The 72,089-nt window shown below is 37.6% G+C and overlaps 3 protein-coding genes and 2 non-coding genes across 7 annotated transcripts; 4 read left to right on the forward strand and 1 right to left on the reverse strand.

Moving 5' to 3' along the window:
• Positions 1-13,399: 13,399 nt before the first annotated feature.
• On the reverse strand, positions 13,400-13,504 carry LOC141723056 (small nucleolar RNA R71). The gene has a single exon (XR_012576049.1). It is a non-coding gene; the product is annotated as a small nucleolar RNA R71 (small nucleolar RNA).
• Positions 13,505-22,246: 8,742 nt separating this feature from the next.
• On the forward strand, positions 22,247-22,618 carry LOC141720028 (uncharacterized). Its single transcript, XM_074522385.1, has one exon. The coding sequence runs from the start codon at positions 22,247-22,249 to the stop codon at positions 22,616-22,618; it is 372 nt and encodes a 123-aa protein (XP_074378486.1).
• A 6,840-nt stretch (positions 22,619-29,458) lies between these two features.
• On the forward strand, positions 29,459-29,538 carry TRNAL-UAG (transfer RNA leucine (anticodon UAG)). The gene has a single exon. It is a non-coding gene; the product is annotated as a tRNA-Leu (tRNA).
• LOC141721539 (pyridoxal reductase, chloroplastic) lies at positions 29,532-34,914 on the forward strand. 3 transcript variants are annotated; one of them, XM_074524485.1, is made up of 9 exons: positions 29,535-29,758; positions 29,849-30,086; positions 31,062-31,155; positions 31,361-31,484; positions 31,967-32,068; positions 32,581-32,732; positions 32,864-32,957; positions 34,314-34,495; positions 34,597-34,914. In XM_074524485.1, the coding sequence occupies exons 2-9, from the start codon at positions 29,864-29,866 to the stop codon at positions 34,598-34,600; spliced, it is 975 nt and encodes a 324-aa protein (XP_074380586.1). In that variant the 5' UTR covers positions 29,535-29,758; positions 29,849-29,863; the 3' UTR covers positions 34,601-34,914. The 3 variants fall into 3 exon arrangements, with proteins under 3 accessions (XP_074380585.1, XP_074380586.1, XP_074380584.1); XM_074524483.1 differs by having other exon boundaries at positions 29,852-30,086; XM_074524484.1 differs by lacking the exon at positions 34,597-34,914 and having other exon boundaries at positions 29,532-29,758; positions 29,852-30,086; positions 34,314-34,499.
• Positions 34,915-36,017: 1,103 nt separating this feature from the next.
• On the forward strand, positions 36,018-41,352 carry LOC141721538 (rab GTPase-activating protein 22-like). Its single transcript, XM_074524482.1, has 5 exons — positions 36,018-36,536; positions 38,542-38,677; positions 38,784-38,833; positions 39,454-39,507; positions 39,612-41,352. The coding sequence occupies exons 1-5, from the start codon at positions 36,394-36,396 to the stop codon at positions 40,846-40,848; spliced, it is 1,620 nt and encodes a 539-aa protein (XP_074380583.1). The 5' UTR covers positions 36,018-36,393; the 3' UTR covers positions 40,849-41,352.
• The last annotated feature ends 30,737 nt before the right edge of the window (positions 41,353-72,089 follow it).

Below are 72,089 nucleotides of genomic sequence, written 5' to 3' on the forward strand. Positions count from 1 at the left end.
CGCTGTCTATGAAGGTCGATTCTTTAGCCACCTATGGAGTCAATCAGATAGTTATGGTCTGTGAGCTTTGTGCAGGTTCTCATGCGACGGATCAGTGTTCTCTTGTTAATGAATCTGTTCAGTATGTGAATAATTATCAGCGACCACAGCAACCTGTGCCAGCTACTTATCATCCTAACAACAGAAATCATCCCAATTTCAGCTGGAGCAATAATCAGAATGCTATTCAACAACCATATCAGTAAGGAGTAAGTAAACAGTTTAATCCACCTGGATTCCAGCAACCACAACATTTTGCTCAAAGGCAATCATATCCTCAACAAGGAGGTGTTGCTCCACCTTCTAGTGCAGATTTCGAGGAACTCAAACTGTTGTGCAAAAGTCAGGCTGTTTCTATCAAGACCTTGGAAAATCAAATTGGTCAAATAGCCAATGCGTTGCTCAATCATCAACCTGGCACACTTCCCAGCGATACTGAAGTTCCAGGCAGGAAGGAAGCTAAGGAGCAAGTCAAAGCTATTACCTTAAGGTCTGGAAAAGTTGCTGATGCTGAAAAAGCGAAAGACGGAGAAGCTGAAGTTGTGGATAAATAAGAGAAGCAAAAGGAGAAAGCGGCGGAACCAAGGACGACTACTGTTGAACACACTCTGCCTGAGGGTAATACAGGGGAGAAACAACTCTATCCTCCACCACCTTTCCTTAAGAGATTGCAGCAACAAAAGCTGGATAAGCAGTTTGGTAAGTTTCTGGAGGTGTTCAAGAAACTTCACATCAATATACCTTTCGCTGAGGCTCTGGAGCAAATGTCTAGTTATGCGAAATTCATGAAGATTATTCTTTCAAGGAAGGTGAAACTGGATGACCTTGAGACCGTTGCTCTAACGGAAGAGTGCAGTGTTGTGCTGCAACAAAAATTACCTCCAAAGCTTAAAGATCCAGGTAGTTTCACCATTCCTTGCACCATTGGCAAGTTGTCTTTTGACAAATTCCTGTGCGATTTGGGAGCAAGCATCAATCTAATGCTATTGTCTATATTCAAAAAGTTGAATTTGCCTGATCCAAAGCCCACTTACATGTCTCTACAATTGGCTGATCGTTCTATTACATACCCACGAGGCATAGTGGAGGACGTGTTAGTAAAGGTGGATAAGCTCTTCTTCCATGCAGACTTTGTCATTCTGGATTTCGAGGAAGATAAGAAGATTCCCATAATCTTGGGAAGACCTTTCTTGGCTACAGGCCGTACCTTGATAGATGTGCAGAAAGGTGAACTTACTATGAGGGTGTAGGATCGGGATGTGACATTCAATGTATTCAAAGTGATGAAATTACCTACAGAAGACGAGGAGTGCTTAAAGGTGGATTTGATTGATTCTGCGGTAACTTCAGAACTTGATCATATACTAATGTCTGATGCCTTAGAGAAGGCCTTAGTAGGGGAGTTTGACAGTGACGATGGGGATGGCAATGAGCAACTATAATATCTAAATGCTTCTCCCTGGAGGTGAAAGCTAGACATGCCATTTTAATCTCTTGGTACTTCTGATCTCAAGAATGCTGAAGGAAAGCTCAAACCATCTATTGAGGAAGCACCTACTTTGGAGCTTAAACCATTGCCTGGACACTTGAGGTATGCTTTTTTAGGTGATGCATCTACTTTACCTATGATTATTGCATCTGACCTTTCAGGTAGTGAGGAGGACAAGCTCTTAAGGATCTTAAGAGAATTCAAATCGGTTATCAGATGGACTATAGCAGATATCAAAGGGATCAGCCCTTCATACTGCATGCATAAAATTTTGCTAGAGGAAGGTAGTAAGCCGACTGTTGAGCAACAGCGACGACTGAATCCTATCATGAAAGAAGTGGTGAAGAAAGAAATTCTGAAGTGGCTAGATGCAGGAATCATATATCCTATTTCTGACAGTTCTTGGGTGAGCCCCGTGCAATGTGTACCGAAGGAAGGAGGTATCACTGTGGTAGCAAATGAGAAGAACGAGCTCATCCCCACTCGAACAGTCACAGGATGGAGGGTATGCATGGATTACAGAAAGTTGAATAAAGCCACGAGAAATGATCACTTCCCTCTTTCATTTATTGATCAGATGCTTGACAGGTTGGCTGGTCATGAGTATTATTGTCTTCTGGATGGCTATTCGGGGTATAATCAGATTTGCATTGCACCAGAGGATAAAGAAAAGACTACCTTCACTTGTCCATTTGGCACGTTTGCTTTTCGCAGAGTATTGTTTGGCTTATATGGTGCACCTGCCACTTTTCAGAGATGTATGAGGCTATATTCTCTGATATGATTGGAAACAATGTCGAAGTGTTCATGGACGACTTCTCTGTCTTTGGACATTCGTATGATGAATGTTTGAATAATCTTCGTTCGGTGCTCAAAAGGTGTGTGGAAACTAATTTGGTGCTCAATTGGGAAAAATGTCACTTTATGGTGCGTGAAGGCATTATTCTTGAGCATAAGGTCTCTAACAAGGGTCTTGAGGTGGACAAAGCCAAGGTGGGAGTCATTGAAAATCTTCCACCACCTGTTTCTGTGAAAGGAATCCGTAGCTTTCTTGGCCATGCGGGTTTTTATCGGCATTTCATCAAGGACTTTTTGAAGATATCGAAGCCATTGTGCAACTTGCTCGAGAAGGATGTGCCTTTCAAATTTGATGATGAATGCTTGGCAGCATTTGAGACTCTCAAGAAGAATTTAATAACTGCACCAGTTATTACGATACCTGATTGGACAGAGCCTTTTGAGATGATGTGTGATGCGAGTGATTATGCGGTGGGAGCAGTTCTTGGGTAGCGCAAGAATAATCTTTTTCATGTGGTCTACTATGCTAGTAAGACTTTAAATGGAGCTCAAATGAACTACACCACTACTGAGAAGGAGCTCTTGGCTGTAGTCTTTGGTTTCGAAAAATTTCAATCTTATCTGCTTGGGACAAAGGTGACAGTATTCACTGATCATGCTGCCATTCGCTATCTAGTCTCAAAGAAGGATTTGAAGGCTAGACTTATTCGTTGGGTGCTCTTACTACAGGAATTTGAGTTAGAGATCAAGGATCGAAAAGGTATTGAGAATCAAGTAGCTGACCATCTCTCTAGATTGGAGAATCCCGAGTCTACTTCACATGATAAGACATTGATCAAAGAATCTTTTCCGGATGAGCAGTTGTTCGCAGTTGAGGAGGAAGAGCCATGGTTCGCAGATATTGTGAACTATCTTGCCAGCAATATAATGCCTCATAATATGAATACAGCTCAAAAGAAGAAGTTTCTGCATGAGGTAAAGTGGTACATATGGGATGAACCGTATTTATTTAGATAAGGGGCTGACCAGATCATCAGGAGATGTATCCCATTCTGTGAGACGGAGGGGATATTACGAGACTGCCATTCCACAGTTTATGGTGGACATTATGGTGGTGAAAAGACAGCAGCTCGTATTCTACAAGCAGGTTTTTTCTGGCCTACTTTGTTTAAGGATGCACATCAGTTCGTTTTAAGGTGTGATCGTTGCCAAAGAGTGGGGAATATTACGAGGAAGGATGAGATGCCATTAAATGTGATGCTTGAAGTCGAGGTCTTTGATGTTTGGGGAATCGAATTCATGGGACCATTTGTCTCATCCTGTAATAATCAGTACATCTTGCTGGCAGTCGATTATGTCTCGAAATGGGTAGAAGTCAAGACTCTACCGACGAATGATGCTAAGGTAGTGTTGAATTTTCTTCATAAGCAGATTTTCACAAGGTTTGGAACGCCACGAGTAATCATAAGTGATGAGGGGTGGCATTTCTGCAACCGTAAGTTCACTTCCATGATGCAGCGCTACAATATGAATCATCGTGTTGCTACTGCCTATCATCCGCAAACGAATGGTCAAGCGGAAGTGTCCAATAGAGAGATCAAGCGCATTCTAGAGAAGGTTGTTTGTCCGTCAAGGAAAGATTGGTCTTTAAAGCTCGATGAAGCTGTTTGGGCTTATAGAACAACATACAAGACTCCACTTGGAATGTCCCCGTTTCAACTTGTTTATGGTAAGGGATGTCATTTACCCGCAGAGCTTGAGCATAAGGTTTATTGGGCGTTGAAGAAGTTGAACCTTGATCTAGATGTAGCTGGGAAGAAGCGAATGCTTCAGTTAAATGAACTTGATGAATTTCGACTCCAAGCGTACGAGAATAACAAAATGTACAAGGAAAAAGTGAAAAGGTGGCACGACAGGAAGCTATATCCTAAGTCATTTATGCCGGGGCAGCAACTTCTTTTATTCAACTCAAGCTCCGACTTTTTCCTGGAAAGTTGAAATCAAGGTGGTCTGGACCTTTTATTGTCAAAAATGTGTTTCCACATGGAGCAGTGGAGATTTTTGAGAATGATATGGGCCAAGCATTCAAGGTTAATGGTCAGCGTTTGAAGCATTACTATGGGGACACGGCAAACCGGGAAGTGGTTGGTGCCGTTTTATTGTCAACTTGAGCAAGGTACACTACGTCAAGCTAATGACGTAAAAGAAGTGCTCCTTGGGAGGCAATCCAAGATTTTTTACTATAGGAACCCTTAGAAGTTAGTAACCTATCCAAACCCACACAAAAATCAGAAAAAATGGGGCAGGAAATTTTTTTTCCAGAGACCACCTGGGCGCCCGCTCAGCCTAGCTGGGCGGCCGCTCAGGATGCTGGGCGCCCGCTCAGCTCAGCTGGGCGGCCGCTCAGGACCCGTCTGCCAGAAAAAATTTTTCCTTATAAAAATACAAAAAAAATCAGAAAACCATAAAAATAAAAACACAAACCCACAATCCATGAATTATTTTCCCATTAACCCACGTTTTTTCCCTCAACCCCACTCCTAATCAAATTTTAACCCTAATTCCTACCCTATATATACATACAACTATTCCATACACTCTCCCATGTACTTTCAACCTTAAAACTCTTTCCCATATTCAAAAACACAAATCTTAAACACTTTTTCTCAGTTTCAATGCACCCAAGAGATCCAGGACTATTGATAGCAGCAGCACTGTTCCTACTGCTGATTCTTCGAGGGGTACTGCTGTGAGACCTCGTTTATTTGATAGGGCTGCTGAGGAGGAGTATACTAGGCTTCTGGGTAAGCCAATTTTGAAGGAGAGGGGATTCTTACCATCGGGGAGGGATGGTGAGTTGTTGCCAATGATTGCTGAAAAGGGTTGGATTTCTTTTTGTGAGTCGCCGGAGGTGGTTCCGATGAGCGTGGTTCGTGAGTTTTATGTGAACGCAAAGGCTGAAAAGAATGGGTTTTCGTTGTGCGTGGGCTAACAGTGGATTATCATCCTGAGGCGATTCGCCGTGTGATTGGGCAACGACAGCGGAAGCCCACAGAGGAGAATTGGAATGAGAAGCCCTCCGAGGAGTTTGATTTGGATTTGATTTGTGCTACTCTCTGTCAACCGGGTACGGTTTGGAAGTTCAAGACTGGGACTAATGAGTATCGTTCTTTTCCGGCGATTGCGATGAACAGGTATGCCCGTGCATGGAATGCCTTTATTTGTGCTAATATTTTGCCTACTTCACATGCACATGAGGGTACAGTTGAGCGAGAAAGGTTGTTATGGGGTATTTTGAATGAGGAGTATTATGTGGACCTTGGTGAGTTCATCTACCAAGGAATTCTGAAGTTTTTGAGGGGAGCGAAGCACATGAACATCCCTTTATGCATCTACTGTCACGAAGCTATGCCGAGCAGTGGGAGTTCATTGGCCGTCTCACGAGCAGGTGCAGATGCCGGCCACTCCTATTGATTCAGCGACTATGAATGCGATGCAGGAGTGGACGGGTGGAGAGCCCGAGGAGCATGGGTTGGGTTATCGTCTTCCAGGAGGATGTCCAACAGCTGGTGCTACCATGGCTAGGCCCAGTCAGGTTCGTGATGAGGCAGGTACTTCTAGAGCTCAGGAGGGTGCTGGCATGGCTGATGCCCAGTATATGAGGCTGTCGAGGATGATGGACGCTATGTACGAGACGCAGAGTAGGTTTGCTCAGGAGCTCACCCTTGCACTTGGGACTGCTTTCAGAGGCCTTGGAGCTGACATCCAGTGGACCGTTTTTGGTGAGGACTCTGCTTATCCGCCTCCTGATACTCCACCCTCTGAGGGAGATGATGATGATTTCTCCGAGTAGGTAAACCCTGTGTTCCTTTCTACTACCTTCACTAGGGACAATGAAGATTTTAAGTTTAGGGGTGGTAGTTAAGGAATATTTTTGTGTGTTTGTCATGTAGTTGCATATTCATGATAGTTTAGTTCATATAATTGCATATTTTTGTCATATAGTTTTTTTTTATAGTTTTATTTATCATGTCATTTAGCTCATGCATTTACCATGATCCCTTTTGCGTAGCTTTACCAATTGATTTATGATATTGATGCGAGTGTAGTGATAGCGTTAGAGTGATGTTGAGTCTTGTAGGATGACATGCATACTAGAAACACTTGTAATTTCACTAAGTCTTAGAGCATGCTGAAGGGCTAGATTGTTATCATGGTTTGATGGTTTTTGAGGTTAATCTATTGATTATGCTTAGAATTTATAATAGGTTCTTAATGATAAAAGGCATGAAAAGAAAACATTGGAGTAAAAATTGGAACTCATTGCTAATTGTGGCTAGGCATCAAATGGCTAGTAGCTGGCTCATATTTTTATGCGAGTAGTCTAGGGTTGAGCAAGATGGAGCGAAACGCACTTGCTCGGAATTTTGAAAAAAAAAGAAAAAAAAAGAAAAAAAAAGATAGAAAAAGAAAAAAAAGGAAAGAAAAAAAAGTGTTTATGCATAATTGATCACGAGTGGGCTCCGCTAACCTAACGCTCGCTAAATGGATGTCATTGTATAAGTCTTTTGTGGACCTCACTCATTGCATGGTCAAATAAGCATTTGTTGTTGTGTAAATAAAAGCATGATTCCGCAATAAGCTCCAGTAATCTTGAAGTGTTTAAGTCATTTTATGCCTAGAATTTATTCTTCATATAATCATGTGATTACCTTGAGGATAGTCGAATTATGATAATTGATCTAGTTTCGAAGAATATCTGTTAAGCATCTACACACACCACGTTTCTGGTGGTATGTTAGTTTGCATGATTTGATTGATCTTTATTCGCCTAATTGCATTTATTGAGATGTCATGAGTTGGTTGGTTTAGTTGTTGTGAGGGGGATCGCTGCATTTCATATAGATTGCATTCATGCATGTTTTTGTTTTGTTTTTGAGTCTGTGACGCTTGAGGACAAGCATCGATTTAAGTTTAGGGGTGTGATAAGTGGCATTTTATACCACTTAGAACATCTTATAATGGCTTGAATTGATGTCTTGAAATCAAGTATTTTATGTATTTGATGCGTTTTTCTAGTGTTTGTGCATTTCAGGGTATTACTGACATTTGTGAAGAGATTTCATCAAGAATAAGCCTTAGTATGTGTTTGGCATTGCGAGTGAGAAGATAGGAGCAGAATGCAGCAAAGAACGGGAGCAAAATATCAAATTTTCCATAAAGGTGTTGGGCGCTCGCTCAGCTTGGCTGGGCGGCCGCTCAGGGGCGCGAATTAAAAATCTAATTTTTAGAGTTCTTGTTCTGTTGGACTTCTGACTTCTTAGATGGCTGGATTTTGTGGGGCTTTTATATACATAGTTTTCAGAGACGTTTCACGTAGAGTTGAATCGTGGTATTAGTCGAGGAGCTAGGAGATAAGGAAGAAGACCGTTTTAGCACATCGCAACGAAGAGGAAGCATAGTTTCTTGTGATTCTTTATTTCGTTATAATAGTGGATGCTAGTTTTCTTAACTTTGAACCTATTTACTCTTGTGACGTACTCTGGTTTAATATAAGTAGTTTTATTAATTATTCTCATGTGTTATTATCATGTTTTCATATGAACCGATGGTGACGATGAGTTCAATCATGGGCTAATCATGATCATGGGGTTATAACGGATTTACTATGGAATTCTTTAGTTAGTTGTTTAATACCTTAGTGTGTGATGATTGCATGATATCTAGTATTGGTTGTGCTTATTCGTCTTATGTGCGTCGCGAATATATAAGATAGGTTGTTAATCTCTTGTGAAGCGACAGTGGATCTTGAGGTTTAGATCTTGCCATGCTAGCATAGGTTCATGTATGTGTGTGCATGATTAGTGGGTAACTCTAACCGTTTTACTTGCCCTGTGTAATCATAAGGAATAACTTGTGCTTTTAAATCGTTATGTTGTCAAATTCTCTAGACATATGGGGTCTCAACATAATTGATGCCTATTCAACTTCTATCTTAATTGTGGATGTTTGGTAGAATGGTAGTAGTACAACGAAAGTTGGCTTTTACCAGTTTCGTGTTGTTCGATTAATATCATCATCGTTACATGCTAAGGGTAATAACAATAACTATTGAAGGAAGTAGTAATGAAGTTATGATCTCATGTGTGTTTAGTATTGTTAATTCAAGTATCAATTATGTTTTTAATTCTCGTAGTTAATTATAGTTAATAATTAGTTAACCAAATCTACGTGTTATTGTCTTGACATTGAGAAGTAATCAGACATTGGTGAGTAAGTGTTAATTGAACATAATTAGTCTGAGTCTCTGTGGGAACGAACTAGAAATTATTCTATATTACTTGTGAATGCGTATACTTGCGTGAATTATTAGCGCTAGTTTTCCGCCCTAACAATGACAAACTCGCAAAATAAAATATTTATCTTGCAGGTATGTTATCACTCCAATGTACCTATATATTACATATGTCACAAATACTTATTTCATATGTTCATAAACATGTAGATGTTGTTGGAGTGATAATCAAAAGAGAAGATACCAAACAGATATATACCAGTGTCGGAAAGGAAAAATTACAAGTCAAGTTGAAAATCACTGATGGGAAGTATGAAACTTTCAATTAGGAGATTTTAAAGATTTTCTATTTCTTCTTTCATTGTCTAAACACTGTACAAAATGAACAGGAAGAAGCTTAATGTCACTTTCAGGGACAGTATGGCACATGACTTCCAAAATAACATCGATATTGTGAAATTTGAATACCCCTTAATTCTAATTGTTGTAAGTGGAAAAGTCAGTCAATGGAAATGTATATGAGGTACTTCATGTCTTACAATTTATACATCATTTTTATGAAAAGGTATCTCATATATTCCGGTATCATAACAGGTGAATATGATATTTGTAACTTTTCTCCAACAACTTTCTTCATCAACTATAATCATCACAGTGTGGCAGCGTTAAGAAAAATGTAAATCCTACATTCTCTAATAATCATACGAATAAACTCATATGTAAACTATTATTTATTTATTCAATAAAAATGTGCAGAATTCCAAACTTCAAAGAAGATATGGAACAAACAAAGTCGAGAAGACCATTACAGACTTTCACTGTCGAGGAAATTAAGAAATTGAATTCTGATTACTTAAATGTATTATTTCCTTTAATGTTCAAAAATCTTCTAAAAACTTGCAAATAAGCTTTGCACTTATGTTAATTTCCAATTGTCTTAGGAAAATGTGGTTTGTCAGTTGACAATCAAACATGTGCAAGAATACCAACATGGTTTTACTCTGTTTGCACTTCATGCTACAAGCAAATAAAGTTAGAAGAGGAACATCTTTACTATCCAAAGTGCAACAAAATTGTACCCGAACTGGATAAAAAGTATGTTTCTAACTTATTTCATTATTCATTGAAGATATTTAATGTTCTGCATGTTCCTTTAGGTTTGGAATCTGTGTAACGACATTTGACAATACTGGGTAAATAGGAATTGTTCTAATGGACAGACCCATTCGTACAATATTAAGAAAAAGGGTCTATCAACTAGTAGAAGAAGACGTATATTACATTCTACTAAAAGTATACTTATGGTAACATGTTCAAAATACCTAACATTTCAACAATTATAGTTCAAAGGACCCTTTCCACCTATCTTCAAAAAATTGGAAAAGGGAGAATATACAATTAAATTACTCATTGAGGAAGAAAATATTGAACAAATGGATCCTATGTATCTCGCCAATGATATATTCAAAGGTTTTTACTTCGATTCGGAAAATGATGAGCAAGATACAATCATGAAGTTCTGTGAACAATCAATTGGAGAGGTACTAACATCTCTGTTTAATTTTTTAAGACACAATATCTCAGATAAATACTTAATTTACTTATAATACTATATTCTCAGCCTTCTAGAACATCTTTTCATCTGGACAACATATCACAGATGAATAATGAAAGTGAGGCAATGGGGTCATAGAAGATCAGACATTGCAAATTCAATTATATTAACTCTGTGATTTTATGTGTTGTACTTGCAGACATTATTCTCATTTTCCTTGTGTTTATGTAATTCTCTAATGTCACTTTTGACAATTCTAAATTTAACTATCCCTCTAAAGAAAACGGAAAGATATCCCAAATTAAACATAACATAAATAATTAACCATCACACAAAACACAAATACTTTGACAGATTATATCAGTCAAACAGTTAAATGGCATCCTTAATGATTAGTTTCAAATGTCACTATATTAACTAAATAGACAGAAACTACCAGGAATATTAGTTCAAAGAAATAACATAAAGACAAGGAAAGTCATACTCTTTCAATCGATCACGATAACTGCCCGCAATATTTCCACACGAAAACGCGTATATGATGCATCAATCCAAGTGAAGCAACAACGGTCACCAACTTTCAGCTGCAGGTCATCACGGAACTTCATCCAACCACCCAGAATTGCAGTCTGATTGCCCTGCTTACGCTTTCGGATCTCTAACTCCCAATAACAATCACCTTTAAAAACTTTAATCTTCTCTTTCTTCCTCCAAAAGATCATAAGATTACTATAATCAACTAAAATGTCCTGCATTATAAAAAAAACCAACTATTTAAAAATAACTAAAAAATTGGATGAATGAGACTGCTTCACAAAAGACAAGGAATCGACCACTCCATAACAATACTTTAACATGTGAAAATTCTGCACTTCAATTGCAAATTTTTGAGGGATAACAAAGAGAAAATGATAACTGCCTTGCTTCATAACTTCACACATTTAGCAATACTCCGGCTCAGAGATAAAACAAATAATTTAATATTAAACATATGTATTAACTTACTTGGTGAAAGAATAGAATGAGGATCAAGAACTATCTCAACATTTCTGGCGTCATAAAAACTTAACCTAAAAGTCCTTCCAACATCGTAGGTGAAAAGCAGCATGTCAAATGACCTAAAATTTAATAATCCTAAACCACCGCATATATTACTGAAACCAGTGAGGTTACACTTCAGATTATCATAATAACCGGGGTATTGCACCTCATTGTTAAGCACGTATGTTGATAAGTGGATTTTATATCAACTTGGAATGCTTCATTACAAGCTTAAGTTGGTGTTTTGAACTCAAGTTATTGGTATTTTTGATGTGTTTTTGTGTTCTTGCATTTCAGGCATTAGTTGGATGAATAATTGAGCTTCTCAAGAAAATAGATTCGCATGGACTATTGGATCGCCAAATTCTGATAGAAGGAACTTAAGATACAGCAGAAATAAGAAATGAAGTCAAGGGACAGAAGCACGGCGCGCCCGCACAGAAGGCGGGGCGGCCGCGCCAGAGAAGCAACAAGTGCGCGCGCCCGCACGGAGGTTGGGGCGGTCGCGCGGTAGTTCTGGCCCAGAATCCTGATTCAAGTCTGATTTTGAGAGTTTGAAAGCCCAGGTCGTCCAGAAGCTATATAAACCTATAATAATTCATTTTAAATAACGAGGAGACCTGTGAGAGCAATACGAAGGCCTAGAAGAGCACAAGACGGCTACGGAGAAGAAGACTTTTATATTCTTCATTATAGTTGTATTTCAGATGCTTGTTTTCGATTTGTCTTTGAACCCTAGTACACTTCTATTGTTTATTATCATGTTTTCATTGGAACCCATGGTGACAATGAGTTCGATTATGAACTAATCGTTCTCATGGGGTTCTAATGGATTTATCTATGGATTTCAATACTTAATTATTTTATAATCCTTTGTGTGTGGTGATTTATGATTTCCTAGTTTGGTTGTGCTTATTCGTCTTTGATGTGTAGCTAACATCTAAGATTGTTTGTGAATCTATATTGAAGCGACAGTGAATATAGAGGTTTAGAACTTTCCATGCTAGCATAGGTTCATGTATATTTGTTATGCATGATTCATATTCACCCTATGTAAGCACGATAAATAACTTGGTCTTAAACCGTTATATTTTCAATCTTTATAGACATATAGGGACTAAGCATAATTGGTGCATATTCAACTTCTATCTTAATTGTGGATGTTTGATAGTAGGGTATACGTACAACGAAAGTTGGTGTATACTAATTTCGTATTATCTGATAAGTTGTCATCACTATCACATGCTAAGGTTAAAGACATAGACTTTGAATGAAGTATTTAATGAAGTTAGAATCCCATGTTTATTCTCATATAAGTAATTCAATCTTTATTCTCTTAGTTAATGTTATTTAGTATAATCTCTTAGATAATCAAAACTCAAATTGTTACTTGTCTTAGCATTGAGCGATAACCATACATTGTTGCATAAGTGCATAATCTAAAATTAACCTAATTCTATGTGGGAACGAACTTGAATTGAATCTTATACTACTTGTGATCGTGTACGCTTGTGTGTATTTTCGCGTTAGAATTACAGCGAACAAGTTTTTGGCGCAGCTGCCGGGGAGTTTGGTGTTAAATTTAGTTTATGTGCTTGACATCAGTGGTCGTTAAAGTTCACTGACTCGGATATTTTACTTACTTGTTTACTTTGTTGGTGTTTCAGGTACTCTAGAGAGCGTGTATGCGAACACGTTCTCAATCTCGTAAGGAAACACTGGAAGAAGTTGAAGTAGTCGAAGAAATTTTCGAAGAAGTTGAGAAAGTTGAAGAAGAAGCGATCATTACAATGGGAGATCAAGCAGCGAATCCGAAAGCCTTGATGGATTATTTTCAACCAAAGATCAATGACATTCAATATAGCATTATCAGACCAGCAATTACGGCTAATACCTTTGAAATCAAGTGTAGCACGATTCAGATGGTGCATAATTCAGTCCAGTTTGGGGCTTCTCCAACGGAAGATCCCAACATGTACATTAGAGATTTCATCGACAACTGTGACACTTTCAAGTTCAACAATGTTTCTGAAGATGCTATAAAGTTGAGGCTTTTCCCATTCTCTCCGAGGGACAAAGCTAAGTGCTGGTTACATTCTCTACCAGCAGGTTCTATCACTACTTGGGAGGATCTTGCTCAGAAGTTTCTTACTAAATACTTCTCTATGGTGAAGACAGCTCCAATCAGGAATGCTCTCACTCAATTTGCGTAGCAATCAGGAGAATCTTTGTGTGAGGCTTGGGAGCGCTACAAGGAGATGCTTAGGAAGTGTCCTCATCATGGAATGCCTGATTGGATGATCATCAATTGCTTTTACAATGGTTTGGGAGCACAATCAAGACCCATGCTCGATGCAACAATCCCGGGCAACCCACCGCCAAAAAAGGAGTCAGGTGGAGCCTTATGGGCTAAGAGCTACGATGAAGCTTATGAGCTAATTGAATTGATGGCTGCTAATGAATATCAGAACCCAACTCATAGGCTACCTCAAGGCAAGGTAGCAGGAATTCTGGAGGTGGATACAGCTACTGCTATAGCTGCTCAGCTAAAGGCGTTAACGATGAAAGTGGATTTTTTGGCTAATTATGGAGTTAATTAAATCACAAGTGTTTGTGAGCTTTGTGCAGGTGCGCACGAAACGGAGCAGTGTGCTATCTCTAGTGAATTAGCTCAGTTTGTGAGCAACTTTCAGAGGTCACAACAACCAGTTCATGCCACTTATCATCCTAACAACCGTAATCATCCTAACTTCAGTTGGAGCAACAATTAGAATGCGGTACAACAGCCGTATCGGCAGATTGGAGCAAAGCAATTTAACCATCCTGGTTTTCAATAACAGAATGCAACAAGACAACAACTCCAACTTCAACAACAATCGCATGGGAACGCCGGTCAATCTACTAATGAAAAATATGAATTGGAGGAGTTGAGGCTTATGTGCAAAAGCCAAGCGGTTTCTATAAAGACTCTGGAGAATCAAATAGGGCAAATTGCCAATGCTTTGTTGAACCGTCAACTAGGAACCCTACCTAGTGATACAGAAGCTAATCCAGGGAAGAGGGAAGTCAAGGAGAAGTTGAAGATAATCACATTGAGATCTGGAAAGGTCACGAGTCCCCAAATTCAGGAAGATGAAGATTCTATTCAGAGTGAAGGTGCATCTGCACCTTTTCCAATTCCAGAAAAGGAGATGGTAGCTGAAAAAGTAGTACAGAAGGATGCCGAGGTGGAACCAAAGAAGAAAGCTGTTGAAAGCAATCCTCTTGAAGGTAATACAGGGGATAAACAGGTCTACCCACCTCCACCATATCCTAAAAGACTTCAAAAGCAGAAGTTCGATAAGTAATTTGCCAAGTTTTTAGAGGTCTTCAAGAAGTTTCACATTAACATACCTTTTGCTGAAGCTCTTGAACAGATGCCGAGCTATGCTAAGTTCATGAAGGGTATTCTATCTCGGAAGCTAAAACTTGAGAAGTTGAAAATCGTTGCTCTAACGGAAGAGTGCAGTGTTGTGCTGTAACAGAAACTACCTCATAAGCTTAAAGATCCAGGAAGCTTCACGATACCTTGCACTATTGGCAATCTGTCGTTCAACAATTGTTTATGTGACTTGGGAGCTAGCATCAATTTGATGCCCTTGTCTATTTTCAAGAAACTTGGACTACCTGATCCAAAACCTGTGAACATGTCTTTGCAGTTGGCTAATCATTCCATCACTTATCCGCGAGGAGTAGTGGAGGATATATTGGTTAAGGTGGATAAACTCATCTTCCCTGCTGATTTTGTCATTCTACACTTTGAGGAGGATAAGAAGATTCCCATTATCTTGAGAAGACCATTCTTAGCTACGGGCTGAACTCTTATCGATGTGCAAAAGGGTGAACTAATCATGAGAGTTCAAGGTCAGGATATCACGTTCAATGTCTTCAACGCAATGAAATTCCCTACTAATGAAGAAGAGTGCTTTAAGGTGGAGTTGGTCGACTCCGTAGTGACTTCAGAGCTTGATCACTTGCTGCGGACTGACGCCTTAGAAAGAACCTTAACGGGGGATTCTGATAGTGAAGATGAAAAATGGGAAGAACAATTGCAATATTTGAATGCATTCCCATGGAAGAGGAAGTTGGATTTGCCGATCGAGTCTCTTAGATTGGAAGAGTTGAAAAATTCTCCCAAGCATCTCAAACCATCTATTGAAGAAGCTCCTACACTTGAGCTCAAACCACTGCCTGATCACTTGAGGTATGCATTTTTAGGTGATGCATCTACTTTGTCTGTTATTATTACATCTGACCTTTCAGGAAGTGATGAAGATAATCTCTTGAGAATTTTGAGAGAGTTTAAGTCAGCAATTGGATGGACTATAGCAGATATCAAGGGAATCATCCCTTCTTATTGCATGCATAAAATTCTGCTTGAGGAAGGAAGCAAGCCAACTGTTGAGCAACAAAGAAGGCTAAACCCTATCATGAAGGAGGTTGTGAAGAAAGAAATTCTTAAATGGCTAGATACAAGAATCATTTATCCTATATCTGACAGTTCGTGGGTGAGCCTGGTGCAATGTGTGCCTAAGAAAGGAGGCATGACCGTTGTGGCTAATGAGAAGAATGAGCTCATTCCTACTCGGACAGTTAAAGGATGGAGAGTTTGCATGGATTATCGAAAGCTGAATAAAGCCATAAGGAAAGATCACTTCCCACTTCCATTCATTGATCATATACTTGACAGGTTGGCTGGACACGAGTACTATTGTCTTTTGGATGGATATTCGGGATATAACCAGATTTGCATTGCTCCGGAAGATCAAGAGAAAACCACGTTTACTTGTCCATTTGGCACTTTTGCTTTTCGTCGAGTCTCTTTCGGACTTTGTGGTGCGCCTGCTACCTTTCAGAGATGCATGATGGCCATGTTCTCAGACATGATTGGCACTAATGTGGAGGTGTTCATGGATGATTTTTCCGTGTTCGATACTTCTTATGACGAATGTTTGCACAATCTTGGGTTGGTGCTGAAAAGATGTGTTGAGACCAATTTTGGTGCTCAACTGGGAAAAATGTCACTTCATGGTGCAACAGGGTATCATTCTTAGGCACAAGGTATCTGGCAAGGGTCTTGAGGTGGATCAGGCCAAGGTGGCGGTAATTGAAAATCTTCCCAAACCAATCTCAGTTAAAGGAGTCCGCAGTTTTATTAGTCACGCCGGTTTTTATCGGTGTTTCATCAAAGATTTCTCCAAAATCTCTAAGCCTTTGTGCAATTTGCTGGAAAAGGATGTTCCCTTCAAATTCGACGAAGAATGTCTAGCTGCTTTTTAAAGATTGAAAAAGAGTTTGACTACAGCACCTGTGATTACTGCACCTGATTGGAATGAGCCCTTCGAGATGATGTGTGATGCTAGTGACTATGCAGTTGGAGCAGTTCTTGGCCAGAGGAAGCAGAACATTTTCCATGTGGTTTACTATGCTAGTAATACCCTTAATGGTGCTCAGCTGAATTAGACTACCATAGAGAATGAGTTGTTGGCTATTTTTTATGGTTTCGCGAAGTTTCGATCTTATTTGCTTGGGATAAAGGTGACAGTTTACACTGATCACGCTGATATTTGATATCTAGTTTCAAAGAAAGATTCAAATCCTCGCTTGATTCGATGGATTCTTTTACTTCAAGAATTCGAGCTAGAAATCAAGGATCAGAAAGGTACAGAGAATCAAGTAGCAGATCATCTATCACGCTTGGAAGATCAAGGTAAAACTTTGCTGGACAAGACATTGATCAATAAATCTTTTCCTGATGTGCAACTTTTTGGGGTGCAAGAAGAAGAGCCATGGTTTGCAGATATTTTGAACTATCTGGAGAGTAATGTTATTCCCCCAGAACTCTAATATGCTCAAAGGAAGAAGTTTCTACACGAGGTGAAGTGGTATCGATGGGATGAACCTTTCTTGTTTAGATAGGGAGTTGACCAGATTATCAGACGATACATTCCGTATAGTGAGATTGAGGGAATCTTGCGAGACTGTCATTCTACTATGTATGGTGGACATTATGGTGGAGATAAGACAGAAGCTCGTATCCTTCAAGCAGGATTTTTCTGGCCTACTTTGTTTAAGGATGCTCATCAGTTCGTTTCGAGATATGATCATTGCCAACGAGTTGGTAATATATCCAAGAGAGACGAGATGCCTCTTAATATGATGCTCAAAGTTGAGATTTTCAATATTTGGGGAATCGACTTCATGGGGCCATTTGTCTCATCCTGTAACAATCAGTATATTCTGTTGGTGGTTGATTATGTGTCTGAATGGGTCAAGGTGAAAGCGTTACCAACAAATGAAGCTAAGGTTGTAACACCCCCAAATCCGGGGTCGGGGATCCGGGTTGTCACGAGTTCCATTTCCCTTAATAACACCCAATCTTAATACACAATCAACTACTCTGTACTGTGACCCCACAATAAACACACACACTACAAGTTATAGTCTCAAAGATGAATATCCAAAAATAATCACAAGTCGTTTTATTCCACAATTATATGTCAATACACCTTAAAAAGGTTTCTGAATAAATTTACATTTCTTTTCCATTATTACAATTCATAATATACATAAGTCTGGTACATTACTAGTTGAAAACTTAGCATATTGGTAATTTCTACCTCAGCTACAACGGCCTCAACGCTTCCAGAAAGCTGCGGAACGTTTCCTATCCGCTTGCGAATTGGGAGCTTGGTCCTGTTCATCTTATCTATCTGATGTTGTGTGATGAAAGAAGAAAGCAAGGGTGAGCAGCAAGCCCACCAAAATAATATGTATAATGATTAACAATATATGAGCCTACTCATAATACTCATGAAAGTCTTGGTCAAAAGAAATGAACCAAGTTTGATATCTTAATGCGATGAAGTCGCGAAATATTCAGTATATATACATATATACTTTTCAAAATATTGGAAGTCCTCTTCCATGCATAATATACACAAAGTCCCAGTGTATAACTGTATAAAAAAATATCGTTGCAAGGTGATCTCATATATCTAACCTTGTCTCAACGTTTTTCTGAAAATCTTTGTCATTCATAAGACAATTATTAATTAGATATAAGTTTAAAAGATGAAGTTACCAAATACTTCACTACACTTATATCATTTATAAAGCTACTTGAACTACCATTGTTCAAAGTATAATGAGCTTTCAACAGTTCATCACATAGATGAAACTACAAGACAAGATTTGAATAGATTAAATCTTTAAAATATTATTAAAGGAAATGAAGTTATGACATACTTCATTAAGTTCTGATATATATATATATATATATCCACATATACATCTTCCTTTATACATTTCCTGAAAACCTCTGTCATGTAAAGTATGAACAGAATTGCAATATCCAATAAGTTTGGAAAGGAAAAGAATTTTGGCATAAACCAGATATCTTGCTGATCAGGCAAAGATACCCATAAGTAACCTTTTCTACTAGTAGATGGACGAATTCCCCACTGGTCATCACCCTGGTCGTAATAGGACCTTATGCTGGACTGCCACTCAGCCACTTATACATTTGATGGACTCCCACTGAGCCACTTACACTATCATGGACGCCCACTGAGCCCATGTTGCTTATGCCGACTCAATAGATGGACTTACTTCCCGAACGTTGGGTAAGTAATCAATTCATTTACCAAAACTGCAACCGTGTTGCGAATATAAAATACACCACAGAGCCGGATCCCTCAGATTTTGAGCGAGTATTTAAATCCCCTTAAAAAGGAAGATCTTAAATATAAAAATGAGTTTTTGGATCCGCTCTAACTTTTAAAAATCATTTTGAAGACTCGAAAACACTTTATAGAGTGGTTGGAGTAAAGCTGATTTAATGAAGTAAATCAGTCCCCAGAATATTTAGAAAATGACTGAATATTATTATTTAAATAATATTCCCATAAAGAATAATATTTATAAAAATAATTGAAGTAGAAGTATTAAAACTTATACTTGAAACGAGTATTAAATAACCAAAGATATACTTATATGAAAGTACTATCTTTATTTGAATAATCGAAAATAAGTTTGATTATTGACACCTTATTCTTTAATAAAATAAAGAATATACCTCAGCAAATAATCGGAGTCATAGATCCTCAAATGAATATTCAAATAATATTCATTAAATAATATAAACTGAGTCATAAGCCCTCGAATGAATATTCAAATAATATTCAATAAATAATATAAAAGAGTCATAAGCCCTCGAATGAATATTCAAATAATATTCAGATAAATAAATAAAAGGAGTCATAAGTCCTCGAATGAATATTCAAAATAATATTCATTAATAAAATAAAAGGAGTCATAAGTCCTCAAATGAATATTCAAAATAATATTCATTTAATATAAAGGAGTCATACGCCTTCGAATAATATTCGAAATAATATTCAATAATAAAATAAAGTTAAAGTTATCGAATAAACCTTATTCGATTAATAGTTTTGAAAATTATGACTATATATATATATATAAGTATATATATATATATTTATATCCATATATACAAAATCTACTCGGGATCCTCGACTCCCGGTTTTAGAAAATATTTTCACCTTTGGGTCCCTGTACTAAGGGTATATGCAAATTACCGCTATCCTCTAGCATAGGTATTATCAACTGAATCAACAGATATATATGGAAAGAATGCGAAACAGACATGCATATATATATATATATATATACCATAGCAGCATGCTTCAATATATTGCAACATTTGCTAATTAACCAACATGCATCTATCGCAAGATAATGCAAATACATATATTCATCACAACAACAGTTATAACGGGTAGAAAACTTGTCTGAGCGACTGGGGGTTACGAATGGCTCGGGACGAGTCTGGTAACCTATAAGCAACAAGTAAGTTGGAATTAAACCAAAGTCACTTGTAAATCTATACTTTAACTAACTTAGACTCTAACGCTTATTTTGCGCTTACTGATTCACTTAAGTCACTCGAGTACCCTCGGCTCCACCATTTTTAATAATTTAACCTTTATGAGTTTTAAGGCGATTCCTTCGCGAGTATCTTACCAACTTCCAAACACACTTACCATAAATGTTTCATACTTCAATTAGTCCTTTTTGGTCTTTAACCTATGTTTCAAAGTAAGGCGAGGGGAAAAGTTTCGTTCGCGAAACGCCGTTACTTGAAACGGTCGTTTCTCCTAAACCGTGCATCGGAATCGAACGAACTACATATCAAAACGAAGCTCGTAACATGAGCTATCTAGTCATGGCAATAGTAATAATCTAGCAGGGGGTTCTCGGGTCCTAATGTTATGCACAAAAACAGTCTAAAGAAAATCGGACGTTACGACGGCTATGTTTACGCGATTTCCCAAATTAAAACCATTCAAAACCAACCCAATTCAACCTCAACTCCAACATACAAGAAACATCCATCCTTATCACATCATAACAACCCCAACCAATTCAATTTTAACCTTCATACTTATGCCTAAGCTTAACTTTAACCATACTTAAGTTCTTTTAATCAAAACAACAACATTTACCATTCCATTTCAATATCATTTCACTCGCAAACTCTAAATCACAAACATCAAGCTACAATATCACCCTACTAATCAAAATCATCTTATAATACATAGGAATCTAGGGTTTGGAGATGATATACCTTCCTTGGAAAGTGGAGAATCAAGAGAATGGCTTGGAATCACCCTTAAAGTCCTTATCCAAGCTTAATCTAAACAAAACTTCAAGAACACAAATTTTAGTTCTTGAAAAATACTATTCACCATCTTCTTTCATGATTTATAGAAAAAGATTGGCTTGGAATTAGAAGCTTAAACTTATAGGAAGTATGTAACTATCCATGGGGAAGCTTAGATAATTACCTTGCTAAATAGTAAGTGGTGAAGCTTGGATCTTCAATTTTTAAGAAAAGAAGCCGAGAGCATGAAGAAGAAGAGAGATTTTTGTGTTTTGTTTGGTGAAATGAAATGTTTTGGCTTGGTTGGTTGATTTTTGTGTTGTTTTTGGTTAATTACTTAATTAACCTTGATTTTGTGTGGTTATAATTCAACCACACTTCCTTCCCTTCTATGTCATGCTTGTGTCATCCTCATGATGTCATCCTCCCCTCCTTGTCCTCTTCTCATTGGTTGGGTGACATCACTCTCTCTAATCCCTTTGATTAACTTCCTAATTGTTTGCCTAATGACCGCTGATCTGTTATACGGTTCGCTTAACTTTCGTTTTCGTTTATCGCTTGAGGGATCATACCCGGGATCTTATTACTTAGGTTCCCTTAACCTTTCTCAATACATTATATTCCTTTTTATGATCCTCTATTATAATCCTTTAATTTAAATCCTTTTTATCCTGTTACCTTATACTCAATTCTCTCTGTATCTAGTGTATTTCTGGGAAAAACCAAAGTGTTCGGATTTGGATTCTGACGATCTTTACATACACTTATATCCCATATAAAGTACTAATAAAATCTCAGAATATCCATATCAGAACCCCTACATAGTGTGGCATGAAAAGTTTTCTCATTCAGCAAAAACACTATTCATAAGGGTTTCAAAATTTCCCAAAAATTGGGGTTATTACAAAGGTGGTGATTAACTTCCTACATAAGCAGATATTCACGCGTTTTGGCACTCCGAGAGTCATAATCAGTGACGAGGGATCGCATTTCTGCAATCGCAAGTTCACTGCATTGATGGAAAATTATCACGTGAATCATCGTATTGCTACAGCTTACCATCCTCAAACTAATGGGCAGGATGAAGTGTCTAATCGGGAGATTAAACGTATCTTGGAGAAGGTGGTGAGTCCAACAAGAAAAGATTGGTCTTTGAAGCTAGATAAAGCTGTTTGGGCATATAGAACTGCATTCAAAACTCCTCTTGGTATGTCTCCTTTCCAGTTGGTGTATGGGAAGGCGTGTCATTTGCCCGCAGAGTTAGAGCATAAAGCATATTAGGCTTTGAAGAAGTTAAACCTTGACATGGAAGCTGCTGGAGAAAAAAGAATGCTTCAATTAAATGAGCTCGAGGAGTTTCGACTAGAGGATTATGAGAATGACAAAGTGTACAAGGAGAAAGTCAAGAGATGGCATGATAGAACATTAGTGCGCAAGTCTTTTGTGCCCGGTCAGAAAGTTCTATTGTACAACTCTCGTCTCCGTCTTTTTCTGGGAAAACTCAAGTCGAGGTGGTCAGGGCCATTCACGGTCAAAACTATATTTCCACATAGGGCGGTAGAGATTTTTGAAATGCATCTGAATCAAGCGTTCAAGGTAAATGGGCAGAGATTGAAGCATTACTATGGAGACACGGTGAACCACAAGGTGGTGAGCGCCGTTCTTTCAACAACTTGAATCTGAGGTTTCACGTCAAGCTAGAGACGTAAACCAAGCGCTTCGTGGGAGGCAACCCATGTTTGTTGTATAGTTGGTTCGACAAGAAAATGGAAAAAAACAAAAAAAAATCAGTTTTGCAGAAGCTCGGCGCGCTCGCGCGGAGAAGCAGGGTGGCCGCGCAAAAATATGAGGAACACGGTGCGCCCGCGCGGAGAAGCGGGGCGGCCGCGCGGAGATGCGGGGCAGCCGTGCGAAGGTTCTGGAAAAAGAAAAAAAAACAGAAAAAACAGAAAATTCAAATCAAAAACACCCCAGCCGAATTTTACCCCTTTTTCTACCATAAGTCCTATTCCTAATCAATTCTAAACTCTACCATTCCCTCACATATCCTATATATATATACACACATCTCTTATATACATACATCTTCTTATTCTCTCCAAACCCTAGCTTCTCATATACACTACATAGACACCAAATCTCTAATATTCTCATGGCACCCAAAAGATCGAGAGTCGTGTTGAGTAGCAGCTCTAGTCACTCGTCGGATTCGAGTGCTGGTGGAGCGGTGGCTAGATTTTCTTCTCCGGATGTACAAGCTGAGTTTAATCGATTGATGTCCAAATCAATTGCAAAGGAGAGGGGTTTCTTACCCACTGCGAGAGATGAAAAGCTCTTGGAGATGATTACTGAGATGGCATGACAAACTTTCTGCAAGGTCCCTTCTGCTGTCCCAATGAGTATTATTTGGGAGTTTTATGTGAATGCAATGGCTGATAAGAATGGGTTTTCTGTGGTACGTGGTTTGACAGTGGATTACACATCGGCGGCTATTCGTAGGGTTATCAATCAACCCGCAAGAAAGCCGACGCAAGAGGAGTGGGTGAACAAGACAAGGGAGGATTTTGATCTTGATCATATTGTGGTTGAGTTGTGTGTTCCGGGAACACAGTGGAAATGCAAGAGGGGCACGAATGAGACGCTCACTTTTCCGGCTGCATGCATGAACAGGTATGCTCGAGCATGGAACGCTTTTGTGTGTGCGAACATTATGCCTTCTTCGCATAAGCATGATGTTACTATTGATCGTGCTATTTTACTTTGGGGGATCTTGAATGAGGAGTATGTGGATCTCGGCCATTTGATACATCAGAATATGCTGCAGTTTCTGAGGAGCTGGACATCGGGGGAGATTCCTCATGCCTCAATTGTGACGAAGCTTTGTGTTTCGGTGGGTGTTCGTTGGCCCGAGTTGGAGCAGTTGTAGATGTCGAGCGCTCCTATTGATAGCTCCACAATCGCGACGATGCAAGAATGGTATGGTGAAAAAGCTGAATGGGTTACACTTATGATCATTTGCCCAATGGCCAGCCAGCTGATCAGACTTATACTGGTGGTTCTTCTCCGGCCAGGCGTGCAGTTTGGAGAGCCGCTCGAGGAGAGGCTAGTTCTTCACGTGTTCAGCAGGATGAAGGGGATAGTTTTGGGCTTGGCGATGCACATATTAGGAGATTGGCCAGACACATGGATACTATGCACGATATGCACAGTCATTTTGTTGCCGACTTGACACAGGCTTTGGGCACTACTTTTCGAGCCACTGGTGTTGAGGTTGATTCGCTGGTGTTTGGTGCTGATTCTGTGTATCCGCCACCTGATACTCCACCCGAGGAGGGTGATTTTTCTGACAATTAGGTATGCCTGAAATCCTTATTATTACCTTCAATGAGGACATTGAAAATTTTAAGTTTGGGGGTGATAATGTAAGGATTAGTTTGTGTGTGTCCATATAGATTCATATAGATTCATGTTGCATGTTTAGTTGTATTTCATTCATATTTTTCATGATTGTTCATATAGGAAATTTTTGTTTAAGTTTTTTTTATGTGAATTCATATAGTTGCATGTGCATGCATGTAACATGATCCCTTAGGTTGAGCTATTTCTGATTGATAAGTGGATGATAATTTGAGTGTGGTGATGACGAATAGAGGGTTGTTTAAGTCTAATGAATTGATTTGCATGCCAGAAAAAAAATCACAAGTCTTATAGGATTGCTTTTTATCTAGATCATGATCATACTTGTTATTTGTTGAGATTTAATCACTTGTTTATATCTAGAATTTGTGGTATTCTCTTAATGGCAAAAGAACACTGAATTTTTAAATTAGAGAAAAACTTGAATTTCATTGCTAGTAGGAATAAGGCTTGGCGTTAAATGGCTAGTAACCGACTCATAAATTTATGAGTAGTCTAGGGTTGAATGAGATGGAGCGAAACACACTCATTCAGAAATTGTTAAAAAAAAGAAAAAAAGAAAAGAAAAAAATATGTGTTTATGCATAATTGATCAAGAGTGAGCTCTTTAGTACTCGAGTTATTAGGTTTTAGGGGACTTTGTGTCTAGTGACCTAAGGCTTTGATAGTCTGGGATCTACTAACCTAACGCTCGCTACATAGGTATTATTGCACAAGTCTTTTGGGACCTCAATCATTACACGGTCAAATAAGCATTTTTGTTATGTGTTCAATAAAAGCATGAATCCTTGTATAACTCTAGTAGGAAGGAGGTGTTGTGAGTCATTATGCATTTAACATCTATTCTGTTTATAAACTTGTGATTATTTTGATGATAGATAAGTTATGGTTATTGATCTATTATCGAGAGTATATCTGATAAGCATCCACACACGCACATTTGTGGTTTGTGAATTGGTTTGTGGGATTTATTCGAACTCTGTTAAAAGTCATGACATTCTTAGAGGCATTCGCTTGTTGGTTGGTTATGGTTATTCTGAGGGGATCGATTGCATTATCATTTAGTTGCATTCACGCATTAGGTTGTTTTATAGTTTTTGAGTCTGTTTATGCTTGAGGACAAGCATCGATTCAAGTTTGGGGGTGTGATAAGTGGATTTTATTTCTACTTTGAACGCTTCATTACAAGCCTAAGTTGGTATTTTGAACTCCAGTTATTGGTATTTTTGATGTGTTTTTGTGTTACTTGCATTTCAGACATTAGTTGGATGAATAATTGAGCTTCTCAAGAAAATATGCTGAAAGGAGGTCAGATTCTGCAGTCAAGACCATTCTCATGTTGAAGAGCATCTCGATAGATTCGCATGGACTATTGGATCGCCAAATTCTGACAGAAGGAACTCAAGATACAACAGAAACAAGAAATGAAGTCAAGGGACAGAAGCACGGCGCGCCCACGCAGAAGGCGGGGCGGCCGCGCCAGATAAGCAGCAAGCGCGCGCGCCCGCGCGGAAGTTGGGGCGGCCGCGCGGTAGTTCTGGCCCGGAATCCTGATTCAAGTCCGATTTTGAGATTTGAAAGCCCAGGTCGTCCAGAAGCTATATAAACCTATAATAATTCGTTTTAAAGAACGAGGAGACCAGGGAGAGAAATACGAAGACCTAGTAGAGCACAAGACGGCTATGGAGAAAAATACTTTTGCATTCTCCATTATAGTTGTATTTCGGATGCTTGTTTTCGATTTGTCTTTGAACCCTAGTACTCTTATATTGTTTATTATCATGTTTTCATTGGAATCCATGGTGACGATGAGTTCGATTATGAACTAAACGTTGTCATGGGGTTCTAACGGATTTATCTATGGATTTCAATAGTTAATTATTTTATAATCTTTTGTGTGTGGTGATTTATGATTTCCTAGTTTGGTTGTGCTTATTCGTCTTTGATGCGTAGCTAACATCTAAAATTGTTTGTTAATCTATATTGAAGCGACAGTGAATATAGATGTTTAGAACTTGCCATGCTAGCATAGGTTCATATATATTTGTTATGCATGATTCGTGGGTAATTTTAACCATCTTATTCACCCTATGTAATCACGATAGATAACTTGCTCTTAAACCGTTATGTTTTTAATCTTTATAGACATATAGGGACTAAGCATAATCGGTGTCTAATCTACTTCTATCTTAATTGTGGATATTTGATAGTAGGGTATACGTACAACGAAAGTTGGCGTATACTAATTTCGTGTTATCTGATTAGTTGTCATCACCATCACATGCTAAGGTTAAAGATATAGACTTTGAATGAAGTATTTAATGAAGTTAGAATCCCATATTTATTCTCATATAAGTAATTCAATCTTTATTCTCTTAGTTAATGTTATTTAGTATAATCTCTTAGATAATCAAAACTCAAATTGTTACTTGTCTTAGCATTGAGCGATAACCATACATTGTTGCATAAGTGCATAATCTAAAATTAACCTAATTCTTTGTGGGAACGAACTTGAATTGAATCTTATACTACTTGTGATCGCGTACGCTTGCGTGTTTTTTCGCGTTAGAATTACAGCGAACATATGTCACAAAACCCGACATTCGCCTGCCAAACCTTTCGATAAAGTGGGCAGGAGGTCTCTACAAAAAATAATATACATGTCACATAAAATGCCAAAAATAACAAAACGATGACAATATTTTCATATAAAACTAACCACATCATTAACGATTTCTTCAGTAACTGAAACGTAATTCAAAAAATTTCATCCTCCTTATAACTCCTCACTAAGACAAACAATAATAGATTTCAAAGGCACATATAATTTAAACAAATACCCATTCTCAATAACCACAGATATTTAAATATTTAATATACAGTTTCATCTGATGGACTCCGATTTTGAGATGCATGCACAATGCTTGGATATCGAATTTCAACACAGTCACGACCAATAATGAAAACCAAAAATTTTATATTAGACACATACCCGAAAACAAGCACTTCACCTCTTGTCAAGCGATGATAAACAAACAAATCAATGATGCCAACAAGTTTACAATTAGACCGATCAAAGGTGACATGCAATTTGTACCCATTCCTAATTTTAAGCATCCAGTTTTGTGGAATACGATCTCCATGCATAATCACGAAACGAGTGGGAACTACGTGTATTTCAAATTTAACCAAATAATCGCTTCAATCCATTATTAAAATCAATTTAAACACACGACATAAGGTACGGACAGTTAACAACTTACTAATTCATTCGATAAGCAATCATCTGTTCCGAGGTACTTCACAAAACTGGGTACATCACCAGAAGAAGCCATTAAATAGTTATTCTGGAAGAGAACACTTTTCTGATTTAGGGATTTCAAACTTAATTTGGGAATAGTGGAATGACACGACTACCAAGTATTATGTCTATATATCTATCTATAAAAATACAGTTACAAAAGCAACAAAATTGATGTTTTTAATGCATTAAAAAATTATTTTACGTATCTTACTATTGGAACAAAATTATTTGGTATTCCAACAAAACCGGGCTGAGCATTAATGGTCTTCACTAGGGCTGAGCATTAATGGTCTTCACTAGGGCTGAGCATTCGGTCGGTTCGGTCCAAAACCGGACCGAACCGAATAGACCGAAAAACCGAATTATCATATTTTCTTGGACCGAACCGGACCGAAATTTTATTATGTACTGGACCGGACCGGACCGAAAATAATTCGATTGGACCGAACGGACCAAATTTTTTGAAAAAAAATAAAATTATATTAAAATTTTTAACCAAAAATTATAAAATCTAAAATATAATTAAAGTAAGGTGATATGTAGAGTTCTAAAAGTGTATAAATACAATTATAAATTAAAATTTATGATTAATTTTTTTAAGATATATGTAAAAGATATAATATAAAATTATGATATTTATGATTTGGACTATTCGGTATATTCGGCCCGTACTGAAATATTTTTTAAAAGAACCGGACCTAACCGAATTTTATTTCGGTCTATTTGGTCCGGACCGAATAGACCGAATTTTCTGAAAAATCAGGACCAGACCGAACTAAATTAGCACGGTTCGGTTCGGTTTTTCGGTTTCGATTTGGTTTTGCTCAGCCCTAGTCTTCACAACGTTTACGATAATAATTAACAAAAACTAAATAAATCTAAAAAAATTAAATAAAAAATTAAATTTTCATTACGAATAATATGGTACAAGACCCGCACCGCGGGCACACATACTGGTTAAAATATAATTCGTTAATAGGTATAATAGCCCGTGATAAAAGAAAATAATATACACTATATCCATTCTGACTTAAACAAAATAAATTACAAACGATCTCAGAAAATAGTTACACATGGACTCGCATTTCCATTTTAGCCAAAAAACTAGTTGCCTCAGTTGATATAGATTATCGCATCAGTTTTGAAGCTGATACCTCAAGTTTCTGATAAAATATTTTATTTTAAAACCCAATTATTAATAATAGCTATTATAATATAATTAAAGATATATTCGACAATAATTATTCAAACATATTTACACTTTTAGCAAATATAATTAATAAAAAATGAAAATAAAATTTATGTAATAACAATTATTAAAAAAACTGTGCATCGCACGAGTTTTAGTCTATTTAGGATTAATATATGTTTAAAATAAACAGGTTATTAAAATAATTAAGTAAGGGTAATTAAGTAAAAAGTATTAATAATTAAGTAAGGATAATCAAGTAAATGCAACATGTACCGAGTGACGATTACCAACAAAATTTTCATTATTTTGTCTTAAATATAATAGTTATTTTTTTAATAGTATATATAAAAGTTATATAGAAACTAGAGTTTTATTGAAAATCCGAAGATAAATATGAGTTGGGTAATAATTGTATTATATGTGTATCCAATTATATATATATATCGATTATATTGATGTTTAATAATTGTAACTTGCAGATGTTTTTCGATCAGTAAAATCACAAAAAAAATAAACATATAAGTTAAAATTATCAAATCAATTTTAAACCTCATGGAGGTATTCTAAACGTTTAAATATGAGCAATTCAGAACTCTTACCGTGAGACAGTTTGGCCGAGTGGTCTAAGGCGCCAGATTTAGGCTCTGGTCCTAAAGGGCGTGGGTTCAAATCCCACAGCTGTCATTTTGTAAAACATTATACATGGAATTTATCCCACCAAGTACCAAGTGATCTCAAATTTGCTATCCAGAAAATCATATCAGCAATTCACAAACACTCAACAAGTGCTCTTGCAATGTCTACAATGGCAACAACATCATCTCCAACTTCAATTCAATCCCTTCTTTCATCTTCTCCTCTTAAAGTTCCCAACTTTAAGCCTCTTTTCTGGCCATGGCAAAAGGTAAAAATGAAACTTTTTTTGTTATTTTTTTCTTATATGTCTAGTACAACATAATCACTATGTTCTTGTTTTGTGCAATGTTTGATGAAGTAGAAGAAGGTGAAGATGGGTCCACTAACTGTTTCTCCAATGGGGTTTGGGACTTGGGCTTGGGGGAATCAGCTTTTGTGGGGATATCAAGAATCTATGGATGATGAGCTTCAAGAAGTATTTAATCTTGCTGTTGAGAATGGTGTTAATCTTTTTGATACAGCTGATTCTTATGGAACTGGGAAGTTGAGTGGACAGAGTGAGAAGCTTCTTGGCAAGTTCATTAGGGAGTTTCGAGGTTATCTTTCTAATTTCGATTCCTTTTGCCGCGTTATCATTTCCTGAAAGTCGAATATAGTTGTGTTTGATTGCGGGTAACTTAAAAATATGATCTTTGCATAATTGTTAATGAAAAATGGTTACCCTTTGATTCTAGTTGATCTTGCGAGGGGGTCTTTGTGTAATTATTTTGCGGAGAGTGGTGACCCTTTAATTTTAGTTGCTGGGAGGGGGGGGAGCGGGATCTTTTCATAATTAAAAGCTAACAATGGCTACTCGCTAATTGCTTCTGAGGAGAGGGGGGGGGGGGGGAGGCTGATGTCTATATAATAATTTTGATCTTGGTATCGTTATTTGTGAGGAATGGCAAGCCTTCAATTTTAGTTGCTTTGAGGGGAGGGGTTTTTGAATTCTATAAGTAATTTAACTTGTCTAGCTTGCATCTTAAGCTTAATTGTAAACAAAAAATGGTGATTCTCTGATTCTAGTTGTGTGTGTGACCGTCTATATAGTGTGTTAGTGCGGGTGGGCAGAGTGGAGGACTGGATGGTCAGTCTGTATAGAAATATAATTTTTGTATATCTATCAACGTCTATATGTCTAGTTGCTTTGAAGTCTACAAAATATGATCTTGTATAACTATTAGCGAAAAATGGCAACTTTTGTTTTTTATGAATACTAAAATGACGACCCTTTGATTCTAGTTTATCTGGAAAGGGGGTGAAATTTCTGTAGAGATACAATCTTTGTGTATTGAAATTTTGATCTTTGTATGATTGTTAACAAAGGGTAGTGACCCTTGGATGCTAGTTGCTTATTCCAAGTGCTTTTTCCACAGTGTTTATTCAATTGTGTTGTTATTATCAAGGCCAAGGGAATTTACTCATGAGGGCATGAAAAGGCTTTATTTTTTTGTGATTTGATTGAAGTACTTTAGAGGTATTTTGGTTCTAGTTCTAGCTATCTTGCTAAAGGTTTGCTTGATTACAATTAGGACAAAAGCAATTAGCAGAAGACGTTGTGATTGCGACAAAGTTTGCTGCATATCCATGGCGTCTCACTCCTGGACAATTTGTCAATGCTTGCAAGTATATTTTTTCTTTTCTAACTTATTTTGAGTGTCACTTTATTTGTTTTACTTTTTTCCAAATAATTCATAACAATTAATTAAACTACTGATTACGCAATTAAAGTTTATGTATGATAAACACCATTACTGTATGATATAACATATATAATCAGAATGTAGCTGTTGGCCTATTGATACTCTTCTAAATTACAGTTGTCTTTCAGGGGTTCTCTGGACAGGATGCAAATTGAGCAGATAGGAATTGGACAATTGCACTGGTCAACAGCAAACTATGCACCTCTACAGGAAAAAGCTCTTTGGGACGGTTTAGTGGCAATGTATGACAAGGTTACCATGATTTATTTGTGCCAATAATTTACCTGAAATATAACCATTTTCATTGGTCGGTTTGAATTTTATTGATGTTTCATTTTTAAAACAGTAACTTGGGACCAAAGGGACATGCTTTAACAGTGTCACACCATCTCCCTTAAGTGGGATGTTGATGTCTCAAGCCTCTGTGAAAGACGTGTTCTTGGCTAGAGTAGTGGATATCTTTCACAATTTTTACCTCCCTTAGAAAAACTTGGGGATGGCCAATATGAATTAGATTGATGATCACTACTAGAATGAGCATTAATACTTCCAAAATATAAAGATACTCAGTCGAGCGAGCTAATCAATATCAATGTTCCTTTTTAGTATGTAGATTATTTGGCACTCTCTTGTAACAATTGTCTCCTGGCTTGTAAACATTATTTGAATAACATCATAAAAGAATTGTAATTAGATTAATTTGCATAATCATCATAGTACATGTAATCATGCAGGGTTTAGTTCAAGCAGTTGGGGTGAGTAATTACGGACCAAAGCAGCTCATTAAAATCTATGAATATCTTCAAGCACGTGGAGTCCCCTTGTCTTCTGCTCAGGTTTTACACCTTACTTCATGGTGCTCGCATGTGGAGATACTTGGATTTTTTTTTCATTACCTTTATGGCCTCATTGATATGATCCTGAGTGCAAGAAAATTATGACAGTTCTTTTTAGCTTAGGAGTTCCTTATAAGTGCATCATGATAATTTTCAAATTGTCCAGCTATGTCAATAGCTTACAACCCTGATAATCTCTTTATTATCATTGTGAGTAAATGTTAGTGGACATTCCCATTAATAGTCTAATAGCCTGGGAAAAAAACCTTATACAGAATCAAGAAATAACGGAATCCCGGAGTAAAAGTTTTTTATGTATTGCTCATCAGTCCTATCATCTACCTTGAAAAAGTAAAAGTAATCCGACAATGAAGGAAAGGAATAGAAGAGGAGTGAAATTCTTGTAATTCATAATAGATATGGTGTGCATGATATTTCTTTACAGTTGTACACAGCTTACCTTTTCTGTGTTGTTTGTCACTATATAAAAGCTTTATCTTATTACATTACAGGTTCAATTTTCATTATTGAGTATGGGAGAGGATCAGATGGAGATAAAGACTATATGTGATTCTCTCGGTATTCGTGTAATTTCTTACAGTCCTTTGGGACTTGGTATGCTTACTGGGAAATATACATCTTCTAGTCTTCCAAGTGGACCGAGGTACAAACACTTTTGTCACTACTGTATACCGCATCCAAATAGGAGAATAAAGTTGCACTGGTTGTCCTTAATTTGGATTGCCTTGAGCAATAATATATTTATTACTTCAGCAATTGGTTCCTTTTATGCAGGAGCTTGTTATTTAAACAAATTATACCTGGACTGGAACCTCTACTCAATTCCCTGGGTAAAATTGCTCAAAGAAGAAGGAAGACTATACCACAGGTACTTCTTTGTCATTTAACAATATATAGTCACTTTACAGCCAAAATGGTGGGAAGGCTAGTATAATATCGAATCAAATGACAGGTCAAATTTGTACAGTAATAGCTACTAGCCAATGATGCTTATTTTCTTCTTATACATCAATTGCAGTGTATCACTTGCATTTAACCAAAACAGGAACTTTTACACATCAAGGCCTATGTGCTGCATTTTGACATCAGACTCATTGTCTAGGACAAGGAGTAGGGTTTAGTTTGGATGCAGTTCATATTCGGGTAGAAAAAATAACCAAAGTACTACATTTTTCCCAATATTGGATTAGTATAACACAATTTGGAAACAGGGCCTATTTTGCAATATTGATTAGTGGATACGGATTTCACAATTGTGTGTTAGCAGAAAAGGAAAAATAGTTCCTTCATATATCGAGGTGTTGCACATTGATGAAAATGCAGATCAGGTGATATGCTCGATCATTGTGTGGGTTCTAGAAAACTATGTTACTCTGACTCGGTACGGAGTGTCGGACACAACACATATCCGAGTGTCGGACTTAAGAAGTCTAAAAATTGGGGATACGGGGACACTGTCCGATTTTTGGACACATGTACGGGGACACAACATATTTTATTAATAAACAAGCCAACGGTCTTTTGAGGAAACAGTCTCTTCATTCTTTGGAATGAGGGTAAGACTGCGTACGATATAACCTCCCCAGACACTGCCATAGGCGGTATTATTGGGTACAATTGATTGATTGATTGAAGTATGTTAAGTTAGACATCTTAGAATAAAGTAACAATTGAAATTCGATTAAACTTGATTTTCTAAAGAACATTGCGAGTTTGGCATATTCCCTACTTTTGTCTCATTGCCGCATATTTTTTCTTCTTAAATATGTATTTTGAATATTTAGTGTGACTAATATTTGATCTATAAATTGGTCAAAGTGTCCATATGTCAGTCAAAGGATCCGACATGGAATAAGTGTGGTGTCCAAGTGTCAGACACGGGTACGGTAACCTAAACAGAAGAGTGGGAGTAACATAGTAGAAAAGATAGCCGTACATTGCATGGGTTTTTCACCCCTTGGATATGTTGATATGCATATTCAATCTCCATAATGCACCAGCCCAATGCTTGGTTGTTTAGCCAAATTTTAGCTAGAACACATTTCTCACACGTAGGCCCCTGTGGTATTCTGTGCTAATTTTTTAAATTGTCATGTTTCAAGTAATAACTATAATTCTTAGGTAAAATATGCTAATCACTCTATTTATTTTACCATGCTAATGTGTTATTTTATTAAGAACTGTATCACTTCTTAATTTGATGTAAAAGAACCTTTATTATTAGGTAGCAATAAACTGGTGCATTAGCAAGGGTACCGTTCCAATACCTGGAGTAAAGACCTTGAAACAAGCAAAAGACAATTTGGGTGCTCTTGGCTGGAATCTCAGTTCAGACGAGATACTTGAATTAGAATCAGCTGCTCGTGAGTCTCCACGCAAGATGATACAGAATGTTTTCCAGACAAGGTAAGCTCTCAGTGGAATTAGTTTTTCATGGCCTAGATTCGTGGTAAAAATTTATTCAACATTTTGATCTTTCCTTGATCTGTTTTTTCCTGGAACCACAGATGAGGTCCTGTAAGGTTAATGCAAATAGCAGAGATTTAAAAGCAAGTAGGTGTATACAGAGAACTGACAGGTCAAACGCTTGTGAAACTTCATTGCCTCTTAAATGATGAGGTTCACTCCATTAATGAGCATTGTGGAAGCAATATGCATATATGAAGTTCATGGTGATTTAGTGGACCTTCTTCTTCCTCTTTTTGCTCCATTAAAACATATAATGCACATATAATTGGATACCATTATGGAACCAGCTTCCTAAAAATGTAAGGTCTAAGGAAAGGAATAATTGGATCATATAACGTGCACCAGTGTTGATGCAATCTGATGAGGTAGGTTAGGACATCTTAAACAGTTTTATCCAAAAATTTAAATTTGAATCACCAACTAATTCAAATTCAGATCCAAATTTCTGATGAACTCTAACACAATAACCCAAAATTTTGATCCATTTTACATATTATAGTAAGCAAATATTATATTAATTTTTTTATTCTTAAATTTATTCTTTAAACATAAATAACTATTTATATTATATCTAATAAATTAAATAAATCGAAAATAATTTTTTTACTACACTTAAAACATTAAAATTTTAGAGTTAATTAGCTAAAAACATATTCATTTCATTAATTAACATCTAAAATATCATTAATATTCAATAATTAATCACAAGTCGATTTTAAATCTAATAAATTAAAATTAGAAAAATTAATAAAATCATTATTTTATATTAAAGTAAATTTGAATGTAATTCAAATTTGAATTAGTACACTGATTCAAATATTTAGTGGGCCCCAATTTAGATATTTGGATTTTGTAGATACCCTTACCTCCTCACTTCAATTTTTTGCACCTAAAATGGTAAGGTGTTCTAAAAAAAATTGTTTTATGCTTCTTTTTAAATAAAAGAATTAATACTAAACTTTTTATACAAAATAATCTTTGAAATTATGGTTGGTTTGTATTACTTTAAAATCAGTGTAAATTCAAGTAGACCGAAACAAAGAGATCAACAACTAAAGGGAATATCCAATTTGAACTATCAGATACCTTCGTGGATTCTAAAATTTTTAAAAATCAAAGACTTGAAAGATAAACAATTATCTTTTTTGAAATTCCTAAATTATTGATAATTTGTTTAAAATGTTAAAATATTAATATAATAAAAAATTGAGAACCAAACAACAAAATTTCATAAATTATACTATTTTCTCAATGTAGCACAAAATTTAATATCTATTGGAATATTAATACAATCAATGAAAGCCAAACATATACTTTATAAAATTTATATGCAAAAACATAAAATATTTTTTTTTTATTTTTTAAAATCAAGATTGGTTTGAACTAACATAATTACATAAAATCTCATGCCAAACTATTACTTGGCAAGATTTGTAATAATTATAAATAAAGAAAGTTGAGACAAATAAAAAGAGTGGTGAGAGAAAAAAGGAAAGTAAAGTAGTTCTCAAGTCCTACTAACTAGTCGTAAAAAGCAGTTGAGACAAGTTCGAGTAGTTGGTTTTTGGTTATGCTGGATTTTCCATTATTATTAACACCTTTTTTATATTCTCCTTCATTTCCGGCGCCGGAGTTGCCGGAATTTCTGCCTCCGGCGTATTCACGTGCTATTGCTCCAGACTAACCTCTACCCTTTTGTTATTTTTCAAAATTAAGACGGCCCATCAAGTTATTTTAGCGATTAGAGGCGTGGAAATTGCTGAATTGAATTTTCAAGATTTGAGTGGTGGATGTGTGTGTAGATTTGTGTTTGTGTGTGTATAGGTTGGGGATAGATGAAAGCTTTAAGACGAAGTCAAACTGCTTCATCGTCTTCTTCATCGGCGTCTTCGAAATCGTCTTCTTGGATTCATTTGAGATCAGTTTTGTTTGTTGTTGCGTCTTCTTCTCCTGCGTCTTCTTGCTCTACTTCTGATCGGTGAGTCAGCCTGTTTATATATGTGTGTGTGTGTGTGTGAGAGTGTGTGTTTTATAATGTTATGTTGTTTATATGTTTTTTTTTTAAAATTTAGATCTTGATCTCAATCACTTTAGTTTTGGTAGTTGAGCTTAATACTAGTTCATTGCAGTGTTTTTTAGCTTATTATATAAAATCTTCTTGTTTATTAGAAAGTTCGAGTCTTGATGCGTTTTTATTTTCGTGTTTGTGTACATAAATTTGGGGAGTATTTTGCTAGATAACCATATTCAGTGACACTGAGAGATATTGGTCCTTGTAATGGTGGGCGGGTATTTAACCTCGTATTTTATGTGTGTCTAGTGTATGTGTGTTTAATAATGTTATGTTTTCTTTAAAAATTTAGATCTTGATCTCAATTACTTCAGTTTTGTTAGTTGAGCTCAAATATGAGTTAAGTTCAGTGTATTTAGGTTATTATATCTTCTTGATAATTAGAAAGTTCGAGTCTTGATATGTTTTTATTTTCGTGTTTGTGTAAATACATATGTGGAGTATTTTGCTAGATAACCAACTTTAGTGACACTAAAAGATATTGGTCCTTTTAATGTTGGGGGTATTTAACCTCTTATATTGAACTTGAGACCGCAGGTGGAGTGGCGGGTTCAGTTAAAAAATGGGTGACGATATATTGCCTAATGCTTATTGGTATACACCGATGATAAATAAGAGAGTACTTAAACCTGGATCTGTAGGATTTCTCAAAAATGACTTGATAATTTGAACAAGTACATTTGATCTGCTAGAATTATTTTTCCATGTATAAACTTCTAGCTTTGTCTATTACCATTTAAGGTTTTCTTTATTTTTATAATAATCTGAATTTGGTCCTCTGTGCTGCTTATCATCTAGAAGGTATAACAAGGTGTTTTCGTAGTGCAAGCATTATCTTCCCCTTTGAGAAGTTGCGTTTTGAGCATTCTGCTAACTGCATTGGTTTGACGGTTCAAATGGAAAGTTGTTTTTGCTTTAATGTATAGGCTACTATCAGAGTTAGTACTTCATAATCGAAATTGGCAGTTCACCTAACATAAATTATGAACAAGGGAAGATTGTCTATTTATCCACAACGTGACCTCTAAGGCTCTAACTGTCTTGACCTAAAGTTTTTAGTGCCGTAGCAGGACCATATAACATTTGGATAATTGATTTGTAAAAGCTTAATCAAAGTTTTCACTGATGTATTATTGGGATATATTTATTATATCATCTATTCTTATGCTTTTTCATATTTAACATCCAAAATTCTCCAGAGAATCAATAAAAGGTACAAGTTCATTTATAAATGTCAAACAATGTATTATAAGAATATGTTGATTTTGTGAGTGTTTCTAAATTTGTTATAGCATCAAATTGCACAAGAGTATAATAGGTTTTCTTTGAAGTACAGATTAGACTTCTGTTTTAACTTAAAACTAATTTTTTTTAGTATAATTACAAAGTGGAAGAATTTTCAAAATGTAGTAGGCCTAGGCCTTCTTTTTAGGCGATGCTAGACAGCCAAAGATGGTTAAGTGTTCTCATATTCTGATATATCTGTTAGGGTTACTGAATGTGAATTCATGTGAGCTTTTAACTAGGTAATATAGCAGATGCTACCTTGGAGATGTAAGTGTAAAGTACCGGAAGTGCAGAATAAGCCGTTGATCACATATGTTCATGTGTCTCTTTAACTATATAAAAATAATGGGCAGGACTACTAGTTCCTAAACCTTGGTACTGGTTGGGTTCTTCGAGCTAAATGCATTTTGTGCTCTAATGCTTGGACTGCCTGTTTGACAGATTCTACTTTATCACTTTATATTTACGCAAAATCATGAAAGGCTTTTGTGTATATAATTTAGGGTAAGGGTCTCAGTACAGAACTAGGTTAAAGGTCCTTAAGTTCTCAAAAAGGTTAAAGGTCCTTTAGGTATTCCATATATTTTCTGTTTCTTGTCTAACTTTGGTTAACATACAATGTCAGGAATCGTCTAAAATCTCCATGGTCGCACAGAAAGAGAAAACGTGCCCTATCACCTCAGCAATGGAGAAAGTTGTTTACACCAGAAGGGAAATTGCGTGATGGCGGGGTTCGAGTTTTGAAGAAAATACGCAGTGGGGTAATTTCCTCCCTGTCTTAATATCATGAAGCATAGTAATAGGACTTCTTGTGTGTCTATTATGTCTAACTTCTAAAAATTGTTATCCAAATGGATACCATTGTAGGGCGTTCATCCAAATCTAAGGGCAGAAGTCTGGCCATTTCTTCTTGGAGTGTAAGCATCTTCTACTTGATCACTTTATCCAGAAGTGACCTTTCTTAAATTTTCAAGTCTTCGTTTAGCTTTACGGATAATAGGTGCTCTTCTATGTCAAGGAAATAACACTGTCCTGCTCAAGCATGCTAATTCACTCTCATTTCTAAATCAGTATAGACACCAGAGTTCTTAGCGGAATTCACTATTTTACCGAACATAGTCAGCCACATAAAAATTTTCGTATACATAAATCACCAATACTTTCTTGGTCTACTAGAAGTCCAGCTAAAATCCATTTACCATAAAAAGTTAGACTTCATTCCAGGGCAACACTTTTCATCTTCTCTTTTTAATCAGTGTTATTGTTACGTTGGAAGGGTAAAAACATGATCATTTATAACCTTGCAATAAAACTTGGATTCAGTTTGATGCCACGGCTTTATGTCTATTTAGGTTGCTTAGATTCATAAAAATTGTTGGGAAAAATAAGTTGTCAACCCAACGACGATTAGGATGCATCTAATAAAAGATTGATGTTTAGAGTTATTATCATCATTGCTGATTGTTTGTATGCACGGGTGTAAGCTAATGTCAATTTTTAACTCTATTTCCCATCAATTATTTTAATTTTCCTGTAGGTATGACTTGAATAGTTCCAAAGAGGAGAGAGATAATTTAAGAACCAAGAGGAGGTATGTTAAACTGATTATTTGGAACTTGAAATGGATGATTTTAGTCTGTTTTCAGGCATTATGTTAATAATACTAATATTATTATGTTCAATATGTGGTTGTAGAAAGGAATACGAGAAACTGAGGCGGCACTGCCGCCGGCTTCTAAAGTCTAACAATGACAATTTTAAGTTAAAGGAAACTGGTAAAACCAGCAACAGTGAAGACGGTGGGAAAGTCGTTCAAAACAGGGATTCTGCTGATTCTGAAGATGTTGTCAGTGCTAGGGAATCTTTATCTAGTGCAGATATAAGCCCATCTGTTGAGTACTCAAACGACTTCAGTAATGATGCGCTAAATAGATATGATGGTTCAAAACGAATAACAGATCCTATAATTTCTGGGACCGAGTCATCAGACTCGGACTCCTCTGTAGATGTGAGCATCGCTTTTCCTTCAGAGTGCAACGAGGAGAATGATCCTGATATTCCCTCCAATGAGGATTCTTCACACAGGGGAAATCAATCAAAAACGAGCACACCAGAAGATTTTGCAACTTGGCAGCGCATCATACGACTAGATGCAATTCGTGCCAATGAAGAATGGGTACCATATTCCCCATCCCAGGCTGCAGTGCCAGAAGAAAGGGCGAGACGTTCAGCTGAGGTTGTCGGGCTTAAGGATTATGATCACCTTGAGCCATACAAAATCTTTCATGCTGCTCGACTTGTTGCTGTTCTAGAAGCTTATGCTCTATATGACCCTGAAATTGGCTATTGCCAGGGGATGAGTGATCTACTTTCCCCAATAATTACAGTGATGACAGAAGACCATGAAGCTTTCTGGTGTTTTGTTGGTTTCATGAAGAAGGCCCGGCATAATTTTAGGCTTGATGAGGTCGGGATTCGAGGACAACTGGATAGAGTTTCTAAGATAATTAAATTTAAGGATTCCCATCTTTTTAAACATTTGGAAAAGCTTCAAGCAGAGGATTGTTTTTTTGTGTATAGGATGGTGGTGGTTCTCTTCAGGAGGGAATTAACTTTTGAGCAAACAATTTGCCTCTGGGAGGTCATGTGGGCAGATCAGGCAGCAATTCGAGCTGGGATTGGGAAGTCCGCGTGGAGTAGGATTAGACAACAGGCCCCACCAACAGAAGATTTGCTGCTCTATGCTGTTGCAGCATCTGTATTAAAAAAACGAAAACTTATCATAGAGAAGTACAGTAGCATGGATGAGATAGTTAGGGAATGTAATGGCATGGCAGGACATCTTGATGTGTGGAAGCTCCTGGATGATGCACATAACTTGGTGGTCACCCTCCACAACAAGATCGAGAACCCTCTTCCTGATATTGATTAGGTGCGGGGTTTTCCATTCGCTAATTTATCTCTGATACCGTTATTTAGCCTTTTGGAGGTACACCCTTTCCCGTCCTCTTGAAACCGATGCCCCAAATGAGCATATGGGTGTATTTAATATTTTATGATGGTTATATTGACTCTTCCCCGCTAAGGGATAAAAAATCTGGTACTTGGGAAAAAGATTCCACTGTTTCTAATTTTTTAGGAGGGGGAGGAATTGTGGATATCCGATCATTCTCTCCTGAATTTCTGGAGTTGATAAATGATAGTAAATTTCTGCTGTCTATTGATGCTTTCAGTTGCAGATTACATTTATTGAAAATTGATCGTCAAAGAGGTCAGACCAATTTTCACATTGTTAACTTTTTCTCTTGGGTTTCAAACTATAACCAAGGCTCCAGTTTCGTGGTAAATTGAGAACTTTTTAGGCTAAGTTTCTGAACTTGGTATCATTGTATGTTAACGTATCTGAGTTGCTTATTTGTTAACTTTCTTCCGTTCATTAGATCATCTCGAACTCTTATACTCTTGGCAAATTGTTATATAATCGCAGTAGGTTGTAGAAGTGTAGTCCATAAAAAACATCATTTTAGTTGGAGATATTTGCAATTCCCATCACTCTGGTTAGGGAAAACTGCACTTGGTTACTTAAACATTAGGTCACTCTGGTTTGGGCGAAGTGCACTTTGTAACTTAAACATTAGGTCACTCATTCCTTAAGATGTTCTCCTTTGCGTCAATTTTCACAATTACAGTCTAAACCCTTTGCAACGTCAGAGGATTTTCAAAAAAGAATTCGCCGCGGAATCTTGTCCATCTTAACACGATCACAACGTTCTATTCAGAAAGCTTTTAAACAAGACATAGAGATCCTTCATCGACTTGAAATCTGAGTACATTTAAAATTAAATATTGTAGACATGGAAACGCATCTGCACTGTATAGCAATATGTGTATGTGTGTGAACAAAATGAACAAACATAGTAACAGAAAAAAAAGAGGAGAGAAAGATATAATCCGAGTCCAGTGCATAACTGTCTCCTTAAAGCTTATTAGCTCTCATCGTCGTGTGCGAGCGAAAAGCCTCTCAGGATAAAACAGATTGCAGTGATGTAGAACAACACTCTCAGCGAGCTTGAAATAGAGTAAGAAATGTGTTTAGAGGCGAATGTGTTTTTGGTGTATCTAATCCAAACGCCCTAGAGGTGTTTTTATAGGTGTAGATAGACTTGTGCGCTACTATTTTCCATAATTAAATATCATTAATTATGGAATCAGTGTAATACTTACAAACTACTCTATTCCATAAATAATCTGAACCAGAATCAGATTAAATATATCAAGACATACACCATATCAATTAATCTGAAATAAAATCAAATTAATTTATGCCATAATATTTGAGCCAAATTCTAGTGGAAAATAATAATTTCCATTATTAAGAGAATATCATCATATCTCAAACATCTTTTAGTCATAATGCTCAAAATATGACTTACCAATATGGAACTTATACCCATATTTTCCAACATTCCCCCACATGGGTGAGATTGGTGATCTTAGTAGCACACACCAGACAGACAGACAGACATAAGGTTTGACTTGGTGATAATTTCTTCGATCAGATATACCATACGATAAGTAGAGAATGCTCCTTAAACCTTTGCTCGAGTAAGCATACCGACTTTACTGGTAGACAGTAGACGTGCTTGTCCTTGAACTGTTCGACTGTTTGTGTAAACGATGATATACTTATCACTATATCTTTTCTGACTCGTTCAGCTCTCATGGGTATGTCCATTTGGCCATGGAACATCGTCCTGGTTCTGCAGGAGTTTCTAAAGAATTGTGTCTCACAATTCTCCTTTGAAGCGGCCCCACTTCTCTCCCACATAGGTGATCTTTGTCTTATAGAGTAACCCGCGTTTACTCAACTGAATTCCATGCATTCAATATTTTGAACTCCATGTATTCACCGAAAGATTATTAAAGCTCAGAAGTTTAACCTCGTACCTTACGGGTCTCACTGTTTCTCATCATAGGAACAGGCCAGGGGTTACCCCCACAGTAATTTAGTCACATGATTTAGTTGTCCCATTGAACCAAGTTCTTGGGATCTCCAGTCAGCAATGGTTGGGTTTATACCATGATGCCGTTAAGCAATAGGCTTAAGGCTCATCCCTCTCGATGATTTCTCAACCACTTCTCTTGATAACCCTTTGATTAGCGGATCCACGATATTATCCTTTGACGATATATAGTCAATGGTAATAATTCCCGTTGAGATTAATTGTCTAATGGAACTATGGCGTCGTCGTATATGACGGGACTTTCCATTATACATCGTGCTCTGTGCTCTGCCAATAACGGATTGACTATCACAATGTATCCCTATTGCAGTCACAGGCTTTGGCCATCTTGGAATATCCTCCAGAAACTGGCGTAGATATTCAGCCTCTTCAGCACATTTATCTAGTGCCACAAACTCAGCTTCCATCGGGGAATGAGTTATCACCGTTTGCTTGGAGGATTTCCATGATACTGTCGCTCCGGCTAGTGTAAATATGTAGCCACTCGTAGACTTTAGTCCATTCTTGCTAGATATCCAGTTTGCGTCAGTATATCCCTCTAATACTGCTGGATATCTGCCATAGTGCAGTTCATAGTCTCGAGTTCCCCTCAAATACCTCAGTACTTTTATAGTTGTTTTCCAGTGATCAGCTCCCAGATTACTCGTAAATCTACTCAACATGCTAATTGAGTATGCAATGTCTGGTCTTGTACAACTCATAAGGTACATCAGACTTCCGATTATTCTCGAGTATTCCACTTGGAAGACTCCTACACCTTTATTCTTGGATAGATGTAAAGTCATATCCACATGTGTCCTAACTTTCTCATAGTCATCCTTAAGAAACTTTTCTAGGATCTTGTCAACGTAATGAGGTTGACTTAGTGCGAGACCCTATGATGTTTTAGAAATTTGAATTCCTAGAATAACATTTGCTAGTCCCATGTCTTTCATGTCGAATCTTGATTTCAACATGTCCTTAGTAGATTTGATCACTTTATCATTGCTTCCGGCAGTGAGTAGATTATCTACATACAATGTCATCCTGACATAACCGTTGTCATTTTCCTTGACATAGATTTTCTCATTTTCCTTGTAATAAACACAACTATCACATTTATTGATTTTGAAGCCATTTGCCAGCACGATCTCATCAATTTTTTCATGCCATTTCATAGGCGCTTGCTTGAGACCATATTGTGAATTCACAAATTTACAGACTTTTCTCTCTTGTCTAGGGACAACAAACCCTTCAGGTTGTTCCATATAGATTTCCACATCTATAATCCCATTTAGAAAAGCTGTTTTCACATCCATCTGATGTACTGTTAGATTTCGCATTGCAGCGATAGCAAACATCATCCTTATGGATGTTATTCTCGTTACAGGAGAATATGTATCGAAGTAATCAAGGTCTTTCTGTTGCTTGTATTCTTTGATTACAAGTCTGGCCTTATACTTATCGATAGTGCCATCGATTTTCAACTTTTTCTTGAACACCCACTTGCTACCTAATGGTTTACAATCGGTTGGAAAATCTACTAATTCCCAAGTATGATTCTGCATAATCGAATCAACTCCGTTCTTGATGGCCTCTTTCCACATAGGCCCATCCGGTGAGGTAACTGTTTCCTTATAGGTTTTCGGATCACCTTCTTCGAGCAAATAGGTCATAAAATCAGACCCATAAGATTTCTCCATACGTTGTCTTTTGCTCATTCTCACAACCCCCACATTTACGTCTTCAATCTCTTCACTCTCATTATTATCATCTATAGATTCATGAGTTCGTTTAGACGCCGTAGGTTGTTATTTCCTGGATTACATGGAAACGTTGTCTCAAAGAATGAGGCGTTCCTTGATTCCATAATGGTATTCTTTTGAATATCAGGAATCTTAGATTCATGAACAAGAAACCGATATGCAGTGCTATGTGGAGGATATCCGATGAAGATACAATCCACAGTCTTTGGACCAATATTCACCTTTCTAGGTGTAGGGATTAGTACCTTTGCAAGGCACCCCCACACTTTCAAGTGTTGATAACTTGGTTTCTTCTTCTTCCATAATTCATAAGGACTTACATTCTTATTCTTGCGCATCATAATATTTAAGATATTATTTACGCTTAAGATGGCTTCCCCCATATCGACTGTGGAAGTCGAGAGCTTATCAACATCGTATTTATCATCTCTTTAAGAGTGCGATTCTTCCTCTCAGCCACACCATTTGACTGAGGGGAGTATGGTGCAGTGACCTCATGGATTATACCATGTTGTGAACAGAATTCCCCAAAGGGTTCAGCATATTCACCTCCACGATCACTTCATATTGTTTTTATTTTCTTAGATTGTTGTGTCTCAACTTCTTCCTTATAGATTTTAAATTTATCTATAGCTTCGTCTTTGCTTTTCAGTAAATATACATAGCAGTATTTTGTACAGTTATCTATGAATGTAATAAAATACTTGTTTCCTCCTCTTGTTGGAGCGAATTTTAAATCACATATATCATTATGTATTAGGTATGGCATTTTGGTGTTTCTTTCCGCACATTTAAATGATGATCTCGTTAATTTTGCCTCAACACAAGTATGACACTTATGTTTTAAATCAATTGTTAATTTTGGTATGTATTCTTTTACACTTAACCTTTGTAAAGTGTCGTAATTAACATGTCCTAATCTAGCATGCCATAAATTAGGAGACTCAAACAAGTAAGCAGAAGAATTCTTCATTTCATTATCGTCCTTAATGGACATAACATTGAGCTTAAAAAGCCCATCGGTTACATAACTATTACCTACATACATCCCACTCTTAGACAAAATAACTTTATCTGACTCTATCATAATGTAAAATCTATGCTTATTCAACATAGAACCTGACACCAGGTTCTTGCGAATACCAGGCACAAAAAGTACATTCTTCAAAATCAGATTCTTTCCAGAGGTCATCTTCAGAATCACCGTGCCTTCTCCTTCAATCGTAGAAGTTGCAGAGTTCCCCACGTAGAGCTTCTCACTAGCATTAGAAACTTTGAGACTAGAGAAAATCACCTTGTCCGTTGTAGCTCCAGTATCAATCCACCATTCCCTTGGATTTGAGCCAACGAGGTTTACTTCAGAGATTGTAGCATATAGGTCTATATCACCTATCTCCTTGGATATATTATCAATCATGTTTGCTTCCTTCTTCTTGCTGGGCTTCTTGGGCTTCTTGTAATCGGCAGACCTATGCCCCATTTTATCACAGTTGAAGCACTTTCCTTGAAATTTCGACGGCTTTGAAATTCCTCCTTTGGGTCCCAGCTTCCCCCCTTTCCCAAAATTGTTCTTCTTGGGCTTGGAGCTCTGGTGTTCCACCATATTTCAATGGAAATATTAGTTTTCCTCTCGGATCCTCTGTTGTCTTATTCGATATGAAATCTAACGATAAGATCTTCCATAGACATCTCCGTACGCTTGTGCTTAAGGTAGTTCTTGAAATCTTTACAACCAGACGATAAATTTTCAATCATAGCAGCAACTTGGAAGGACTCACTTATGACCATCTCCTCAGCATGTGTATCATGGATGATCACTTGTAGTTCTTGCACCTAACTGACCACAGTCTTAGAATCTGCCATCTTGTAATCAAGAAAGCGACCAACAATCCACTTCTTTGTCCCAACGTCCTCGATTTTATACTAATGGTCAAGTGATTCCCATAAGACCTTAACTGTTGTTTTCGAGCAGTATACATTATACAACGAATCATCCAAACAGTTTAGCACATATTTTCGACAGATATATTCGACGTGCTTCCAAGCATCCGCAGCATACACAATCTGCATATCACTCTCAGCAGTGAGCAATGGTACTTCCTCCTTGAGATATCGATCAAGGTTTAGAGTGGTCAGATAAAACAGTATCTTTTGCTGCCAGCGCTTGAAGTTCGATCCATTGAACTTCTCAGGTTTCTCAGTGTGTGCATCAGGCATATCAGGATGAGTAGGTGCTAGAGGATGTGTAGGCGCAACAGGTGGGACAGTCGTAACAGGTGTCTCTACACCATTATTCTGTCCAAGAGGCACCTGGAACTGTCCAACGACAGTATGTCCCCAAGGCGTTCTTCCCCAAGGTACATGTCTGTTAGGAATATATGTGCATTAGTTTGATGATATGTTTAACAAAACACTTAAGTAGAAGTTTAGTGTTTGTAGCCTCAACGGATAAGACCACTTTGGCTATTCGTTGATGGTGCAGCTTTACTTAGAAATAAGTCTAGTGTTGTAGCACATTTCAGTCTCTGTATTTGAGATATAATTCTTAGAAGTTGAGAGAAAATATAAGTCATGTTGACTACTAGAAGATATGCAAATAGGAAGGCCAATTGTAAATATTTCATGCCTTGTAATTTTGTATAAATGAAGTGGTATCAACGGATATCTTAAAGACCTTCAACGGATGAGAAACAAAGCTTCAACGGATAGAGCTTCAACTGCTAACACATCAACGGATAAAGCCATCAACGGATGAAGGCTTCAACGGATGTTCTGTTAAATAGCAGTTGATAAGTGGTAGTTGTAACAGCAGACAGAGGCACATGGGTTGTCAGAGATAACTGAAATGTGGAAGCCTAATTTCAGGAACATCAGAAAAAGCAGCCGTTCTACTCTAGTACAAAGAGGCAATAGTCAACAAAGTACTTGAGTGATATGGAGAAGAAACAAGTGGAGAACTTATTTTATTATTGTTTTTTTTCTTTGTCTTCACTTGTACACTTGGTGATATATAAACCAAGTAGCAGCTAGTAATTAGATAAGAATTTTTCCAGTGCTGTTTAGAAAAATCTTGAGAGAAAAATTATCTAGTTTGTACTAGGATGCAGCTGTGATCAACATCTTGAATCACAGATTTTCTGAAATACCATCTCTGGTGGAACAACAATCCACCAGAAAAGTTTTTAAGGTCTGTTGTGTTCTTTACATTAGTGCTTGAATATATATCTGTCTGTATTAGCGTAAAGCAATTCACACACTTGTTTATCTTGAACACACAGCCTTTAAAACTGCTCAAAACTTGAAAAAGTTTTGAGATTTACATTCAACCCCCCTTCTGTAAATCTCATTGTTAGTCCACTAGGAATAACAATTGGTATCAGAGTAAGCTCTTGACACACAAAAAGTTTAAAGATCTTGGTAACTAACAAAGATGAGTAAGAAGGATATTGGAGTAAAAATCCTAGTTCTTGACAAAGACAGTTATCACCATTGGAAGGTGAAAATGCACCTTCATCTACTCTCCCAAGATGAAGGTTATGTAAACTGCATTGAGAATGGTCCTCACATTCCCCACAAAGTAGCCACAGTTGCTACGACCACAATTGTTGTTGGTCAATCCATTCCAAAACCTAGAGCAGAATGGACAATGGAATACACAGAAGAAGTCCACAAGGATAAGAAGGCTATGAACATTTTGTTTAATGGTCTTGACAAGGATATGTTTGATAATGTGATAAATTGCACAACTGCCAAAGAGGTTTGGGACACAGTTCAGCTACTGTGTGAAGGTACAGAACAAGTAAAAGAAAACAAAATGCAGCTTCTCATTCAACAGTATGAGTATTTTCATTTTGAAGAAAATGAATTTTTAAATGACACATTCAATAGATTCCAAAAGCTGTTGAATGGACTGAAGCTGTATGGTAGAGTGTACCAGGTGAAGGATTCAAATCTTAAATTTTTAAGATCCTTGCCAAAGGAATGGAAACCCATGACTGTCTCCTTGAGAAACTCTAAAGATTATAAGGACTTCACTCTTGAAAGATTATATGGAATCTTGAAGACTTATGAACTAGAGATGGAACAGGATGAGGTATTGGAGAAGGGAAGAAAGAAAGGAGGTTCAGTTGCCTTGGTAGCTGAAAATGAGAAAGAATGCAGACAAGAAACTGTGAGATCTACATCAAACTCCAAAGATGGCACAAGCAAATCAGAATCAAGCAAGGGTAAGGAGCAAGTTGCTGAGAATGAAGACAACTCCAGCCAAGATGACTCTGATGGTATTGATGAGCATCTTGCATTTCTGTCCAGGAGATTTGCAAAGATGAAATTTAGGAAAAACACTAGAGCCACTAAACCTCATAAGAACATGGTGGACAAATCCAAGTTCAAGTGTTTCAATTGTGGTATAAGTGGACACTTTGCAAGTGAGTGCAGAAAGCCAACTTCTGAAAAGAAGAAATTTGACCAAGTAGATTACAAAAAGAAATATTTTGATCTGCTCAAACAAAAGGAGAGGGCTTTCATTACTCAAGAAAAAGATTGGGAAGCTGATGGAGAAGAAGAGGATGAAGATGTGGAATATGTCAACTTGGCTCTCATGGCTGATTCTGAGGAAAATGAAGTTAGTTCATCAAGCAACCAGGTAATCACTACTGATTTAACATAGCTTACTAAAGAAGAGTGCAATGATGCTTTTAATGACATGTCTACTGAATTGTATCATTTGCGTGTGTCTCTTAAATCTCTTGCTAAAGAAAATAGTAGGATTAAAGAGAACAATCTGTTTGTAAGTAATAGAAATGCTGTGTTAGAAGATAAGTTGATTGACCTAGAGAAAACTAAGCTACATTGTATATCTGTTGAAAATGAACTAGCTGAATCTGTCAAGAAAGTAGAAATACTTTCCAATCAATTAGAGAGAGAGCAAGAGGTGATTAAAGCCTGGAAGACATCTAGGGATGTTAGTGCTCAAATTTCCAAGGTCCAAGGAATTGAATCATTCTGTGAGACTGCCTGGGATAAAAACAAAAAGAAACTGGAATTAATTGATGGGCTGTCAACGGATGTGGAATCAACGGATGATGAAAGTTATCCGTTGAAGGAAGAAAATGAGCATCCGTTGAAGGTTCCTTAATTAAAACAGGCAGATGTTTCTAATAGTGAAAATCTAAAGAAACTCAACAAAAAGTTTGGTTCAACTTCCAAGAACTTTGTCAAAGGAGAAGCAAGCACATCCAAAGATTTCAGTAAGGTGAATATAGGACACATGACCTTAGAACAGTTAAAGAATAGGCTCAAAGTGGTTGAGGATAAAAAGGAAACTAAAAGGAAATTTAATAGAAATGGGAAGGTAGGGGTTAACAAACATAACAATTACACACCTGATAAGTATGCTCCTAGAAAAAGCTGTGTGCATTGTAGTAGTGTTAATCATCTATCTGCTAATTGCAAATCTATTAAGAAAACTCCCATACCTGTGCCCTCTTCCATGCCTAATATATCTGCATCACCTCTGCATGCTATGCCTGTTATGTCTCAACAGAATCCTTATGCACATTTTGCAAACATGCCTTATTTTAACAATCCTTATCTTGCTGCATTTAGTATGCCTCAAATGCCATACAATATGCCAATATGGAATAACATGCTTGCACAATCCATGCCTTATCAAATTCCAAATGTGCTAAATGATTCTGTGACTAACCCTACACCTCAACCAACTACATCTAAGATCAAGGTTGACTCAAAGTTACCTAAGTCTAAAGATGCAGGAGGAATGAAGTCTAGGAGAAAGGCTAACAGGAATGGACCCAAGGAAACTTGGGTACCAAAATCAACTTGATTGATTTTATGGTGTGCAGGGAAAAAGAAGAAATCTATGGTACTTGGACAGTGGCTGTTCAAGACACATGACAGGAGATTTCTCCCTGCTCACTGAGTTTAAGGAGAGAGCTGGCCCTAGCATAACCTTTGGAGATGACAGCAAAGGGTTTACTATGGGATATGGCTTGATTTCAACAAGGAATGTCATCATTGATGAAGTTGCATTAGTTGATGGTCTCAAGCACAACTTACTGAGTATCAGTCAACTATGTGATAGAGGGAATACAATTTCCTTCAATTCAGAAGCCTGTGTTGTCACCAGCAAGAAAGACAACAAAGTGGTTCTAACTGGAGTTAGAAAAGGGAATGTGTACTTAGCTGACTTCAACTCTACAGATGCAGAATCTATTACTTGTCTCTTCAGCAAAGCAAGTTCAGTTGAGAGTTGGCTATGGCACAAGAAGCTATCCCATTTGAATTTCAAGACAATGAATGATCTAGTCAAAAAGGACTTAGTTAGAGGAATTCCTCTAGTTGAATTCTCAAGGGATGGTTTGTGTGATGCTTGTCAGAAAGACAAACAAAGGAAAGCATCATTCAAAAAGAAGCTTGAAACAACAATTGATGAACCATTACAGCTGCTGCATATGGATTTGTTTGGACCAGTCAATATATTGTCAATTGCAAGAAAAAGATATTGCTTAGTGATTGTAGATGATTTCTCAAAGTTTTCATGGGTCTATTTTCTTGGATCAAAGGATGAAGCAAGTGAAATCATTATCAATCACATCAGGCAAGTCAATAATCATCCTGACTTGAAGGTTAGGAATATCAGGAGTGACAATGGAACTGAGTTCAAGAATTTGTCAATAAGGCTGTTCTGTGAAGAAAATGGAATCATGCATGAGTTCTCAACTCCAAGAACACCTCAGCAAAATGGGGTAGTTGAAAGAAAGAACAGATCTTTGATTGAGGCTGCCAGAACAATGCTTGAAGAATCAAAGTTACAAACATATTTCTGGGTTGAAGCTATTAATTGTGCCTGCTACACTCAGAATATTTCTTTGATCAATCAAGCTAAAGGCATGACTCCTTATCAGTTGTTCAAGAGAAGAAAACCAACTCTAAACTTTCTTCATGTCTTTGGATGTAAATGCTTTATACTGAGGAATCAATTTGACCATAAAGGGAAGTTTGATGCAAAGGCTGATGAAGGGATATTTGTTGGTTACTCAGCTGGAAAATCTTATAGGGTCTACAATCTAAGAACCAACATTGTTATGGAATCTGTGCATGTTGTGTTTGATGATAAAAAGATTGATGGACTAACAGATGAGGGACACAATGAGAGACTCAAATTTGACAACATTGAGATATATTGTGATGATAGTGAAGAGGAGATTGATGGAGATGACACTTCAAAAGGGATTCAAAATATGCCCTTGGATAATGCACAAAATTCTGCACCCGTTGATAGAGGCAATGCAGTATCCGTTGAAAGACATAGTGCATCATCCGTTGAAGTACAAAATGAAGCATCCGTTGATCATAGTTCATCAACGGATAATCGATTTACATCATCAGTTGATAGAACTCCAAATTCCCTGCAAAGAACCAACAACTCAGGGGGAGTTTCAACTAATCAACACTCTGTCTCACATCATGACAATACTGAGGCTACCTCATCTAGAGCACATCTTCCACCTCAAAGGAAATGGACCAAGAATCATCCCTTTGAACTGATCATTGGTGATGCATCATCTAAAGTGCAAACAAGAAAAGCTACTCAAGATGAATGTCTGTATAGTAGTTTTCTGTAACACCCCCAGATCCGGGGTCGGGGATCCGTGTTATCACGGTCTTTCTTTCCACAATATCACTTCACTTAATTAATAATAAATAACCTCATGCTGTGACCCCACCCTAACACACACCACAACCCGTTATAGTCTCAGAGATGAAATTGAAATAAGTACAAGTCTTTGAATCCACCATTTAAAAGTTATTACAACCCAAAATGATTACTTGATAAATTTACAGTTAATTGCCATTATCTGCCACAAGTTATAATTATACATAATTTGATTCTCAAAAGTAGATGGTCTGAACTACAATGGATCTACCTCTGCAGCTATAGCAGCTACAACATCATCGGGAAGACGCGGGACGCTTCCCACGCGCTTGCGCTGGGTCTGCTGGAGTCTGGCCATCTCTCCTAACTGTTGTTGTGTGATGAAGAAATAAAGCAAGAGTGAGCCTTACAGCTCGCAAGATAATATATATAGTGATAACAATAATATAAGTATCTAAATGGATACTTAATAGAATCTCTATCATATGCAAGATAATTACTTACTAGATATAAGTAAAAATAAGGAATGAAGTTACCAATACTTCACCACACTTATATCATTTATAAAGCTACTTGAACTACCACCGTTCAAAGTATTATAAGTTTTAAGAAAACATCCCATAGATGAGACCACAAGTTAAGACTTGAATAGATTCAATCTTTGAAATATTATTGAATGAAAAAGTTATGAGATACTTTATTTAGTCCCGATATATATATATCCACATATATATCTCTTTAAACATTTCCTGGAACCTCTGTTATGTAAAGTATGAACAGAGTTTGAAACATCCAATGAATTTTGGAAAGGAAAAGAATTTTGGCATAAACCAGATATCTTGCTGATCAGGCAAAGATACCAATAAGTAACCTTTTCTACTGTAGATGGATGAATTCCTCACCGGTCATCACCCTGGCCGCATTAGGACCTCGCGCTAGACCGTTACCCGGCCCCTCACGCGTTGATGGACTGCCACCCAGCCACTTACACTTTATAGACCGTACCCCGGCCTGTCGCTTATGCCGACTCAATCAAATGGACTTACTTCCCGAATATTGGGCAAGTAATCAAATTGTTTTCTCAAAACAGCAACCATGTTGTGAATATAAAACACACCACAGAGCCGGATTCCCCAGGTTTTGAGCGAGTATTTAAATCCCCTTAAAAAGGAAGATCTTAAATATAAAAATGAGTTTTGGGATCCGCTCTAACTTTTTTAAAAAAATCATTTTGAAGACTCGAAAACACTTTAAAGAGTGTTTGGAGTAAAGCTGATTTAATGAAGTAAATCAGTCCCCATATATTAGAAAATATCTGAATATTATTATTTAAATAATATTCCCATAAAGAATAATCTTTATAAAAATAATTGAAGTAGAAGTATTAAAACTTATACTTGAAATAAACATTAAATAACCAAAGATATACTTATATGAAAGTATTATCCTTATTTGAATAATCTAAAATAAGTTTGATTATTGACATCTTATTCTTTAATAAATAAAGAATATATCTCAGCACATAATCGGAGTCATAGATCCTCAAATGAATATTCAAATAATATTCATAAATAATATAAAAGAGTCATAAGTCCTCGAATAATATTCGAATAATATTCAGATAAATAAATAAAAGGAGTCATACGCCTTCGAATAATATTCGAAATAATATTCAATAATAAAATAAAGTTAAAGCTATCGAATAAACCTTATTCGATTAATAGTTGGAAAACTATAACCATATATATATATAAATATAAATATATATATATATATATCCATATCCATATATACAAAAATCTACTCGGGATCCTCGACTCCCGGTTTTAGAAAATATTTTCACATTTGGGTCCCTATACTAAGGGTATATGCAAGATACCGCTATCCTCTAGCATATGTATTACCAACTGAACCAACAGATATATATTTCAAGAATATGAAACAGGCATGCATATATACCATATCACATGCTACAATATATCGCAAGAATTTGCTAAATAACCAACATGCATCTATCGCAAGATAATGCATATACAAGTGTATACATCACAACAACAGTATAACGGATAGAATACTTGCCTGAGCGACTTGGGGGTGAGAAAGGCTCAGGACGAGTCTGATAACCTATAAACAACAAGTAAGTTGGAATTAAACCAAAGTCACTTGCAATTCTATACTTTAACCAACTTAGATTCTAACGCTTGTTTTGCGCTCACCGATTCGCTTAAGTCACTCGGGTACCCTCGGCTCCACCATTTTTAATAATTTAACCTTTACGAGTTTTAAAGCGATTCCTTCGCGAATGTCTTACCAACTGCCTAACACACTTACCATAAATGTTTCATACATTAATTAACCCTTTTTGGTCTTTAACCTACATTTCAAAGTAAGGCGAGGGAAAAAGTTTCGTTCGTGAAACGCCGTTACTTGAAACGGTCGTTTCTCCTAAACCGTGCATCGGAATCGAACGAACTACATATCAAAACGAAGCTCGTAACATGAGCTATCTAATCATGGCAGTGGTCATAATCTAGCAGGGGGTTCTCGGGTCCTAATGCTATGCACAAAAACAGTCCAAAGAAAATCGGACGTTACGACGGCTATGTTTACGCGATTTCCAAATTTTAAACCATACAAAACCAACCACAAACCAACCTCAAATCCAACATACAACCAACATCCATCCTTATCACATCATAACAACCCCAACCAATTCAATTTAATCATTCATACTTATGCTTAAACTTAACTTTAATCATACTTAAGTTCCTTTAAATCAAAACCACAACAATTACCATTCCATTTCACTACCATTCCAAATCCCAAACTCTAAATCATAACAACAAGCTACAATATCAACCCACTAATCAAAATCATCTTATAATATATAGGAATCTAGGGTTTGGAGATGGTATACCTTCCTTGAAGTGGTGGGTGGAGCTAGGAAGCCTTAAGAAGCTTTGAGAAGTCTTAAGAATGCTTGGATCTTCAAGAAAAACAAGAAAAAGGTCAAGTTAAAAACTTGAAAACACTATTCATTGTCTTCTTCTTTGATTAAATGAAGAAGATTGAGAAAGAATTAATGGCTTAAACTCATGATATAGTCCTAACTAAGCATGAAGATGATTAGGGAATTATCTTACCAATTTAGGAAGCTTGGATCTTGGATTTTGAAAAATCTTGCCTTTAAAAAGTAAGAAAGCCGAGAGCAATGAAGAACTAATGCCTTGGTTGCTTTTGATTTTTGATGAGAATGATTTTTACTTGGCTTGGTTGACTTGTTTTGTATTTGATTTAGTCAATTACTTTCTTGCCCTTGAAATTGTGTGGTTACAAAGCTACCACACCTCCTTCCTTCCCATGTCATGCTTATGTCATCCTCATGATGTCATCCTCCCTTCCTTGTCCTCTTTCTATAGGTTGGATGACATCATTCCCACTAATCCCTTTGATTAACTCCCTAATCGTTTGCCTAATGACCGCTGATCTGTTATACGGTTTGCTTAACTTTCGTTCTCGTTTATCGTTTGAAGGATCATACCCGGGATCTTATTACTTAGGTTCCCTTAACCTTTCTCAATACATTATATTACTTTTTATGATCCTCTATTATAATCCTTTAATTTAAATCCTTTTTATCCTGTTACCTTATACTCAATTCTCTCCGTATCTTGTGGATTTCCGGGAAAAACCAAAGTGTTCGGAATTGGATTCTGACGATCTTTACATACACTTATATACTTCATAGAGTACTAATAATATCCCAGAATATCCATAACAGAACCCCTACATAGTGTGGCGTGAAAAGTTTTCTCATTCAGCTAAAACACTATTCACAAGGGTTACAAAAAGTTGAAAATTTTGGGGTTATTACAGTCTCCCCTCCTTAAAAGGATTCCGTCCCGGAATCAAACAGAAAACAAATGGGGGTACTTTTCTAGCATTGTACTCTCTAGTTCCCAAGTTGATTCTTCCACATTATGATTCTGCCATAGTACTCTGACTAGCTTGATCACTTTGTTCCGAAGCACCTGCTCCTTCTTATCCATAATCCTTACTGGCTTCTCCACGTAAGTTAGATCTGGCTGCATATCCACCTGCTCGTACTCCACTATGTGCCTGGCATCCCGATGATACCTCCTTAGCATTGACACATGGAACACATTATGAACTTGTTGCAAATTAGGGGGTAGGGCTAGCTCGTAAGCTAACTTTCCAATCCGTCTTAATATCTCAAAAGGTCCAATGTATCTTGGGCTTAGTTTTCCTTTCTTTCCGAACCTCATTAATCCCTTCCAAGGGGATACTTTCAACAATACTAAGTCCCCTACTTCATATTCCTTGTCCTTTCGGGCTAGGTCTGCATATTTCTTCTGTCTGTCTTGGGCTGCTACAAGTCGCCCTCTGATAAGATCCACTATATCTTTGGTCCTTTGGACCACTTCGGGTCCGAGCATCTTCCGCTCTCCTACTTCATCCCAGTATAAGGGAGATCGACACCTTCTTCCTTACAGGGCCTCATAAGGCGGCATTCCGATGCTAGCATGAAAGCTATTGTTATAAGAAAACTCGATCAACGGCAAGTGATCATCCCAACTTCCTTTAAGATCTATTGCACAGACTCTCAACATATCCTCTAGTGTCTGGATGGTCCTTTCACTCTGTCCATCCGTCTGGGGATGGTACGCGGTACTCATATTTAACTTGGTCCCTGCACACTCCTGAAAGCTCCTCCAAAATCTGGAGTTGAACCTAGGGTCTCGGTCTGAGACAATGGACGCTGGGACTCCATGTCGTGTCACTATTTCTTTAAGGTAAATGTCCACCAGTCTATCGACTGTGTATCTCTCATTGATAGGAATGAAATGAGCTGACTTTGTCAGTCGGTCTATAATTACCCAAATGGCGTCGTGATTGGCTTTCGTCCTTGGCAAGCCTACAACAAAATCCATCGCTATCTGTTCCCATTTCCATTCGGGAATCTCCAGGGGTCGCAAAAGTCCACTGGGTCTCTGGTGCTCCGCCTTTACTCTTTGGCAAGTCAAACACTTGTTCACCCATTCTGCTACGTCCCTCTTCATGTTGGGCCACCAGTAATATTCCTTCAAATCCCTATACATCTTGGTACTTCCCGGGTGAATGGAATACCTTGAACTATGGCTTTCATCCAAAATCTCATCTTTAAGTTCTTGAACATTCGGAACCCAAATTCGGTAGGAGTACCTCATTATCCCTTTATCATCTTTCTCAGTATGGATCTCCTCTCCAGTCATTGACCCTCTGTCTTCATTCATTATTTTCTCCTGGCACAATCTGATCTTTTCCAATAACTCTGGCTGCATTGAGATCTCAAAAAGCTTTTCAGTTCCGGTTCCGGTTACCTTTACTTCTATTTCCATTCTCTCAAAATCCCTTATCAACTCTTCCGAAGTCGTTATCATTCTGAGTCTTTCCTTTCTACTAAGGGCATCAGCCACCACATTGGCTTTCCCTGGATGATAGAGAATCTCACAATCATAGTCCTTGATTAGTTCTAACCATCTCCTCTGGCGCATGTTGAGCTCTTTCTGCGTAAATATGTACTTGAGGCTCTTATGGTCTGTGAAAATCTCGCACTTCTCTCCATACAAGTAGTGCCTCCAAATTTTTAGAGCAAATACTATTGCCGCGAGCTCAAGGTCATGAGTAGGATATCTAACCTCGTATTCCTTCAGTTGTCTCGACGCATACGCAATAACTTTACCGTGCTGCATAAGCACACATCCTAATCCTTTGTGCGACGCGTCACTATATATCACAAAATCTCCTTTTCCGTCCGGCAATGCCAATACCGGAGCCGTTATCAACCTTTTCTTTAATTCCTGAAAACTGTTCTCGCATTTCTCCGTCCATTCAAACTTCTCTGTCTTACGAGTAAGTCGTGTCAAAGGGGCTGCGATCTTCGCAAAGTCCTGTACAAATCTACGATAGTAGCCGGCCAATCCTATAAAACTCCTTACCTCTGTGGGTGTGGTTGGCCTTTCCCAATTTGAGACCGCCTCTATCTTGGAGGGGTCGACCAATACTCCTTCTTTATTGATCACATGTCCTAAAAACTGTACTTCATTCCGCCAGAATTCACACTTCGAGAATTTGGCATATAACTGCTCCTCTCTGAGTATTCCTAGAGCTATCCTCAAATGCTCTGCATGTTCTGCCTCAGTCCTTGAGTAGATCAAAATATCATCGATAAAAACTATCACACACTTGTCCAAGTACTTCTTAAATACTCTATTCATTAAATCCATGAAAGCCGCTGGGGCGTTGGTTAATCCAAAGGACATTACCAAGAACTCATAATGCCCATACCTGGTACGGAACGCTGTCTTGGAAATATCTTCGGGTTTAATATTTAGTTGGTGATATCCAGTTCTCAGGTCAATCTTGGAAAAATAAACAGCATCCTTTAGCTGGTCGAACAGATCGTCTATTCTAGGCAATGGGTACCTGTTCTTTATGGTTAGCTTGTTCAACTCTCGATAGTCTATGCACAGCCTCATGCTCCCATCTTTCTTCTTAACAAATAAAACTGGTGCTCCCCACGGAGACACACTGGGTCTTATCATACCCTTATCCAAGAGTTCCTGCAATTGGATAGCTAATTCCTTCATTTATAACGGGGCTAACCGGTAAGGTGCTTTTGAAACTGGCGCCGTCCCTGGGGCCAACTCAATAGCAAATTCAATCACTCTATCGGGTGGTAATCCCGGAAGGTCTTGTGGGAATACATCTTCAAATTCGTTGACTACTGGAATATCTTGTAAGTTGGGCACCTCCTTCTGCGTGTCTACCACATAGGCTAGGTAAGCCTCACTTCCTTTTCGTAGCATCCTTTTGGCCTGGGCCATAGTCAAAAATTTCTGCGTCTGCCTCTTTCCTCTAAATATAACTTCTTTCTTCCCGGGGATATTTAACTTAACTTTCTTCCCTTTACAGTCTATCTGAGCATCGTTGCTAGATAGCCAGTCCATTCCCAAAATCACATCAAACTCCCCTAATTTAAAAGGAATCAGATCAACACTGAAAGATTGCTCCCCTATGCCTATCTCACAGGCGGGGTGAATCTGGTTAACAGGAATAATTTCATGATTGGCTATTTCTACTTGTAAGGGTTCTATCAAGGGTTCAGCCTTAAGTCTTAACTTACGCGCAAGGTCCTTTGATATAAAAGATTTAGTTGCTCCTGAATCAAATAAAACATTTGCACTGACTGAATTTAGAGAAAGGGTACCTGCTATCACATCTGAATCTTTCATAGCATCCTGGACTGTCATGTTGAAAGTCCTCGCAGTAGGTGGCTTATTGGAAGCAGCCCTGCTTGCTCCCGAAGCTGCTGGTTTGTTCATTGGGCATTCCCTCTTCCAATGACCTGGGCGTCCGCACTGATGACAATTGGTGGTTGGAACGACGGCAGGGGTTGATGATGGGCACTTATTTGAATAGTGGCCCTCCCGACCGCACTTAAAACAGGTTACTGGCCTTTCTTTACACTCCCCAGTGTGATTCCTTCCACATATGTTACAGGCTGGCAATGGGGGCCGAGACTGGTTGGAATAGGACATTCTTGACTTCTGGCCGCCCTGGCTCACACTCTCACTCATTGGTCGCTTAAACCCAGTGTTCCTTCCTGGCAGGGACACTGCTCCTCGATTAAATCTAGTTGGGAAGCTCCTTCCTGCGGAACCTCCACCCATGCTCATACTTTTCCTCTTTATTCCTTTCTTCTCTCTTTCCTTCTGCATCTGTTCACTTCCGACTTCTACAATCGTTGCCTTTTGCACCAGAGTGGCATAGTCCGTAAGCTCAAGGATTGCCACCCTATTCTGAATCCATGGTTTCAGTCCCTGCTGAAACCTCCTAGCTTTCTTTTCCTCGGTGCTCACAAACTCCGGCACAAACCTTGATAACTCAGTAAATTTCGCTTCGTACTCTGCTACAGACAAGTTATTCTGCTTTAGCTCCAAGAACTTGAGCTCCATCTGGTTTTCCATAAACCTCGGGAAATACTTTCCCAGAAACAACTGACTAAATCTCTCCCAGGTTATAATAGCATCTGTCTCCATGTTTTTCTTGGCCTCCCACCAGTAGTTAGCTTCTCCTTTCAGAAGGTAGGTAGCAAATACAGTTTTCTGTGCCTCATCGATACTCAAAATCTCAAAAGATTTCTCCATTTCCTTTAACCATGCCCTTGCCTCAACTGGGTCGGCTGATCCGTGGAACTCAGGGGGCTTAAGGGACTTAAAAGCCCTGAAAGAGTTTGCCACTGCATTGTTACTTCCTTGAGGGGGTGGGTTGGGTTGACGTTCCAAATTCTGTCTTAGGAGTTGCATGAACTGGCTCATGGGATCCATGCCTGGGTTTGGTACTGGTTGCTCAACCTCGGTTTCTCCTTCTTCAGCCTCTATCTCAAATCCCTCAACATCATATGTTTCCTCTTCCTCTTCATACAGGGAGTCATCCTGTTCCACATAATCCTCATCTTCCTCTTCACTGTGTTCTTGGTTTCTACTGTCCTGATTATGGCTTCCCTGGTCCTCAGACCCAGGGTTCGCCCTAGTTCCAATCTTTCTTGGCGGCATGATTCTGATAATAATAAAAACAATTATTGGGAAAATTCAACGTTAGGTCACAATCATATACAACATTGTGCCTTGCACAGCTCTTATAATGGGGAGAACGTATATCGCAATTCTATTATTTTAAGAAAGTTCTAATACGAAGTGCAGTAATAATAATGATAAAACAGTGATCCCGTCACTATGGAACTGAACCGAAAGGAAACAAATATATACATAATGCGAGAAATACATAGTTTGATCTGGTCAAAAGTACAACAGTGCTACAGTCATCTGTCCCAAAAGTGATACACAAGAGTCTATCTGTCTAGTCAGAAAAAGGGATGCTATATACAAGTCAACTATCCCGGAAAATTGGCTCTTACTAAGGCCTCGGCTAACTAGACAACTAGACTATTCCATCATCAATCCTGAATCACACACCGGAGCGGGTCAGCTCCCAAACCCTTTCCATCGCACGACGGAAGATATAGTCGGCCTGCCGCCTGGAGATCCTACCATGCCTGTCCCCCTGGAGAGATCTGAGTCTCGCTCGGGACGTGAGCTCTATCCCCGTAAGCTCCCTCCTCAAGGATCGGGGTATAGAAGCCCTGGTCTCATAAGCTCGGGTACGCCTACCCGCCCTCTCTGCATCCAACTCCCTCCTGGCCTCATCTAGTCGGCCCTCGGCAACAGCCACTCGGGTCCTCAATACATCCTGAACATATCCATGAGCTAACGAAGACTGCCTGTGGGCAGGGTCAAGAGGTGGTGAATCCGGAGCCGCTGAGGGTGCCTCCTCGGTCTGCCTAGGCTCGGAAGTATGGGTCTCTGAGCTGTCATCATCAGGAATCCAAGATAGTGGTGGAGGGGTAGGGGCTCTGACCACCGGAAGTGTGGGTAAAGGGATACCAGCATACACTACCATAGGTCCAACACGCTCCTCAGCTACTGGGACCTCATCCAGGTCCTCCTCATCTGGAATAGCAATAACCTCTGTCTCTGACTCCTCTGGGGGGTCCTCCTCATCTGAAATAGCAATGACCTCCGTCTCAGGCTCCTCTGAGGGGTCCTCCTCATCCTCCTCCATCTCAGGCTCCTCCTGATCCTCAACATCTAGCAATGCCTCATCATGCTCACGCTCGAACATCTCAGGGTCCTCTATCTCAGGCGCCTACACATTAAACGAGCTAAGTTACTATCATGATACTTATAAGGGTTCCTGTAAGGGTTTTAACTGTCAGCACTACTTTAAGTAGTCCGACCATGAACTTGGTAAGAGTTCTTATTATCTTTGTGAGTTTGTTATTATATCGACGCATCATCTCTGAGGTTTATAACGCTTAGCTCTGATACCATTTCTGTAACACCCCCAGATCCGGGGTCGGGGATCCGGGTTGTCACGGTCTTTCTTTCCACAATATCACTTCACTTAATTAATAATAAATAACCTCATGCTGTGACCCCACCCTAACACACACCACAACCCGTTATAGTCTCAGAGATGAAATTGAAATAAGTACAAGTCTTTGAATCCACCATTTAAAAGTTATTACAACCCAAAATGATTACTTGATAAATTTACAGTTAATTGCCATTATCTGCCACAAGTTATAATTATACATAATTTGATTCTCAAAAGTAGATGGTCTGAACTACAATGGATCTACCTCTGCAGCTATAGCAGCTACAACATCATCGGGAAGACGCGGGACGCTTCCCACGCGCTTGCGCTGGGTCTGCTGGAGTCTGGCCATCTCTCCTAACTGTTGTTGTGTGATGAAGAAATAAAGCAAGAGTGAGCCTTACAGCTCGCAAGATAATATATATAGTGATAACAATAATATAAGTATCTAAATGGATACTTAATAGAATCTCTATCATATGCAAGATAATTACTTACTAGATATAAGTAAAAACAAGGAATGAAGTTACCAATACTTCACCACACTTATATCATTTATAAAGCTACTTGAACTACCACCGTTCAAAGTATTATAAGTTTTAAGAAAACATCCCATAGATGAGACCACAAGTTAAGACTTGAATAGATTCAATCTTTGAAATATTATTGAATGAAAAAGTTATGAGATACTTTATTTAGTCCCGATGTATATATATCCACATATATATATCTCTTTAAACATTTCCTGGAACCTCTGTTATGTAAAGTATGAACAGAGTTTGAAACATCCAATGAATTTTGGAAAGGAAAAGAATTTTGGCATAAACCAGATATCTTGCTGATCAGGCAAAGATACCAATAAGTAACCTTTTCTACTGTAGATGGATGAATTCCTCACCGGTCATCACCCTGGCCGCATTAGGACCTCGCGCTAGACCGTTACCCGGCCCCTCACGCGTTGATGGACTGCCACCCAGCCACTTACACTTTATAGACCGTACCCCGGCCTGTCGCTTATGCCGACTCAATCAAATGGACTTACTTCCCGAACATTGGGCAAGTAATCAAATTGTTTTCTCAAAACAGCAACCATGTTACGAATATAAAACACACCACAGAGCCGGATTCCCCAGGTTTTGAGCGAGTATTTAAATCCCCTTAAAAAGGAAGATCTTAAATATAAAAATGAGTTTTGGGATCCGCTCTAACTTTTTTAAAAAAATCATTTTGAAGACTCGAAAACACTTTAAAGAGTGTTTGGAGTAAAGCTGATTTAATGAAGTAAATCAGTCCCCATATATTAGAAAATATCTGAATATTATTATTTAAATAATATTCCCATAAAGAATAATCTTTATAAAAATAATTGAAGTAGAAGTATTAAAACTTATACTTGAAATAAACATTAAATAACCAAAGATATACTTATATGAAAGTATTATCCTTATTTGAATAATCGAAAATAAGTTTGATTATTGACATCTTATTCTTTAATAAATAAAGAATATATCTCAGCACATAATCGGAGTCATAGATCCTCAAATGAATATTCAAATAATATTCATAAATAATATAAAAGAGTCATAAGTCCTCGAATAATATTCGAATAATATTCAGATAAATAAATAAAAGGAGTCATACGCCTTCGAATAATATTCGAAATAATATTCAATAATAAAATAAAGTTAAAGCTATCGAATAAACCTTATTCGATTAATAGTTGGAAAACTATAACCATATATATATAAATATAAATATATATATATATATCCATATCCATATATACAAAAATCTACTCGGGATCCTCGACTCCCGGTTTTAGAAAATATTTTCACCTTTGGGTCCCTATACTAAGGGTATACGCAAGATACCGCTATCCTCTAGCATAGGTATTACCAACTGAACCAACAGATATATATTTCAAGAATATGAAACAGGCATGCATATATACCATATCACATGCTACAATATATCGCAAGAATTTGCTAAATAACCAACATGTATCTATCGCAAGATAATGCATATACAAGTGTATACATCACAACAACAGTATAACGGATAGAATACTTGCCTGAGCGACTTGGGGGTGAGAAAGGCTCGGGACGAGTCTGATAACCTATAAACAACAAGTAAGTTGGAATTAAACCAAAGTCACTTGCAATTCTATACTTTAACCAACTTAGATTCTAACGCTTATTTTGCGCTCACCGATTCGCTTAAGTCACTCGGGTACCCTCGGCTCCACCATTTTTAATAATTTAACCTTTACGAGTTTTAAAGCGATTCCTTCGCGAATGTCTTACCAACTGCCTAACACACTTACCATAAATGTTTCATACATTAATTAACCCTTTTTGGTCTTTAACCTACATTTCAAAGTAAGGCGAGGGAAAAAGTTTCGTTCGCGAAACGCCGTTACTTGAAACGGTCGTTTCTCCTAAACCGTGCATCGGAATCGAACGAACTACATATCAAAACGAAGCTCGTAACATGAGCTATCTAATCATGGCAGTGGTCATAATCTAGCAGGGGGTTATCGGGTCCTAATGCTATGCACAAAAACAGTCCAAAGAAAATCGGACGTTACGACGGCTATGTTTACGCGATTTCCAAATTTTAAACCATACAAAACCAACCACAAACCAACCTCAAATCCAACATACAACCAACATCCATCCTTATCACATCATAAAAACCCCAACCAATTCAATTTAATCATTCATACTTATGCTTAAACTTAACTTTAATCATACTTAAGTTCCTTTAAATCAAAACCACAACAATTACCATTCCATTTCACTACCATTCCAAATCCCAAACTCTAAATCATAACAACAAGCTACAATATCAACCCACTAATCAAAATCATCTTATAATATATAGGAATCTAGGGTTTGGAGATGGTATACCTTCCTTGAAGTGGTGGGTGGAGCTAGGAAGCCTTAAGAAGCTTTGAGAAGTCTTAAGAATGCTTGGATCTTCAAGAAAAACAAGAAAAAGTTCAAGTTAAAAACTTGAAAACACTATTCATTGTCTTCTTCTTTGATTAAATGAAGAAGATTGAGAAAGAATTAATGGCTTAAACTCATGATATAGTCCTAACTAAGCATGAAGATGATTAGGGAATTATCTTACCAATTTAGGAAGCTTGGATCTTGGATTTTGAAAAATCTTGCCTTTAAAAAGTAAGAAAGCCGAGAGCAATGAAGAACTAATGCCTTGGTTGCTTTTGATTTTTGATGAGAATGATTTTTACTTGGCTTGGTTGACTTGTTTTGTATTTGATTTAGTCAATTACTTTCTTGCCCTTGAAATTGTGTGGTTACAAAGCTACCACACCTCCTTCCTTCCCATGTCATGCTTATGTCATCCTCATGATGTCATCCTCCCTTCCTTGTCCTCTTTCTATAGGTTGGATGACATCATTCCCACTAATCCCTTTGATTAACTCCCTAATCGTTTGCCTAATGACCGCTGATCTGTTATACGGTTTGCTTAACTTTCGTTCTCGTTTATCGTTTGAAGGATCATACCCGGGATCTTATTACTTAGGTTCCCTTAACCTTTCTCAATACATTATATTCCTTTTTATGATCCTCTATTATAATCCTTTAATTTAAATCCTTTTTATCCTGTTACCTTATACTCAATTCTCTCCGTATCTTGTGGATTTCCGGGAAAAACCAAAGTGTTCGGAATTGGATTCTGACGATCTTTACATACACTTATATACTTCATAGAGTACTAATAATATCCCAGAATATCCATAACAGAACCCCTACATAGTGTGGCGTGAAAAGTTTTCTCATTCAGCTAAAAAACTATTCACAAGGGTTACAAAAAGTTGAAAATTTTGGGGTTATTACATTTTCTATCTCAGGAGGAACCTAAGAAAGTGGAAGAAGCTTTATTGGATCCAGATTGGATATTAGCTATGCAGGAAGAGCTGAACCAATTTAAGAGAAACAAAGTTTGGAAGCTGGTACCCAAACCAAAGAACAAGAGTCCTATTGACACAAAATGAGTATTCAGAAACAAGATGGATGAAAATGGCATTGTCATAAGGAATAAAGCCAGATTGGTTGCTAAAGGCTATTCTCAACAAGAGGGAATAGATTTTGATGAAACATATGCTCCTGTTGCAAGACTTGAAGCCATCAGAATTTTTCTAGCCTATGCAGCCCATGCCAATTTCAAAGTCTATCAAATGGATGTTAAGAGTGCATTTCTAAATGGGAAATTGAAGGAAGAAGTCTATGTAAGTCAACCTCCAGGGTTTGAAGATCCAAATTTTCCAGACTATGTGTATTATCTGTTGAAAGCACTCTATGGACTGAAGCAAGCACCTAGAGCCTGGTATGAAACCTTATCAAAATTCCTTTTGGAGAATCACTTCACTAGAGGTACTGTTGATAAAACTCTCTTCTTTAGGAATGTTAATGGCTCTAGTATACTTGTTCAAATTTATGTAGATGACATAATATTTGGTTCTAAAGATAATAAACTTTGCAAAAAGTTTGCTAAGCTAATGCAAAGTAATTATGAAATGAGCCTGATGGGAGAACTAACCTATTTTCTTGGTTTACAAGTTAAACAAGTTAGTGATGGAATTTTCATTAGTCAAACTAAATATATTCATGATCTTTTAAAGAAGTTTGACTTAATGGAATGTTCATCTGCAAAAACTCCCATGGCCACTGTCACCAAACTTGAATTAAATAAGACTGAAAGGTCTGTGGACATTACAAGTTATAGAGGCATGGTTGGTTCACTTTTATATTTAACTGCTAGCAGACCAGATATAATGTTTGCTACATGTCTGTGTGCTAGATTTCAAGCTGATCCTAGGGAGTCTCACTTAATTGCTATCAAGAGGATTTTCAGATATCTCAAGGGTACACCAAATTTAGGTATTTGGTATCCTAGAGAATCTGGCTTTGATCTAATTGGTTATTCAGATGCAGACTATGCAGGTTGCAAAATAGACAGGAAAAGTACAACAGGCTCCTGCCAATTCCTGGGAAACAAGCTTGTATCATGGTTTAGCAAAAAGCAAAATTCAGTCTCTACTTCTACAGCTGAGGCTGAATACATTGCTGCTGGAAGTTGCTGCTCTCAAGTGTTATGGATGAGGAATCAACTCCTTGATTATGGACTTCATGTTGATAGAATTCCTATCTTTTGTGACAACACAAGTGCCATAGCCATAACATAGAATCCTGTGCAACACTCAAGGACCAAGCACATTGATATCAAGTACCACTTCATCAGAGAGCATGTCATGAATGGTACAGTGGAACTACATTTTGTTCCAAGTGAACAACAAATTGCAGACATATTTACCAAGCCACTTGATGAATCAACATTCACAAGATTGGTAAGTGAGCTAGGTATGCTTAATTACTCATAAAATTTATGTCCTAATTGCAATTTGAATTGAAGCCTGAAATGTATTAGTTGCTAGAACAAATTTGACTTTTTAACACAGATTATTCCATCAACGGGTATTTCCTATCCGTTGAAAGTCAAAATTGTTCCATCAACGGATGTTCATTATCCGTTGAAAGACATATACATTTCTGGAATTTTTATCATTCAACGGATAAAACTGAAGTACCTTTCAACGGATGACAGTTTACTTTATCCGTTGAAATGTCACATCAGTCGATTCAGGTGTTTCACAGCCGTTGATTCTATTTTCTTAACCGTTGATACTCATACATACAGCTGTATGTATTTGTTTTAAAGGTAGTTTTTAGAATACTTACAGTTTATTCTTAAATGGCTGAAACTCACTCACATATATTTATTGTTTAATCTTTTATTTATGCTTTTTAATTTGAGAAAGTATATAAGCCCTTCTGATTTTTCATTTTTACTTTACGCTTTCTTGAAATTTCAAAGCTTTTACCATTTTCTCTCTGCAAAACCTTCAAGTTATTCTCTGCAATTTCTACTTACAACAATGGCACCAGTAGTAAAAATTATGTCGCAATCTGGGTTCATCTATGAGAAGAACAATTTCATAGCTTTGGTAGCAAAGAATGAAGCCCACTCAGATTATCACAAAATGATGGACTTCATCAAAAACTGTAAACTTAGCTATGCAATGCTGGAAGCCCCAACGATTTACTGTGAAGTAGTTGAGGAGATTTGGACAACTGCTGAGTTCAACTCCATAGATATGACCATCTCTTTCACTCTCAAAGGTAAAAATCACTGTGTTAACTATGATGATTTACTAGCATGTTTTAAATTGCCTGAGAACAATGCCATGACACCACACACTGATAATGATGTATCCAGCATGTTAGATTCCATAGGTTATTCTCTTAACTCTGCTAGTTTAGGGAGTATTAAAAGAAAAGGCCTTAGGAAAGAATGGAGTTTTCTTGGGGATGCCTTTATCAAGTTTTTCTCTGGGAAAATTAGTAATTTTGATGCCATAACTTCATCTCTTGTTAATATGCTCTATATGCTTGTTTCTGATAGGTATTTTAACTTTAGCAATTATGTTATGCTAGAATTGGGTACTAGATTAGGTAGCAAAGCTAATAGACCTAATAACATCTATTATGCTAGATTCTTTATGTTATTGGCTAACCATGTTGCTGAAGGTTTGGTCATAACCAATGAGAATAACAAACTCAAGTGCTGGGCACAAGAGAAAAGAGTTCTTGCAGATTTATTGAGAATGGATCTCAACAGCAGTGTACCATTGGTATACTTACCAATCATGGATGCACCTCAGGTAAGTGAGGTAATTGTTTCTACAACTCCTACTTCTTCCAACCCCTCTATTTCTTTATCTTCTAGTGTGCCCATGGAATCTGTGACAATGCCCCAACAGATTCCTACCAAGGTCACCAAAACTAAACTTTCAAAATCAAAGACAAAGAAAACCACCTCTGTTGTTTCTCAAAAGACAATAGTTGTAACACCTACCCTTAACCATGAGGGGAGTGAACAGGGTGTGAGTGGTGAGGGGAGGGGTAAACATCAAAGAAACCCCCAGGATAAGGAAGGAGAGATAAGTGCTTCCCAAGCTAGCCAAGCCATAGTTTCTCAAAAAGCTGTGGTGGTTGAAAAGGTCTCTAGCATATCCCTAGCTGCATCCTCCCAAAAGGATGTAACTATTGAAAATAGTTCCCAACCAGGAACACTGAACAAATGAGGGAGGGACACTGAAGCCAAACACTCGCCAACAAAAGCTTTTATTAGAAGAAAGAGGGCTAGAACCCAATATTCTACACAGGGTGCACACTGCACAGATACATCCATCTGTATCTATGCCTTCTCAAACTCAGTTTGATGTGGCTCCAACAAATATGGAGTCACAGCCCCATTCTCTCACAATTAACACACATCAATCAACACACACTTCATCACCATCTCTGGATATGGATATGTTATTCCCATCAATTCCTGATTCTCCCTCTTTATAACTCAGGGAGGAGCCCCACTCAAATACAGGTGATCATCATCTTTTAGATGATTTGTTGGATCACCCGCAAATTCTTTCAGATGTAATTGAAGGATCTGTGTCACCAAAACTCAAATCAATCCACACAGATTCAACAGTTATATCACTTTCAATTTCTACTTCTTTTCCTTCTTCAACGGATATCACTCATCCGTTGACAAATGGTTGTTCTTCAACGGATAAGCTTAACAGCAGTTATCCGTTGATACCATCAGTGTCACCTTCAACGGCTATTCCATAGCCGTTGATAGTCTCTACACACTCAACTAAAACAATTCCAAGTGTAGAAGACATGATTACTGTACAATCACTTTTAGGACTGAGGGAAGGGAGTGACAATTTGAGTGAGAGGCTGGGTTGCTCCCAGGCAAAAGGAGAGATTGAGAGCTCAAATATGTATGCTATTTCTTCCAGCATGGCAAAAGTAAGTGAGAGGAGTTCCACCTTAGTAGGTGAAGGTGAGGGTGTGAGGAGTGTGAGCCAGGGGGAGCCCCTGATGCAAGAATATAGAGAAAAAGAGAGAAAGGCAGGTACAACAGATATAAGGGTGGATCCAGCCATTGCTAATGAGTCAATGATTGTGGATGATGCTGAAAAGGAAAGACAATTTCAGCAACATTACAAAGCTGTAATTGATAACATTTCCTTGAATGCTGACACTTTTACTCATCCTGTGTCAGCCTATCATTTGTCGGCTGCTCAGGGCAATGAGGAGGCAGAAAAGACACTACATCTAGTACATACAACAGAATCTCTTCAAAGAGATAAAGCTGCTATTAACAAGATGCCTTCTATAGCTGGTGAGTCATCTGAGGAATTTGGAGTAAATTCTGATGATGATGACTCTGTTTCTTTTGATGGAAGCATGAACTTAAGGGGAGATGAAAGCCCTAGTTCTATTCCAAATTTACCTGAATGGGCCTTGACAAAGGAGTCTACACCAGGGCAATTCAATGTCTCCTTAGTCAAACAAATCAGTACTATCCAACAGGCCATTCAGAAAACTTCACATGCTGGTACCAAGGCAATCCTTACAGCTCACCTGGACTCACTGCATCTCATGAAGTTGCAGCAAGTAAGCCAGAATCAGAGTATGGATGAACTCAAGAAGGATATTGCTGACTTGAAATCCTACAATTCTGAAAAATTGGATTCAGTCATGCCCTATGGTACAATGAAGGACTTATTGTTGAGATTGAAAAAGGATTCAAATACTGAAAAGAGGTTGGCTAAGTTAGAAGACAGAGTCCAAGTTATTGAAAATTCTGTGGCCAGCATTCTTCATAACCAACAATCTCAAACAAGTCTACTTATGCAGCTGGCAAAGGCACAAGGCTTGACCCCTCTCCTTGATGATAACAAAAAGGGGGAGAGAAAAAGGGAAGGGGAAGGAGAGCCATCTACAAAAATCCAGATATCTAAAGTGCTAGTTCCTGCCATCACTACTTCTCCAATTATGCAGATCAAAGGAAAGCCTGATGGAATTGACCTAATTCAGCTAGCAGCAGCTGAAATTCAAGTGAAAGAGCAAAGGAGGAGAATTGATGAAAGGGTGCAACAAATGTTTGGCTCAACACAAGATAAATCAATATCTGTGAAACATAGCACAAAGGTTGAACCAATCATTATGGAGCACAAGCCAGAAAGGAGGAATAAGGCTGGAGAGACTTCTTTCAAGAATCTAAAACCTATGGTTCTCAAGCCCAACACTAGATCCAGCAAGGACTCCACAAAGAACCCCCTAGACCTTGCTCAGATGAAAGAAGTGGACTTTCCTCTTCCAAAGCCTGATGAAGACAAAGTTTTGGGTGCTAACATCATAAAGTACAAGGAGACCAAGGACATAGTTGAAAGAATGAAAATGGCCATTATCTTTAGAGAGGGAAAGAGTATCTGTGTGATGCAAGGACATCCCAAATTCCTAAAGGCCAAGAGGGAAGAAACCAAAAGGTTGAAGAAAGAAGATAAAAAACTCAAGGCTGACAAAAGAGCACAAGCAAATCTTGAACAACAGCTAAAGTCAAGTCAAGTTGAAGGAGAGAAAGGAATTGAAGTCAGGGGTGAAGACAAGATTGCAAACCTAGATGAGGTTTTTGGGAGTATATTTGGTGAGAGTATGGAGGAAAGAGAGGAATGGCAGAAGGGAAACAGAAGAAAGGCCAAGGCACATAGAAGGAGTGAAGATAACACTGAAGAAACTAAATCAATATCTAAACCACTACCTTCCATACCTGAACCTTGTGT

Source organism: Apium graveolens, chromosome 4 (genome assembly GCF_009905375.1).
Source record: "Apium graveolens cultivar Ventura chromosome 4, ASM990537v1, whole genome shotgun sequence".
Lineage (NCBI taxonomy): Eukaryota > Viridiplantae > Streptophyta > Magnoliopsida > Apiales > Apiaceae > Apium > Apium graveolens.

Excerpts from the sequence above, each read along its gene's own strand:
- LOC141721538 (XM_074524482.1), top strand. The coding sequence starts at position 36,394 with ATGAAAGCTTTAAGACGAAGTCAAACTGCTTCATCGTCTTCTTCATCG. Across the intron at positions 36,537-38,541 it reads TCTTGCTCTACTTCTGATCG|GAATCGTCTAAAATCTCCAT; the intron begins GTGAGTCAGCCT and ends ATACAATGTCAG. Across the intron at positions 38,678-38,783 it reads TGAAGAAAATACGCAGTGGG|GGCGTTCATCCAAATCTAAG; the intron begins GTAATTTCCTCC and ends ATACCATTGTAG.
- LOC141721539 (XM_074524484.1), top strand. The coding sequence starts at position 29,651 with ATGTCTACAATGGCAACAACATCATCTCCAACTTCAATTCAATCCCTT. Across the intron at positions 29,759-29,851 it reads TTTTCTGGCCATGGCAAAAG|AAGAAGGTGAAGATGGGTCC; the intron begins GTAAAAATGAAA and ends TTGATGAAGTAG. Across the intron at positions 32,069-32,580 it reads TCCCCTTGTCTTCTGCTCAG|GTTCAATTTTCATTATTGAG; the intron begins GTTTTACACCTT and ends ATTACATTACAG.
- LOC141720028 (XM_074522385.1), top strand. The coding sequence starts at position 22,247 with ATGGAAGCTGCTGGAGAAAAAAGAATGCTTCAATTAAATGAGCTCGAG.